Source organism: Rhododendron vialii, chromosome 4a (assembly GCF_030253575.1).
Source record: "Rhododendron vialii isolate Sample 1 chromosome 4a, ASM3025357v1".
Lineage (NCBI taxonomy): Eukaryota > Viridiplantae > Streptophyta > Magnoliopsida > Ericales > Ericaceae > Rhododendron > Rhododendron vialii.
In genome coordinates, this window is record NC_080560.1 from 33,082,158 (window position 1) to 33,154,246 (window position 72,089).

A 72,089-nucleotide genomic window follows, 5' to 3' on the forward strand; every position below is an offset into this window, starting at 1 on the left:
ATATTACCAATAAAGATATACTTGAGAGTTGAGATAGTTCTAGGAGAACCAACAAGAGTGTAGAGATGAATACCTTGTAACCAGAAAGCTCAGAGCATGCCCTTCGGAACACTAAAATTTTATCTGCCAAAAACAGTCTTTGTATCTGGTCCATGAACACAGAACACATTAAGAAGCTTCAATTTTAAACAATTGGATTAAAGTCAACTCAAAGCCATGCAGCAAAAACTTCCATCAACCACTTAACTCCCGTCGTGTTTTCTAAGTGTTGCAATTAGCTCCTTGTGTTGCATTCTCTTTTCAGAAATATAGGAGTCTACAAGTGTCCCAGCATCAACCTGGATAGCTTCACAGAACAACCAATCAGAACAAGAAAATTCATTGCGTTGCTGACTTGACTGTAAGGCAAACAACATAAACTAAGGGATAAGGATTTTAATTCAGATATTCAAATGAAAAGAAAATTGCAACTCTGGAAGTGCTAGCGTAAAAAAGTGCCCACACAATCATACTAATCCATAGCTTCCCTTAGAACTTTCAGAAAAGATTTTGAGCATCCACAAGATGAGTGAAGTGCAAAGGAAAAAAGATAAGAGGGGGAAAATGTTTTCATTCATTCTTCTTTGTAAATCTAATTAGCCTGTAGCACTTAAACTGCTACATTACGAATCTCAATTGCCATCAATGTTTCTCCCACATTTTGCGCTCTTAATCTAGAGTCCCTCAGTTGCACGAAGAAGGAGCGGGTGCGGAGGTGGAAGAGGGGGCAGGAGCGTGGGAGCAAGGGAATACAGAAGCTCCGAAGCTTGGGAGCATGACATATAGGAAAAGTCTTCAATACACACCCCTTTAAGGTGTATACCATATGCACCTATTGTATGATTCATATTGTGCCACCTTATAAAAAATTATTTGTAGAACCGGTCATTTATAACATTTTATTTCGTATCATAACTTTTATACTAAAAATTCGTAACTTTTCATCAATATAATTCATATCTTTCTAGGAATAGATTCATAACATTTTAGAAATCATAACTTTTTGGTGTGTTTCAATGAGGGTGCATATGATACACACTCAAATAAGGGGTGTGTATTGTAGCACTTCCCTAACATATAATATATTTTGAAAAAAATGTAGCATAAAGTATTCACTTAAAAATTACAATCATTTTAGGAACTAAAAATATGGGCAAAGTCCTCCATAAGTGTAAAAAATGGGCAAGTGTTACAATATAATATGATTGTTTTTTCAAGATATCATGACTTGGGCTAGATATATAAGTTCATCAAAGACCAATTGATAAACCAAAGTGATAAATCCCTGTTTTTCTATACAAAGATTATACAAAAGCTCCTATCTTTGTAAGGAGCGAGCTCCCATCTCAATGGGAGCGGGCTCCCGTCAAGCTCCTTAGTTGGGAGCGCAAAAGCAAGCTCCCAAGGGGGGAGCGGCACCACTTTAGGAGCTCCCTGTAACTAAGATCTAAACCCCTCACTCTAAGATAAATCGTATTGATACTGACCTCTTAACCAGTTTTTCCATTGATTTAGTCCAGATTTCCTAAGATACCAGCATCGGGCAACACTTATAAATTTGGAAGCTAATAGACATATTAAATGGACAGTACACAAAAAGCAAAGTATCATATATAGCAATAGTTGTATGACTTCAATTAGTAGGAAGACAGGTAAAGTATGATTTATATAAATTACAAGAATGATAAGGCAGTAACGATTTAACATTTACCTACAGTATTAGAGCAGTGACCAATTGTGCACAAGAGCTTCTAACCACATAATCAAATCACCTGTCGAAGACCATCTTAAATTATCACCAAAGTCTAGCATATATTTATAATCATTTTCAAAGTTGCTATAAGCTTTATATTCCAAGTCACCAGTGGCACAATGGACTGCCGTCTGCCACAGATGCAATTACCCTTCAACCTTGAATAGGGACAAATTAATAAAACCCTCCATGTGGGGGGCTATCATGGTTGGCATGAATCCAGCGGCTAAATGGAACATGAACAACCCTGGCACTGTTTGAAGAAAATGCAGAATTAACATCATGAAATTTCAATAATTTCCACATCAATAGAATAAACTTACGAGGGAAGGAAATTCTTACTGGAATTGTGTGTACACACAAGGTTACAACATAAACCATACGTCCAAACAGCCAAACATGCAATCTGGCCATGAAAACCAAGCTTGAGTAAACTACCTAGCAAAACAATACCCAATATGCACAGTAAACCAGATTGCACAGGACTATTTTTCACCACACACACAAGGATTGAGTGCTATCACAATCTAACCAAGGCACATCGCGAATGAAAGTCAAATATGTTTTGACTCCAATTGAAGCGTAAATAAGAGAACCAACTGTATCACAAATCATACAAATGCAATTAAAACAGCAAACAAAAATAGAACCAAAACAGACAAGGTATAGGAAAGCAATCAAAGATAGACCTATGAGCTTCCACTCATGTCCATAGCCATTCTTAGATCCCATTTTCTAATTATGTATAGAAAAATTAGTGTGCTCCTTAACTGGCTGTCAAAGAAGGCCCGATTGAGTCATTGACAACACACGACAGGAAGAAAATTTATTAGCTTTAAGCTTCAAAAGACACCCCTAATCTCTATCAATACCGCAATAAATACAAAAGTTTAGTATTTAAGCGCATCCAAAGATTAAGATCCCTCCAGCTGGATGGTCTAAGTCTAACACAAAATACTACAGATCTCTTCTCACTCTTGATTGTTAACTTGTGTTTTCTCGAGTTATATTTCTCTCCGATATTTGAACGAACAAACTTAAATGGCCAAAAACTACACACAGACAACCCAGTTCAGCCATCGCAACAGCAGAACATGTAATATGCGTGACGAACAAACGAAGAACTCAAAACTCAAAACAATAACCCCCAAACATCTCATACAAAAGAACCCGATGCGGGCGGCCACGACCCCAGTAGAGCAGTACGGAAACTACAAAACAATGGATCATGTAACTAAGCGAAGCGGAAACACACAACAAATCGAAAAGGAGAGTCGATCATAAGCGTTATCTCTTCAAAGCCACCAACAGAGCAGAATATGCAGAACACCAAAAACAGAGACCAAATCACTCCTTAGGGTCCATGCCAACCGGAAAAAATCCAAGTGAAGAGAAAACAAAGAAAATATACAAATCGTAAATAACAGATCTGTGCAAATTGAACAAGCAATTCGTTGAAATTTGCAAAAACTTAGTGTAACAAAATCACCTGTCCTGTGCCTTCTTCATTGCCGTCCTCTTTGCCCTTTTCGTTATCTTCATCGTCATCATCGGGCGTCGTGGCTGCCTCCATCGTCCCACCCCGCTCTCTCTCTAAAACGCCGTTCTCTGTAATTATGTAAAAGGGGAGTTAAAAAAAGTGGTAGGTGGGAGAAGCCAGTAAAATCAACGGACAGAATCCATCACGACTCTCGCGGGAGAACCGGATGACGGCAGGTGTACCGAAGGACAGGTGGAATTGAAATTACCAGAATACCCACGCACAAGAACACGGCCGTGAAGACGCGAGGGACCTAATTGGAAAAATTGGCCGAAATTGGGACACCGAAAACCTCCCCCTTATTATTCACGGTAGGAGATAGGAGATATAAAAGAATTAAAGATGGAGTTTAGTGAAGTGGGGCCCCTTAATTGTTATTTGGGGAAAATCTCAGGTGATTACAACTGGAGTGGTCCACTACATATAAAGGAAAAAAAAAGGTTTCAAGGCATCACTTTTTTTTCGGTCCGCACAACAGAGAACGGAGGCAGCAATCAGAAGCTTTGATCGGGCAATACCATAGAAAACGAGGAACAAGGCTGTCGTTCTTTAGGTTCAAATATTGTTTAGTTTCTTTCGAGTTTTTCTTTGCTTCAAGTTATTTAAAGTCTTGTTCAACTATTTGCACTCCGGTAACTCGTATTGATTTTCGCTTTTTATCAAAGTTGTTCGTTGGTTCTTGTTTAACTTAAATCATGTGTTTATTTTATATCCTGAGCAATAGAAGCATGTTTCAAATTAGAATTTCTTTCAATTTTTGCATGATAATGAGTGATTAGTCGTCGGGGTAGGATCGCAGGGTGATTAGCACACCGTAGCGGGTTCGGATGCGTTTTGCTCCTATTTCGAAATAAAAAATGTAAGAAAAATAATTTTAGATTGGTAAAATACTTCCCGTAGACGAATCTGGGCATTGTCAGATCCCATGTGAATGGGGAAATAGGGGTCCAAAACTCATTCTCCGCTGCGCATGGATAAACGGCGACCATAAAGGTTTGCATCTTATGGGGTATCTTTTTCAGTCTAAAATCAAACGTTTTAAAGAACACCGATGGAGCAAATGAGTTCGGGCCAGTTGAGAGTGCTCTGAACCCTACGACTATACGTTTCTTTTAATTATTTAAAAAGTACAATTAATTTCTAGGTTTTAGATAATCTCAATCGAAATGACAATGGGTGGCTACCTAAGAGCTCATTAAATTAGTATCAACCCGAATTTTTAGTCAGCACACATTACTGTCTCTGTGGATTCGACTCCGGACTTACCGGATATTATGCTACGTCAGTCTCCGCCCTACGCTTGAGGCAACCCATTAATTTAGAATTAGGAAATCGTCAAGCAATGAACATGGAGGATCTGATTGTACGATTGAGGATTGAGAAAGATAATTTGAATTCAAACAAGAGGGTTGTGAATCAGTTTGAGGCTAAGGTGAACTTGGTGGATCATGGAAACAAGGCTAGCAGCAGCAAGAGTCAGAACAAGAAAAGGAAGAAACCTGGCAAAGGTTTTGACCTAGGCCCAAAAGTGGGCATTGCTAAGAAGCCCAAGTTTGAATGCAAATGCTTTGTAGAGAGCCCGGATATTTTAATTATTGAAATATGCTTATTAAATGCCTAATTGAGAAAATGGGATTTATTTGGTGGTTATTGAAATTGAGAATTGAAGTGAAAGAATTGAAGCTTGAAGGAGTGTGCATGTGATATAAAGATATAGGGGTATTTATAGTGGGTGTATGTGTTGTAAGAGATCATTTTTCATCTCTCCATCTCTCTCTACCTTCCCTCTATCTCTCTAGCCGATTCTCTCTCTCTCTCTCTCTGATTCAAAACTCCACTCTATCTCTCAAGAAACTCAGGAATTGACCTCCCTCTGGCCTTCAAATTACGTTCTTGAGCTTGGAAATTCTTGGGTTAAGCTTGGAGCGAAGTTTTGAAGTTCTTAGAGGCTAGGGCTTGTTCAAATCACTTGGATCTTGGTTATCGTCGCGAGGTAGGGACTTTTTTGCCTCTTTTATGTATTTTATGTTGGTTAGGTGTGAAAATCGAGTTTTGATCATTCCCTTTTATCTCTTTGAAAGCTGTCAAAAATCTACAGAAATCGCCCAAAAACGCGTAGGGATCGATCTCTGGTGATGGAGGGATCGATCCCCCTCTCCTCTGGATAGCCATTTTGTTGTTTTGCACTCTTTCTCCTCTGGCTCCTAAACCCTTTCAGACACTTCCAAACCCATTTCTAGCATGTTAATTGACTTCGTATGAATTATTGATTGTATTTTTGTCCCGTTGGTCTTCCATTAGTAAGGAACGAACTAGGGTTTACCTGGTTAAAATGCATCTTGTTGATTGGTTGAATACTTGTGAACGTTTATGGCGCATTCGTGACTATGTTGGTATGTTGTATGATGTCTTTTACATGAATGTGATCATGGGGGAGTCTTGGCTTGTATATAGAGTGAGAAAGTAGTTATTTGGGTCGGAAATTGGCTTAGGGGGTGTTCTGGATTCTAAAAGAAAGAACTTTTAGAAAAAAAGGTAATTTCAAACTTAAAAATCATGTGTTTACTCAAATAACTTTCCTACCAATATGGATCTTATTTGATAGATCTCATTGAGATCCTTTAAACGGTGCAAAAAAAATTTAAAAATTATTTTTCATTTTCATTATATTTGAGCTTGAAACTATCTTCTTTTTTTAAAAAGAAAGTAGAACGGCACCTTAGGGAGTCTCGTAACGCAATGGGTGATAATATGGAGACTTAAGTGAGTCTTGTAACACAAGGGGTAGTAATACGGTGATCTAAGTTGTTAGGGCTCTCCATAACGTAAGGGGTGGCAACACGGTAACCCTCGTGGTGTTATACTGTGTAAGGTCCATATTTTGGCAAATCCCATGACAAAAATCCCATTTGATTTGTATCCCGTTTAATTAAGTTGTATCTTATTTTCTAGAGCATCTGTTTTATGGAAAGGATATCAATTGTATTATATAATTGATAGGGAGAATGTGTCTACGGAATTAGTTTGGAAGGAAATCATTTGGCTTAGAGGATTTCGTGCATGTGCTGTATTAGAAAAAGGAGATGTAGAAATCATGGGTGACAAAAAGGAATTAGTTTGGAAGGAAATCATTTGGCTTAGAGGATTTCGTGCATGTGCTGTATTAGAAAAAGGAGATGCAGAAATCAAGGCGTGGCAAAAAGGAAGTGATTGTCTGGCAATATGGAATGATGCAGCAACGTTACGAGCAGCAACGTTCCAAAGGTTTCCCTCAGATTCTATTTATATGCGGCTTGGCTGGCTTTTCAAAGCTTACGAAAGATTGCAGAGCTATTCATCTTTGTCTTTAATACCGAGTAATATCTAATGGTGAATGGTTCTTATCTCTTGGAGTTACACATGATTCGATGATCATGAACCTTCCTACATAAACTTCAAGTGTCCCTTTTCAACCATTGTTCCTACTACTTGAAACTTTCTTCCAGTGGATTCTGGAAGTATATTGGAGGACTTGTGGATTCAAGGCGTGCGGCAATCAACCACTCGGTGCGGTGTACGTGGATTCGACAAATCGATCTTTCGTTAGTTGGTGAGGATTCACGATTGTTTAATTAAGATCGTTTGTAACTGCACAATGATTACTTTAAGTGGTTCGATTTCCTCCTGTGGTTTTTACCTTTTTTAAGGGGTTTTCCACGTATATTCTTGTGTTCACCTGTTATTGCCTTTCATTCCTTTATTATGTTGCTTTTGAGTATTTGATAGCGAAAAAGGAATTTCATACTGTAACACAAGGGGTGAAAATACAGACGGTGTAGATTGGTGATACCGAGTCATGTCGAGACTATTAGAGTAGTGAATATCTTGTGAGTTAGGTGGCATATTGCAATAATGGCATGTCTTAGAACTATTGTAATGAGCGTTGGCATACCTATGAGTTGATTGCTACCTATTGAATGAACTATAATTCTTGTTTTCATCCTTTTGCACTTATCATCATATTTGCACATAGACTTGGTAAAGATATTCCTACCGGGCTAGTGTACCTCAATATAATCTTTCTTTTCAGGTTCAAATGCTAAACAATAGTTTGCATGCATCGTGTGCTTGGAAGTGAAAGACTTTTTTTGGAAGCTAACTTCATTTAGTTACTTGAACATCTTCGTAATGACTTTCTTTTGATGAAGATGGGTTTGTAACTAATTATTTTTGAATTCCTTTTGACTAACTCGTTTGTAACTTTATAACTTGATCATACTTGAATTTAAGCTTATTTGGGCCGGAGTGCCAAAGTTGTATATCTTTAAACTTGGGAACCTGGTTTGTAAAGTTAAACAGGTGGGAACTCTTTTGGGTATTATTAATCTTAAGCAAGGATCTTATGTCAAAATGAATTATTTATTTATGTTGAAAATCGAGGGTGTAACATGCTTTGTGTGTGACAAGCAAAGACATAAGGCTGCTAATTGCCGAAGCAAATGAGGTAATTAGAATAAGGAACTAGCACAGGCTAATATGACTGAGATGGAGTTTGAGGCTCTCTCAGATGGGGTTGAAGAAAAATTGAACCTATCGGCCTGACTAATAGTGAGGTGTATGTAGGTAGAGGCTACATATGTAATGTGTTGTTCCACATTAGTGTACTGACTTAGGTTCCGGCCTCTCTGGATTTATTTGTGAAATAAACACATCTTTTATTTATATCCTTGAGTTTTTTGATTTGTGGGATGGTAGATTAGGTCTTGTGGATCTTTGCACAATGTAATTATTTAAATTGTCTACCTAAATTTTACATAGATTCGGATCATAAATGTGAAAGATGTATGGAAATTGGAATGGCAAAGAACTCTTTACACAAAGTTGAAAGTAGCACAAAACCACATCTAGAAATTTGTTCAACTAAGAGGTAGTTGTAAACAATTAGTTACTTTTATTGGTAATGAATGGCCCGGATTATGATTCTGTTAAATTAAATCAAGTATATACTTTAGTAAATCATGGTGATTTAACTGAAGTGTGCTGAGATTGGAGAAAATCTCATTTCCTATTTGCTGATTGCCCATGTTTGGATAAAGATAAATTAATGTCCATGAAATTTTAAAATTCTGCAAGAGTTTGTAGTGCACTAATGTTGACCCGTTGATGAAGATTTGCAAGGTCCATATTTTTATCAAATTCCAGTGGATTTGAATCAGCAAATTGATTAGACATTTTATGACTTGATATAAAATGTGGATATGGAGCCATGTCATTGGAAAGATATTAGATATTTCGTTCTAATATCTTGAGTATTCAGTTGCTGTTTGAACAACTACGTCCCAAGAGATATATCTTTTTGTGCCATAAAGTGTATCCCCTGCATCTATACGGATACAGAGTATGCATGTTGCAAATAGCTTAAAATCTTTTCAATTTGAGTAAAGAGTTACTCGATATATTGGGTGAGTTACTCAATGTGGGGGTTGTTTCTTGCTGACAAAGTTTAGACATCGTTTGAGTCATGTCATAAACTTGGAAAATATGAATTCTGATTTAATTTCAGAATTGTGGGGGAGAGCAATATTTATAATTTCCACAAAGTTAAAATATATGTTGCACTATTGGAGATGTCCAAAAATACTTGAAGGATAAAATATTGTGATATGTATATCCAATTTAATTTTTTGGAATCCAAAGGTGGATTCAATATTATAATTGGAGTGCAACAATAAATTTGAAATTCTCTACGTGTATAGCAAGGTCTACAATGGAGTTTGATCAACCCATTGCATTAGGCAAAAGCTAGTACACGGAAAGGCCACAAGCCATTCTTAGAGGATGCTAGCTCCATATGGTCCAATTATATGCCAAGAGTTGAAATGTGATGACCATCAATAGTTGAAGGCATAGAGGACCTTCTAATACGGTTTGTTTCAATATTTATGTTGTAGACAACTCGCCGTTAATATTTGATCTCATTTGAGATTGAAACGTCAAAAAGAATTATTTAGGGATCCGTTAAACTTGAGTTTTGACTAGAAAACAAATGATCATTAAGGGGAATGAGATTAAAGCCTACAAATTAAAAGTTCTCTATGACGGCAACCCAACCTAGCTGACTGGAGATCTCAAGATCTAGGTTCAACGGGACAACCAAGTTGTATGAGACTTAGGAGTATCACTGAGGAGATATCTCTCCAACTCATTCCTATTGTGAAACAGTGATGCCTACAGCGTATATTAGGTTAAGCATTGCTTTTAATGGTTCTTATACTATGGAAATTCCAAGTAGGGTATAGCACAGGATACTCTTAATAAGAATAACCTATGTGAGTGCGAAGTGGGCCGCTTTCTATGAAAATTTTAAGGCTGAATTCTCTAAAGCACTCTTTGAAACCAGGGAATGTTTCAGGGCCAAAATGGATAAAACCGTAAGAACCAAATTGTGTTTGGAAAGATCCTGTGTGACTACTATTGACTTGGTTTACACAAACGACTGAACAGTTCAAGACATCATGTTCACTAGTTAGCTAGTAAATCCAATAGTAACTCACAAGGGGAGGTTCAAAGCCAAAAGCTACCTTAATCTATGCTGGAAATTTCCTACTGTACTCTCGCTACATCTGCATTTTACATTGAGTTGTTTATCCAGCCAATTTTATTCATGTGGGGGATTGTTGGAAAAAAATGAAATTTTAATTATTAAATTAAAAACCATTTCGGAGTGAATTAAAATTGACTCCAAAACAATCACATGATATTTGGTTGAAGTTGGGAAGGACTCACGTTGTTATAATGTGAGAAACTAAGACTATATATTTTCTTGGTGTGACTAAGAAAATTGGGCTTGACCCATTAGATATATTTTTTTTTTATGGAAAATAGTTTTGATTCAAAATTATGTGTTCCAAATAGTAAAGAGGGGTGGCTGTCCAAGTGGTACTCTTACACCCAAGTGGGAAACGTGTCTTTTCTAATGGTTGCCATTACCAACCAATGTATCCCAAGAGGTGTGTTCTTTTAAGTGGCACTTGTTTGCCATTAACAGTCGCAACTTTACTGTTATGGATTTTTCGAGGAGTTCCCTTCTTTCCGAATAGTCACGTTTGGCACTATTTTAGGATTCAAGTGCATTCTTTTTCGATACCGGAAAAATTACAGAGCACATACATTGCATTCATATTGAGTCTGAGAGAGTACTGCACAAGTTTGCGTTCGTCCATTGAACAGATTGTAGTGCTACTTCCATTCTTCGAAAATCGGGTAATCCTGAGAGGCAAACGTTCAAGAGACCTAAAAGCGCCGGTGTGGGGATGAACTGGTAAAGTGATTGAGGACTTGGAAAGGTCTTGGTCGTTGCCAACTGTTAAAAGTGATTGAGGTCTTGGTAATTGCCTCCTCTTCCAATTGAGAGTTCCTATTGATAGCTACTTAACGTTTTATGCTCTGAATAGAGATAAGGGATCAAAAAAGAATCAATAAAGCAAGACTTTGAACACTTTATCAGGACTTCCATGCCCCAAAGCGGTTTTAGGGCATCATGCTCCCAAATGTTTTTGACCTTACGATCATCTCACTTGGTTTTTAATCTTTGATTTTGAAAAGGCCCAACCGGTTACAACCAGTTTTCTCTCCTCTCTCCTCTCTCTCTCTCTATCTGTGTGTGTTCATTTATGTTAGCTCCTCAGCACCAGCAAAGGAGAACAACCGTGCTACTTGCACAGATAATCTTGCACATATATTTTTTTGAGGCTTATATCGGGGTCCCACAAAATGATTCGAACCGCTCATCTTTTTTAAAATATTTTTTAGAGGGTTCCTGAAAAAAATCAGCTCCAAAGAATAACGGTAAGAACTTTTTCAGAATTCATAGGACAAAACAGAATGATTCGATCAAATGATTAGAAAAATGTCAAAAAGTAGGGGGATAGGACAAAAAGTGGTGTCAAAATTAAAAAAAAATCTGCAAAAAGATTCATTTTCCCACCAAACCGGCCACCTGGAGAATCGTTTAGAGAGAGAAAGGGCAAAAACGTTGAAGTGTAGTCTTTTGTTGTGGTAAGTATATAATATTTTGTGGTAAGTGTCAGCATAAACTATGGTAAGTAGAGCCAGTGTTCATGGTAAGTATAATAACATTTTTTTCTTAAAAAAAAGACAAAACCACCATACTTTTTGGGAGTGGTTTTGATCCAAGGGATGAGATTCACCCAAAACCTGATCTAAAGATCCGTATTAAATGGGGGCATCATGCCCTAATACCACGTTGGGGCATCATAGAAAAACTGAACAATAATAGGTGTATTTCTTTTTAGTTGTGGTAGGTTTGGGGTGTTTTTCTTTTAATATTTATAATTTTTTTTTTGTTTCATCTGGTTGTTTTGGGCCGTGTGATTTTTGTGGATTCTTTTTGGTGTATCGATTGGCGTCTTGCCTTCCCCTAGGTGGTCTCGGGTGGCTTCTTGCCGATGTGCCCTTAATCTTTTTAATCTTTCCAATTCTTAATAAAAATTAATAAATTCTTTTTATTTAAAAAAAAAACCCAAACCAATTCTTAATAAAAATTAATAAATTCTTTTTATTTAAAAAAAACCCAAAAAAAAAAAAGGGTATGGAGTTCTGCTTATTCTTAAATGTTATTGGGGTCTTGGTCGTTGCCAACTGTTAAAGTGGTTGAGGTCTTTATCATTGCCACCAAACCTTTACCGTTTGAGAGCAACACCTCCGTTATTTTGGACTTAACTTAAACTTAATTTAAATCTGAAAATTTTGTTCTCATTTAAATTTTTTTTGCATTTGTTAGTTTTGCGCCAAACATTTTTGGGATATTGATTCGTCTTGACAAGAGGAATTGGAAAAGTAAAATTGACACTTTTAGCCAAGTATTTTGAGAAATAACCATTTTTTAGCTAAATCTCAATAACCACTTTTTATGCGCTAGCTAAAAAGTGGTTATTTCTCAAAATATTTAGATAAAAGTAAAAAAAAAACCAAGACTTTGAATACTTTTATCAGGACCTACATGTACAACAATACTACGGAGTATTAGGTAATCAATTTTTATGTTGCTTGGAACGCGGATCATTTTGGTATGAGAAACGAGAATGGAAATGCAGTACATCACATGCTTAAATTGTAGCACACTAGGGGTAGGCTTTTATAGATTATAATAAAACTAGAACTTAATAAACATTTAGGCTCCGTTTGTTTCGATGTAAAACATTTTACAATGTAAAATATTTTTCAGAAAACAAACTTCAAACTTTTATTTTCCGGTATTTGGTTGGCACTTGAAAATATTTTCAGAAATCGAAAAAATAGTATATAAAGAGAGGGTCTTCAACGGTGGAAAGATATGAGAATATTATAATTGAACGTGGGTTAGGACTGACGATTGAGAAAACTGAGTAGTAAGAATTGCAGTAAAGGCAGCTGGTTCATTTCGGAAAATAACTTACGGAACATTTGAGGGTAAGTCATTTTCATCCAATTAATGAAAAATGTTTTACATGTAAAATGTTTTTCTTATTTTTTACACAACCAAACACCGGGAAATAGGTAAAACATTTTACCGAAAAATATTTTACATCCAAACAAACGGAGCCCTAGTGAAACTAAATATTGTTTGTCAAGTTATTCATACAAAATAAATTTCTAGGAGCATAACGACTGAACTTTTTACAATTTCTCCCATCGAAATTCCATTTTCTCTCTATTTTGACCATAATAAGTTGACAATTTGGGAAAAACTAAGGTGATCGCTTTGGATCACTAAATTTACTGTTTTGGAACGGTGGTGTACCATGTTTTGAAAAGTTCATACCAATACGTAATTCACTAGGGTAGTAGTGTTCCGTGGGAACATAGCTCCATTTTTTGGAGAAAGGCAGAATTTTGTAAAGGGGACCAAGCCCAAACCTCAAGGAAAACCTTGAGAAAGAAAACAATCAAATCCAACCGGATACATCAAGAAAAGCAACAACCTAGCCAAAACAAAGAAAACAAAAAAATTACAAAAAAATTGAATCTCAAATTTTCCACTCACAACAAACTCTAAGATTTTCGGGGTTTTTGAGCTCGTGTTTCCAGGAACTAGCACAACTCTTGACCTCATCCAGAATTAACTTCTCAACTTCAGTAGATTCATGACCCACCTGAAGAAAAATCCAACCATTCCGTTCCTTCCAAAGACAGTAAACAGAAGCTGCTAAACATAGTTTAAACAGGGTGACCCTCATAGAACCTCCCTTGCCATATAAAGAACCCCATTGAGCTTTAGAATTAAGATCCCAAGCATGGGCTGGAAGGCCACAACAAGTTTTGACTCGTAACCAAACAGAAGAAGAGAAAGGTCAATCGAAAAACAAGTGGGAATGTGATTCCACTCCGCCACTGCACAGCACACAGTAACTATCATTTATAATCCCCCAATTATGCAACCTATCCTTGGTAGAGAGTCTTTCAAGAATAGCTAGCCATAAAATAAAGGACCACCTTGGGACATGTTTTTTATACCAAACCATGGGCCACCAACCAACATCAGGAGCTTTGGAACGAAGGGCTTCCCAAGCTGACTTAGTAGAATAGGTACCAGCAGTAGACAAAGTCCAGATAACTGAATCTTCTATATCTTCATGAGGAACCAGATCAGGAGCAATATTCTCCATGATTTCTTTAATCACAACATTCTTGCTCCTAGGCCATCTCCATCTCCCATTATGAACTATAGAGCTCACTTTCGCATTAAGGGATCTCCCTAAATTGAATGTCACCCTATCCCCATACTTAGGATACAAAGGGCCAAGGGAATGCCAATTATCCAGCCATAGGAAAGTGTTTCCACCATTCCCAATCCTATGTTGAATAAATCTTTGACCATCCCTACGCAGACCAAAGATCTTCCTCACGGTCCAAGATGAATCTTGAGGGAGGGAGAGAGAAAGTAATAGAAAAACAATGCCTTGTGAATAGTAACTAGGCATACTAGGAGAGGAACTAGAGCAAATATTGTATATTTTACCTTAGCCTCTATTGATGCTGCTGGAGAACACATATTATTGGCGCATTTGGCTAGGTAAAATAGCTACATGTAGATTTTTATCAGTTCCATCTGCTGTACATGCGTATGCTTTTACTGTACTTTGTAAAGAAACTCTGCCAATTACAAGTGGAGAAAAAGAAGAGAGAAAGCGAGGATTCTTGTGTTTTGCCTCACATTGGCGTATTGTAGCTTTAAATAGGAAAACTTAGTACTATTGCTGCGCACTCCAAATTTCGTGGTTTAAATCCGGATGCCATGCCAATTGTCCTAGATACTGTATGCGAAGCCCGAACAGAGCTTTTTACATTTTTCAAATTCCTTTCTTTTTAATAATTTTACTTTTGAAAGGAAGAGATGCAGAAAAAAAGAGACAAGAATGGTGTGTGCTCCTCCATGAGGTCACATGGTCCATTTTCACGGAGGCAAACGTTCCAAACCTTTTTGAGATGCCGACAACTCTGATTCAGGTGATTCCACCAAATAGTGCTTACACCTTGGAGTTGATCTTGAACAGGGTACGATTACACGTTGACTCCTCCAGATTAAGTAAAACATACACCAGAAATTGGCTAACTAATAGTAGTTTTGTTGGGTCTACCCTCTCTTCATACTTTTTGACTCTCTTCACACTATTTGACTGTTGGGCCATTTGAGCGCATCCCGAGTTCCAGTTTGATGATTTGAATTATCTGTGCATCAGTTCATGGGTTATTTATACTTAGTCCTGAGATTTTATTATGTTTGCCTTTTGGTTAAGGGAAATGTGCTTCTTTTAGTATGTTTGAATGTTGTGAACTTGGAGTTGAAGGATCCGTAATATCTGTGTTGGGGGTTAAAATCTACGGCGGTGCTACTGGTACAGATTTAATATCTGTACTAGCGCATACAAACCTCTTTTTGGGCCTGTTTCGGGTCTCAAAAAAATGATCGGATTCGCTCATTTTATTTAAAATACTTTGTTTATGGTTCTTGCAAAAAATAAGCTCAATCCGGTATATAAGGGCGTTTACAAATTATCCAACTTTGTTCTATAATTCAAGCATTAATTCTAAAGCAAAGTTGGATGTTTTGTAAATGCCTTCACCAATACCAGATTGAGCTTATTTTTTGCAAGGACCATAAGCAAAGTATTCTAACCAAATGAGCGGTTTCGATCATTTTTTTGATACCCAAAAGGTGGTTTGTATGCGCTGGTATAGATTTTTGTATGTGTTGTTATCATTTTTGTAAAATCTATTTAGTGTGTTTTATGCGATGACTACACTCTTTTTTTTTTTTTTTGCCACACAGTATAATTAGCGGGGTTAACGGCATGTGTTAGGTTAGCATAGGAGTGTGCAGGGACTATCCATAGCCCTAACCCCAAGCCGCCCACGGAGGGGCTCGAATCTCCGCCTCCTAAAGGATATGAGTGGTAGGCAACCAACTGCACTAGGCAGTGGTTCCTATATATGTGATGACCACACTTAGGGCTCGATTGGATGCGGTATGAGTTTTTGGTTTATTATTTATGGAGGGGTGAGAAAATAGTAAGGGGTATTAGTTAAGAAGGGAAGACTCACATTGACGTGACATTTTCGAAGGGGGGATAAACTAATACTTGATTTGGATGGAGAATAAATTTGGGGTATAAGGAAAGGTGTATGATATAAAAAGTTGTCAATTGACTATTTTGCCCTTGTGCAGTCTTAAATTAGATAATGCATTATATTAATTATATAATTACAAAACTCAATTATTTTAATTATAATAAATCTATAATAAATTATTTTACTAATAAATTAAATATTTTAAATATTTTTTTAATTATAAATACATTTTTAATTGTTTAATATATTTTTTACACCATTTATATATTAAAAAATATGGTTAAAAATTAAGTGCTCCAATTTTTAATCCATTTAAATCCGTGCAAAAGTCTTATTTTTTTAACCATTTTATCTTAAATAATCGTAATAAAGTTTTGGCTCTAAGGCTCCTTATTTAGTTCTAGGACTCTCTTAGGGCGCTCATTGAAAGCCTCAGAGCCAAAATTTCACTATGTCCATTTAAGAAAAATTAATCAGAAAAATAAGATCTTCACACCTGTTTAAACGGATTGAAAATTGGAGCACTTAATTTTTTACACCGTTTGTATATAGTTAAAAATTTAAGTACTCTAATTTTCAATCTATTTAAATTGGTGAGAAAATCTTATTTTTTGGATCAGTTTATTCTAAATGGTCATAATGAAATTTTGGCTCTAAGACTTTCAACAAGAGTCTTAAGAGAGTTCTAAAACTAAATAAGAAGTCTTAGTGCGAAAATTTTGAGCTCTTTCCTAAGCCCCCAAAATGTCATTTTAATTATGACCATTAATTCAACCCAAGCCACCAATTGTCCATGGATATGCAGGGTCTCCATGGGTGTGCCAAGTGTATACATATGAAAGGAATCTTGGCCAGTGGGTACTTGTTTTGAGTTCAACCTAACATGTAGCAAGTGAACTATTTTAGTCAAATAGTAATTCTTCACTGGGATGTTTTGCTCCAGCTTTCAATCCTCGTTTTGGGCTACAGCTCTCAATCATCACTCTTGCAAATTTTAGTCGTTTGAAATAATTTTGAAAGTTTCTTTCATGCTCGTGCTCGTCTGGCCTCAAGATTTGAAAATCAACAATAGTTTGTTCACCAGATCAACAAAGCTTCAAAATTCACAAGAGTTTGGAAGAAATGACAACCAAAGCGTAACATGCAGTTTGCCCATTCTAATAACACCAAAACACACCCACCACCCCCACCCCCCCCCCCCACCCCCCCTCTTTTATCAACAATGAAAGGTTTCTATGTAAGTTTTAATCTTTATGGTGTTAGATAATTAACAACCTACATTATGCCAAGATCTAGAACTATCATGATAATCACAATACAATCATTAAGCGGAAGTTAAATAATCAAGTAAGACATACCCGGATCTAGTAATGCGGAACTTGAGCTATCCAGTGATTAATTGAACCAACTCTTAAATATCGCTAGAGCATTAAGCCCTAGGTGGAAAGCAAGTTTCTCTCGCTTGCCTTCATTCTAGCTGTTTAGTATATACATTTAATTGATGGAACCCTAGACGCTCTTTTATAGGAAGAGAGAGGACCGGTTTCCTTATTAAACATTGATACTAACTTCCCATCAAAGTATAACGTATTTAGGAAACAACTTCTCTATTTGACCCGGCCCATAGAATAAATCTTAGGCATAAAATATGGAGAATCCCATTAAACTCATAATTCATGTGCCATATATAATACATGTGGGCCACCACAAGACTAAATCAAAATTTAGTCTTACATTCTATACCATTACAAATAATGGTACAAAACAGAAATCTTGTAATGATACACCAGGGAGCATCATGCACAGAAAATAATACCCCATCAAGCTGACTAATGATTTTCTGTAGCTTTATTGTCCAATTATATATGGCTTTGAATGGACAAAGTAATGAGTTGTTTAAAGCGTTTAAATTAGGAGGGTATATTCAAATAAGGGGGGACATTAAAATATCCTAAAGTGTAGATATTTAGCATTACGTGAGAACAAATTTGATTATAGACGATAGTAGTCCATTTGAATGCCATAGCGTTGGCTCTAAAGTCGCCGTGGTACAATTATACTAGAAACGTGAGTAACGTTTTACAATAATTTCTTCAATATCAAAGTGCACACAAGGTTCTAATTAAAGCGTCTGACAATAGAGAGATTCTATCCTTCAGGAACAATGCTCTTTCCTGTATTAAAGGTATGTGGTGTCCACATATTCGAAGTAGGAGCCCCTACTATTATGTTAGAGGAGTAAATTTGCACCTGAAGCACAAAATAAATTTTCTTGATGACACTACACAATTTTCTTGACGACACTCCACAATGTCTCTGGAGCACCACCACTTGGTGCTTCAAGGACATTTTCTACCTGGCATTAGTGTGGATTCCACTGTCAAGTATGTGGCTCGTACACTGATGTGTGGGAGAAGAAAGCCCGTGAAACACCTTCCCGCGGCGGTTCTCCCGGAGCAATTAATAATTCTCCATTTTTGTGAGAACAGAAGCTCTAGATTTCTAGAAGGAAACAAATTGATTGCCGGGTTGGTATGAAATGCTCTCCACGAGTACTCTTTTTTTTTTTGAAAGGTAAAGTTCATTGCCAATATCAATAAGGATCCAGAGGATCGATTTACAGAGAGAATCACACAAGCGGGGAACAAACCCCGAATACAAGCAACAAATCTCCAAAAATCAAAACCCTAGAATACAATAAGCGAAAGAACAAGATAGAGGCCCGAGCGGCTGACCCGCGAGACGGAGACTTCTGCCAAGCCGAGGAAGGGACGTTGCCATTGCTGAGTCATTACGATCCCTATAGATCCAGACGAGGGGGAAATCACCGAGGAGCAGCCACTCATGAACACCTCTGGCGACACCCCACTGCCGGAGCAACCCAAACAGCCGAAGGAGCCAAACCAGACTAGAACAAGAACAAAAACAAAGGAATTATTTACCCACCACCACAACCTCACCAGATCCGGGGAGACCCGAAACGGTACAAAACCGGACTGGGAGACCCAGCCGGTAGAAGAGACGGAAGACCGCCGGAAAAGAAAAAAGCAAACCCTAACTCTACAAACCTCACCTTATTGAACCCATCCACCGACCACCCACTGCCAGATCTGAGCTTCCACCGCGAGGACGGAACAACAAGACCCACAAGCCCATGGCCGGAGTCCAAGCGCCGGACTCAACAACTGGAAAAACTCAGACCGGAGAAGAGGAAACAGAGGAAAGGAGAGGAAGGAGGGGGGAGATTAGGGGGGGAAGAGGGGGGGAGGGAGGAGGGGAGCGGCAGCCCCTCCCCCAAACGGAACAAACCTAGCTGCTGAGAAAGTTTAGAGAGAGAGAGAAGGGGGAACAAGTGTGCTCGTTAATCTCACGAGTACTCTTATTCGGCAAGGGTTTCACAATAGTCTAGTAGATTCCTCTTTGTTTATCTATTCTAAAAATCAAGATTTGGTCTATGTCTTGGTTTATGATGATGATATCCTCATTACTGGGAACAACTCTTCTCTCATTCAGCAAATTATTGTTGGTCTTGGGTCTAAATTTGCTATCAAGGATCTAGGCTCTCTTCATTACTTCCGAGGAATTGAAGTGCTCAAAGTTTATGATGGTCTGGTTCTATCTCAAACTAAGTATGCTCAAGATATTCTTCAGAAAGCTGGGATTGTTGATTGCTGGCCTTGTGCCTCTCCTTCTTCCTTAAAGGCTCCTTCCAGCTCAGTGACAGACTCTGCTTTTGCCAACCCAGAGTTATACAGAACCATTGTTGGCTCTCTACAGTATCTGACCCTTACACGACCTAATATTTCTTTCTCAGTTAATGCTATTTGTTAGCATATGCATCAACCTATGGACAGTGATTTTACATCTGTTAAATGAATTCTGAGGTACATTCAGGGTTCTTTACAGCAAGGCCTTCATTTTACCAAAGGTTCTCTTCATCTTTCTGCATTTACAGATGCAAATTGAGCAAGTGATTCCACTGACAGACGTTCCACAGGGGTTATTGTATTTTCTTAGGCCGTAACCTTGTCTCTTGGCCTACTAAAAAGCAAGCCACAGTGGCCCGATCATCTACAGAGGCAGAATACAAGGCTCTTGCTAATACCACTGCTGAGGTAATGTGGTTAAGTCAGCTTTTGAAGGATTTACATGTCTCTGTTCCTTATTCTCCTGTCCTATGGTGCAATAATGTTTCGGCAATAGGTCTAGCTTCCAATCCTATTTTTCATGCTCGTGCCAAGCATGTTGAAGTTGATTTTCATTTCATTCGTGAAAAAGTTTTAAATAAACAGTTGGTTATCAAGTTTGTTCCTTCTCACTTATAAACTGCGGATATTTTTACGAAGCCCCTCACTATTGGTCATTCCAATTCCTCAAAGACAAACTGAGGTTGTCATTAATTCCTAACACCCTCAGTTTGCAGGGGTGTGTCAAGTAGTAGTGGTCAAGGCTTTTAGCTCAATACAATATAAAAATGTTACTTACATAATAATTCAAACACAATAAATCACACAATCTCTCTCATACATGTGGGCTCTACATGTATGTGAGATGTTATATTTGGTGTTGTCTTTGAATTGTTGCATGAGTAGCATTGTCCATAGATTCAGCTCAAACTCCAGCTGGCAGTTAGGTAGATGAAATGCGGATGGTTCTTTTGTTTTTCATTTCATGTACATTTCAGTTGTAATTTCCTTTAAGTAGCTTCTATTATTGTAAAATACGTCGAAATAAAAGTCAAGATTTATTTTCTTCTATCTTTAAAAGCTGTTAGGGCCAGAGCCCGTACTGGACACTTCGATTATGCCACTCGTCATTCCTCCTTCAATGAATCTAGACATAGCCACTGAACTTTTTTTTTTTTTTTTTATCTACATAAAATTACAATATTATTTTGAATGTGTGAAAAAGTATATTGAACAAATGGTAAAATAGTAAATTTAAGTGGGTAAAAAAAAATTGTGAATGATAAAAAAAAAGAGTTTGAAAATCAATTCTCTAATTCTTCTGGTTTTCACTGTTCACATGAACACTTTAATAATAATGTAATGTACTATATGCATAGACTTGAGAAAAAAGGCATCTGACGGTGGGACCACCTGGGCTGCTCTTATAATAATGCAATGTACTACGAGTATATGCATAGGCTTTCAATAGACTTTGAACCAAAAAGGAACGCGACGGTGGGACCACCAGGGCTGCTCTTAAAAATCTTTTAGCATCGGCCAAATTTTTTGGACTCGGATCCTGTCTATTTGATTCTCGGAGCAGTTCCGTCTATTTGATTGCATTTGGGTCGTTCAAAAGTATTTCGGACGGTCGATATTTAAGGAGATTGTTATTTTTTTTTAAACATTCTTTTAAATCTCAGCCATCCAAAATATTTTTGGATATTTTGGACGGCTTAAATGCAACAAATGATCCGAATTGATCTGAAGCAAATGGTCGGAATCCGCCCAAAAACTTTTTTAGGATTTCTTGAACCAGTGATAGTCTGATCTTTTTAGCATGGTTTTTTAAATTTCTTTCTTTTAGTTTTCACAAGATTTGGGTTAAATTCTTACACTAAATGGAAAAAGTATAAATATAGAAATTAACGTTGAAAAAAAATCATAAAGTACAAAAAAGACCAAAAAAAATTGGAAATTTTGAATTTTGGGGATAAATTTGGACCTTTTTTACCAATATGACCACAAGAATTTATTAACAAAAGTACTATTTTCATCAACAAAAATACCAATACAATTCACCCTTTTTGAATTGTGAATTAGCATCTTTAGGTTTTGTTTCAAGATATGTTCACAAAGTACCCGAAAAACTAACGCAGTACTAGTGTTTCCACAAAGGAATATATACTGAAGAAAAACTAACGAAATGTTTCCACAAACGAACTGAGACAACTGAACAGTGGGTTACCCCTCGTCACTATTTGAACCCTTTGAACCTTCCGAACCTAGATTATTTTGGCCCACTACAGTATGATGGCATGATGATGGTCAGGGATGCAAAATGTACGAGGTCAATAAAATTCCCCAAGCCACGTACCAATTGACCAGGGTATATGATTTTTTGGGTATCACATAAGCAAACATGCATGTAATACCATCAGCAGGTTTTGAGCTCTTTCATAAGCCGCCAAAATGTCATTTTAATTATGACCTATTCAACCCATTACGTGAATATGTGGTTTATAATTGGTTGGTGACAATGGACCACACGTCAAGTTTTAATTTTGCACCAGTGGTTTGAGTGTTCCACTTGTGGCGGAAAAGAATTAAAACCATTTCCAAGGACAAGAGAAGAGAAGAATAATAAACGCGAATTATTAATTGTGTTAAATATCCAAGAAATTTCCAAGGTCAAGAGGAGACTCATGAAATCATTGGACCACCGAGGAATTTTGGGTCCCGACAATTAATTACGACAAAAATGGTCTATCGCAACGAAATTTGAAGATAAAATTCCCAGTTCGCCGCCAAATTGGACCCATTTGGCGATGAAAATGGAATTTCTTCGCGGTCAGTAGGTACCATTTGGTGACGAAAATAAAATTTTGTCGCCAAATACAAGACTAATTACTTTTTCAAATTTCAAAAAATTAAATATATTTTAAATAAATAATACATATCGATATATATTACATATTTTACAAATTATTTAAAAAACTAGTAATATATACTATTAAATTTTGCAATATTATCAACAAAATGATAAGTGGCCTAGTGATTGGAGTGGTAGTTTAGAAACCGGAGGGAGTATGCAGTACTAGTATATATATAGATCTCGGGGGAATAGAGAGATAAGATAGACACACGAGCTCTCATGCATATTTGATTGTTGAAAGTCTTAGCATTTTCAATTCCAAAGTTCCAACTATATATATGTGTTCATCCTTAATCATGTATCTTCATGCATTCCTCTTGTTTCTTTCCTGCCTCCTATTACCACAACCCACACTAGGAATGGACATGGCCAGTACTGCCAACATCATCGCAAGAGACAATATAACCAACGACAGCTTCTTCATCGCCAAGCCCGACTGCCCACTCAATTGCGGAAACGTAACCGTCCCTTACCCTTTCGGCTTTAAGTCGGGCTGCTACATCAACTCGTGGTTGGAGCTCGAGTGCGACAATTCTTCCGGCAGTCCAAAGCTCCTCCTAGGCGAACTCGAGGTCTCATCAATCTCCCAAACCCAACTCCGGCTACAAAACTCCGTCGCTGTTCGGTGCTACGACGAGACCGGGGCCACCAACTATACAGAGCCAAGGTGGGTGAATTTGGCGGAAGGCATAACGTTTTCGGCCGCGGCAAATAAGTTCATGGTCGTCGGCTGCAATGTCTTCGCCTTGATCTCGTGGCAGCATGAAGACCGGGATTTCAGTACCGGATGTTTGTCCGTGTGCTCGGGAAATGCCGAAGTGCTTCCTGGGAATTGCACGGGGATTGGCTGCTGCCAAATCGATATTCCAAAGGGGCTCAGAAACTTCAATGCTACGGCTACCCTGGGCAGGGTTTACAGTGAAACTGAAACCGAGGTTTGGATTTTGTTTCCTTTTTTTCTGAAAACCAGCGCATGAAAAATAGTTGTGAAAAAAATTGCCTTCTCTTGGTGTATCCATAGTAGCAAATCAAAAAAAATAAGGATCCGTTCTAAGAATAAACTCTAATATTATGAGCAACTCGCTCTGATACTAATTGAGAAATCCTAACTCGCCTAAGAATATAAATATTTGATATGTATGATTTCTTTAATCAATCAAGCTACCAACTGAAAAGTAAATCAATCTCAAAAACAAAAAGCAAACAAATAATGAATGCTAAGATATACGTGAAAAATCCTAAATGAGAAAAAACCACGGGAATGAATCAAACACTATAAAACTCATTGTGTAGTTACAAGTAATCTTACCCCACAATCACCCTAAGGCCTACTTGCCGAATCGCTCGTTCACTACCCCAGTGCTTGACTACCGCCGCCTTGAAAACACAAGCCTTCTGTTTGTCTCCAGGAAATCCACTGAAGGACTTTAACTTGCCCAGAAATCCTCCTTAGAACTTTTCTCAAATAAGTTGGAGAAGATGTTTAACATCTTGGTGTAGTGGCCGAAATATTCAAAGGGATCAAAAGGGTTATGCTACTTGGAACCATCGTTCAGTTGTCTCAGTTCATCTTTAAGTCGAGTCATGTCTTGACATGTCATAACACGTTTCTCTCGAAGGATAAGTGGATCCTGGGCATCTTGCCGAGCTTCAGGGTCTTCTCCGAGTAATATGGAACTTGTTTCGTTCGGTAGTTATTCTTAATTATTGTTCGGAGAAGTTTTTTTCGTCGATTGACCTATCTTGTTCGGTGAGGAGGATTCTGTTCGATGATATGCATGCTCATTCTTGACGTTCGGAGGCTGCTGTTGTGGCACATTCTAGAAGCTTCTAATGATACGTGAGTTATCTTCTTTGATAACCAAGGTGATATCTCTGTGCGATGTGACATATCTGACATTGACTAATGTGGCTCTATAAACCCTGGGAAGCAGCGCTCATTAAATGATTTTGACACATGACGTCATCCAAGAGTGGCAATGCGAGTGAGAAGCAAAACCGACTTGTTTAGCACTCTACATCTTTGCCTATAAGTAGAAGAGTACCCCTTCTGGGACAAGGACCTGATTTTACTCTCAGCTACTCTTTTCTTTCTCCTACCATAATTTCTTACTAAACTTCTTTCCTCCATCTCTACTTACTGACTGGTTCGTCGGAGCTTCTTCCCAGAGGAACACCCCCCTCCGGTTCTGCAGGTACACGAAGATTGACATCACTCATCTACGGTTCAACAAACGGAGAAAAAGGTTCAAGAAGGTCACGGAGAAATCAGCCCCCCCACAATTGGCGACTTCGCTGGGGATATCTGAAATCATTTTCCTAGCACAAAGTGGACCTGATTTCCACCCCAGATCTTCATTTTTCCTCTCCTTCTCTCTCTTCATTTTTCCTCTCATTCTCCCTCATTTTTCCTCTCCTTCTCTCTTTCACACAAAACACATGGCTCATCGTCTTCCACCACTAGGTCCAGAAAATTTCACCCTCGGACTGGCCGGGTACGGATCTCTTATCCTCGAACCCAACTAGATTGCGAGGACCGTTCCACCAGTTTCTCAACAACTTTCATTCCCTCAAACTGAGTTAGACATCGCCTTAGCGGAGCAGAAATGCCAAACGATGGTCATAGCCTTACTCCAGCAACGGCTAGAAGATCGGGATGGTGGCGTGGTCGCTACACCTACCCATATCCATCCTGCTGAACCAAGCCGCTCGAAGAAAGTCCACGAACGCAGCAAGAAGTCACGTCTTGCACAAACGACTGAACTAGCAACATTCGAACATCGAACGATCTTCGAGCGTCCCGAACAAGCCCGAAGACATCAACCAACAAGCTCTCGTCCACGTCTGGTAAGCCTCATCTGAGCTGAGAGCTTGAGATCCTCTACTACAAGTTCAATGGTTGGTACCAACAGAACGGGTGTTTCAGGCTGCATGCATCACCCCTCATGATGGCATATGGAGTCAAGGAATGGGAAGCAACCCATGGATTTGAATAACCCACCTCGGCTCACCCATAGGGGTAGATTCCCCGAGCGATCGGGGCAGTCAAGACCGATTTCCAAGCATCATCATGAAAGACGACACTCACTAGATTCCTGTGGCCATCACCGAACATTAAGTAGGGATGGATGTTCGGAGCATGACAACACGATAATTCTATATGATCAATTCACAGGATTACCAACCGTACGTATCAACCCATGGAAGGAGGTGCTGAGCTTCATCACGCTCGTTTGCTGGGCTCAAAAGGTGAAACCCTAGAACCCTCGGGAAGAGGAAGTCAACAACATCGGGAAAGGATTGAACATCCTTGACTCCATCATTGAGAACACAAGAGGGTTCCCGAGCCTCGTGTTGAAATTCCGTCCCCCACCGCGCAACCAGATCCTGTTCCAATTGACAATTCGAATTCGAGATGGCTAAGGCATCCCCCTTCATTGACGCTATCAAGCAGGAGCAACTGTCGGATCGATTTGTCATGCCCAACCTCAAACGCTATAAAGCAAAGAAGGACGCAGTCGCGTTCGTTTGCCGCTTCTGACAAACTATGAGCCTCTATAATTTCATTGACGCACTCATGTGCAAGATCTTTCCTCTTACACTGAGCGAGCCAACCATGCTTTGGTATAATCAGCTGAAACCCAAGTCTATCAAATGCTTCAACGAGCTGGAGTTGGAATTCACCAAGTGTTTTGTGACGAGCAACATTCAACCGAAGACGCTGTCTATGCTAGTAAACATGAGAAGGATTCCAAGAGAAACTCTTCGGTTGTATACCAAACGTTACTGGGAAGTTTACAACCTCATCCCCAACTATAACCAGAGGGTCGCTGCTGAGTCATTCATGAATGGGCTGGATCCAACTTCAGCGATGTTTAGAGACTTGTTTCGAAACCCACCGAAAACCATGGGAGAGCTTATGGTTATCATTAAGAAGGACTATGTACACGAGGAAGCTGTCGCCGAGCGTAATGTTTCGAACGTCGCAGATCTTCCGAAGGCAACTGTTACAACAAAGAAGCAGGTGGTTAACGTTTGCCAAGGACAGGGTGTCCAAGGCGGAACAAGCCAGGGGCCAAAGAAGCCGACTAATAATAATCGTCCCCCACAAAATCCACAACAGCAACAACCATGGTAGCAGGCAAGACAAGAACTGCGACCGGATGAGTATGTGGCCGAGCGAACTGCGTTCACCGAGCCTATCTATAAGCTCCTAAGCATCATCGGCTAACTTCCATTCTTTGTTTGGTCGACGGGATTCATGGGCACGACAGGAAATGGCCCCGAGATGTGCACGTACCACAAGGAACATGGTCACTATACTACGCAATGCCAACCGTTCAAACGATATTTAAAGGAGCTTGCTGCAGCGGGGCATCTCAATCCGTGGATTGACACTCGGAAGAATTTGCTTCCCCTTCAGCGACCGATTATAGGCAATATCGTGGGAGTCATCCAGGGCCTTGTCTCTGAAGGATGGGCAGCCGAGCTCTAGTCCAAAATTAATAAAGTCGTCGCTGCATTATCAGTTTGTAATATCGGCACCTCAACAAAGCGAAAATGGGTGGACCCGAACCTCGAAGGTCCCATAACTTTTACCTCTGAAGATTTCAATGGAGTTCAGCTACCTTATACTGATGCCCTTATTGTCACCATCACTATTGACAAATCGCCCATTCAACAAGTGTTGGTTGACTAGGGAAGCTTGGCTGAAGTAATGTTCTACTCGATGTTCAAAAGCCTCAGACTCACTCCTGGTCAACTTCGGACGGCAACCACTCCGCTCGTAAGCTTCACCGGCGCCCCCGTTTGGCCACTCGGTTTGATATCACTTCCCGTGCGAGCCGGTTCCCGAGTGATTGATGTCGAGTTTGTAGTGGTCAATTCTCTGAGCCCTTACAACGTTATCCTCGGTCGAGCCTGGCTACATGGAATGAAGGCAGTCGCTTCCACCTTTCACCAAATCATGAAGTTCATTGGATGGAATGGATGGCAGGAGAGCCTCCGAGGAGACCAGGTCCAGTCCAAGAAATGTTACATCAACACCGTCACAAACAAACCAAGCTTCTTTGAGGTACAATGTGTGGAGACGACTGACATTCCCGTGCTTGAGGATGTGGGTTTGCCTGTCGAGCAGAGATCAACCAAAGAGCTTATACGGATGCCAATTACCGAAGATGGTGGGCGATACTTTCGCGTTGGCACTTCCTTGAATGAGACCGAGAGTATGGAGATGTTCAAATTCCTTAAAGAGAACATCGAATTGTTTGCTTGGACTCCTCAGGAAATGCTAGGCGTAGACCCCTCGTTCGCTTCTCACTCCCTTAATGTAGAACCGAGCAGAAAACCAGTGGTACAGAAGGTCCGACGCTCGATGACTATGCATGTAGAGGTAGTGATGATGGAAGTAGATCAATTGCTGAAGGCTGGGGCAATTCGGGAGATTCTATACCCAACTTGACTCGCTAACCCTATCATCGTACCGAAGAAGAATGGAAAGTTGAGAGTTTGCGTTGACTACACAAACCTCAACAATGCTTGTCCGATGGATCGCTTCCTGCTTCCTCAGATAGAACAAATGGTGGATGCTACCATGGGATATGAGCGGCTAAGCTTTATGGATGCGTACCGAGGCTACCATCAGATTGCTTTAGCGACAGAGGATCAGGAAAAGACAGTTTTTATCTCTCCTCGGGGCACTTATTGCTACAACGTTGTTCCGTTTGGATTGAAGAATTTAAGGGCAACCTTTCGAAGGACAATAACCAAAATGTTTCCTTCCAAGCTCGGCAAGACGTTGGAAGCATACATTGATGACATGGTCTGCAATAGCAAGCTTGGCATAGATCACCTTCGGGATTTGGGTGAGATCTTCATTATTTGAAAAAGCACAAGCTTCGTTTAAATGCTGAAAAATGTGCGTTCGGAGTTGGTCCGGAAAAATTCCTTGGTTACATGGTAAGTCGCCGAGGAATTGAAGCTGATCTGACGCAACTCACAGCCGTACAGAATCTCTGAGCCCCAACTACAATCAAGGAAGTGCAGCGAATCACGGGGATGGTGGCCACATTGAATCGTTTCATCCGACGCTCAGGAGATCTTTGCCGACCCTTCTTCCAGGCAATCAAGACTAGTCGACGTAGGTTCATGTGGACTGAGGAATGTGAGCTGGCTTTGCAATCATTAGAGGAATACCTTTCCCATGCTCCACTCCTCGTCACACCCCTGCCAGATGAAAACTTGTACTTCTACCTTGCTGTTTCGGATCATGCTACGAGCACTGTTCTCGTTCGAAAAGAAGGGATGGAGCATTTGCCTATTTTTTACTCAAGCAAGACGATGACGAACTCTCAGACGAGGTATCTGCCTATGGAAAAGTTAGCACTGGCTCTTGTTTCAGCTAAAACGAGCCTTTCGCCTTACTTTCAATTCCATAGGATTTCCTTACTGAGTTTCCTCTCAAAGCTATACTTCGAAAGACTGACTCATCGAGTAAGATCTTGAAGTTTTCTCAAGAATTGGCCAATTTTGACATCCAGTTTGAGCTCCAAACTGCCATCAAGGGTCAGGCTTTGGCTGACTTCTTTGCTGAACTTACTCCTAGATTGAAAGATGAGGCCAACGCCTTGGCCACTGCTACGGAGGAATCTCGGATTGCTGATGAAGAAACTCTTGTTAAGTGGAGTAACCCTCCCCCCAAGTCCCTGTGTGCTCGGTATACCTTTGGCACAAAAAAGCCTACGAAAGAGTGGAAGCTCTTTTCAGGAGATGCATGGAGAATTATGGTCGATGGGGTTTCAAACATCAATGGAGCTGGGGATGGCATTGTCCTAGTTTCTCCTAGTGGAACGGTGCACGAGAGTGTGGTTTCCATCTGCTATCCCGCCACGAACAACGAAGCTGAGTACGAAGCTCTCATCGCTAGTCTTCAACTCGCTCTTCGGATGGAAGTAGACTCGGTTCACGTGTTTTGTGATTCTCGGCTGATTGTTGGTCATATAAACGACGACTACCAAGCCAAAGATGGGCATGCATATGAATGCTTATGTTAGTCACGTTTTGGCACTTCTTAAACAGTTCAGCCGAGTGAAGGTTGAGTGGATCGCTCGGGAACATAACTCTCTTGCAGACACCTTGGCAGGTATTGCTTCGGTATACAGGACCTCGGGCAGTCGCACAATTGTTTTTGATGAAGTGGAGTCTTCGAGTTTTGAGCCATCAGTTTGTTCCGTAATGGCAATCACCCTAGGTCCAAGCCAAATGGATCCCATCATTGCCTATTTGAAAAATTAAGTTCTTCCACCAAACAGACATAAAGCACACAAGATCCATTGCTGAGCAGCTAATTACTTCTTGGATCCGAACGATTATCTCTACCGAAGAACATTCACAAGGATCAAGTAGAGAGTGTTCTGGACGAGCTCCATTCAGGCAGTTGTGGTGCACAATCGAGTGGACGAACTATGGCCCAACGAGCGCTGACATAAGGCTATTGGTGGTTAAAAATGGTCAAGCAATCAGAAGATTATGTGAAGTGCTGTGTTCGATGTCAACAATAAGCATCCCTCATCCACCAGCCTGCATTTCCTCTTAAAATGATCGCCAGTCCATGGTCGTTCGCGGTTTGGGCTTTTGACATTGTTGGCAAAATGCCAAAGGCACCTGGAGGATTTGAGTACATGCTTACTGCCACTGACATATTCACTAAATGGGTGGAAGCTTCGCCATTGGTTAAGATCACTGCTGGGGATGCGGAGCGTTTCATGCTTAGCACCATAACCTTGCCTTCAAATATAAGGTTGAGAAAAACCCCAAGCGTAGGGCTAAATCGTCGGAAGCGTAATAAACCAGTAAAATCGGGATTGTACCCACAGGGAATCCAAGATAGCTTAATCGGGTTGTAGGTTTTATATGGTGGATTTCGGCGTTTAAGACGGCCAACTTGGTTTTGCTTTAAACGGTGGAATTACTAAGGAAATAAACTAGAAATGTGCTTAATGAACTTAAAAGATGCAAGTCTGGGGATCGTCTTTCCCTCGACAAAGGCCGCTACAGATCAATTATAACTCAAGTGAGAGTCACGACCCCGCACTCACGCTCGAAGGATTTAGCTTTAAAAAACTACGTTTTTAGAAAGATGTGATTAAACGGAACTAAACCAACCTATTTTTGCTAATGTATCTAACACGTAGAAGGCCATGAGCCCTCAATATGCCGCTTGCCAAGACCGCTTGACTAAACAACATACCAAGGAGTTAACACCCCTTGTTTAGACCAAAATGGCTAGGTTAATAAAATTCCAAAAACCATGATTTTAAGTCCAAAGATTCGAGAACCAAGTAACCACCTAAGTCATTGGGAAAGATTAGCCCAAGACTTAGCCAAACGACTACTCACACATGCTTAAAGAACAAACCAAAGTATAAAAATAAGACATCACTTTTAACCGATGAAAACGAAAACGAACTTGATTTTATAAAGGATCTAGTCTGCGGCTACAACATTAATAAACGGAAAAACAACAAATGACGATTACTTACTAGAGTTCTTCATGGAATAAAAGTTGAAAAGCTTAAAGAGCTTTAATGGAGTTCCAAAGTTAAAAAAACTTTAAGGCTAATAATGAACCAGATACAAAGAGGAGAAATGGAACCCCTCTTTATACAAAATGAGTTTCTCTCTCATTAAATATCTAAAAAGTATACTAATAAATGCAACTATTTCATAAGTGGAAAGCCCAAAAAGCAACAAATATCTGGCCAAAGGCTCGTGGTATCTATACGGATTAAGCAAAGTATCGATACTACGCTGCTAAGCTAGAAAAAGGGCCATTTCCCCCGTAGTGCTCCCATATCGATACGGGTTAAGGCCGTATCAATACAACAAAGACTACAACTCCATGAAGCTAATGCGTATCGATACAACAAAAAGGCGTATCGATACGGGACTGCTATTTTCTAAAACCCAGGCTAGCCTCTAAGACATGGCCTCCAATGGCCCCGACGGCCACCCAACGCTCCACACCTTCGCTCTTGGGTCATCCTAGTAGAGTTTCCACCGGACGTGGATACTTGAACTTTGTTGGGGGTTAGCCTCATGATCAAAATATGCCTTTTAGAGACGTTTAACCTGAAACACTAAACAAACTACCTTACGAGTAAAACGAATAAAAATAACAAATTATAAATAAGAACGCTAATAACTAGAGGACTTAAGCACGATAATCTAACAATCTTAGGTGCTTATCACACCCCCCCAACTTGAGCGTTGCTAGCCCCTAGCAATAAAGCAATAATAAAGAGAAAACTAACAATCCTTCTGACAAAACTACTTAGCACCAACTCATACTGCAGTTAATTAGCAAGAGCTCAAAAACAACAAAATTATTCCAAAACAACTCGCAGCTAAAGATTGAGTGATCAACTAAACATTGAGCAAATTATAAACAAGTATCCAAAATGGGTGTCAAAAGACAAAAGGTGGATATGAAGCTATAATCACTGGTACACAAAAGTAACTATATCCCACAAAAAGGTGCTCGAATTCGGCACGGAGAACAAAAATACTAAGCCTTTTAAGTGGAGAGCACCATTAAACAGAACTTAAGACTAAACAATTTAAAACTTGATCGTCGAAAGGAAAATGCCACAAACTAAAAAATGCTAACTATCATGCGATAAATCAAAATGGAATCAAGGCATACTAGGGATCTACTAAGGGCTTCATAGCATATACTGACCTTGATTTAATCAAAGAACGGTTAACAAAATGGGGTGGTGGCTATATACTAGCTAGGTTCAACTACCCTTGGCCGCCACCAACTTCAACTACCAAGTCATAGGCCACATACCGACCTCAACAAAAACTTGCTAAACTACTAAGTTAGAGTTCAACTAAACTAAATTAAAGTCAATGAAATAAAAGGATAAGAGGTGGGCTGTCAACCACCATGCACCCCGACACCTCAATAATTTTCTCCATCATGTCACTAAAAAGACCTATAATACACCTCGAGAAGGTACCGGGGGCGTTGCAAAGCCCGAACGGCATACGACGGTAAGCAAAGGTCCTGAATGGGCACGTAAACGTTGTCTTCTCTTGATCTTCCATGGTCATTTCGATTTAGTTGTAACCGGAGTACCCGTCTAGGAAGCAATAGAACTTGTGGCCGGCCACACTCTCCAAGATTTGATCTATGAATGGAAGAGGAAAATGGTCTTTTCTTGTACTAGCATTTAATTTCCGGTTGTCAATACATACCCTCCATCCTGTTTGGACACGCGTAAGAATAAGCTCGTCCTTGTCATTTCTCACAACCGTCACTCCGAACTTCTTAGGTACCACTTGGATCGGGCTAACCCACTTAGAATCCGCTATCGGGTAAATGATGCCGACATCCAATAACTTAAGCACCTCTGTTCGCACAACGTCCTTCATGATCGGGTTCAATCGCCGCTGAGGTTGGCGAGATGGCTTGACATCATCTTCCATGTAAATGTGATGAGAGCAAAGGGATGCATCGATGCCTTTGATATCAGCTATGGACCACCCGATGGCCTTGGAATGCTTCCGTAACAAAACAAGCAATTCCAATTCTTGAAATTCGTTTAGGGCGGAGGAGATCACCACCGGGTATTTGTGGCCATCGCCAAGATAAGCATACTTAAGTGTTTCCGGTAGCGGCTTCAACTTGAGCTTCAAAGGTTCCACACAAGACAGAACGGCTCGCTTCTCGATCGGAGGTAATTCCTCAAATTTTGGAATCTACGGGGTTATGCCACACGCTTCCTCCTCATCTTGCAAGGAGCACAAACACGCAACCTCGGGGGCATCAAGAAAATCGGTCTCGGCAGAAGTAAGTGCTAATTCCAACTCATCTTTACAAATGAATTCATTGACATGGTCTTGAACGAGTGAGTATATCATGCTAACCTCGCATACGTCGTCGTCATCTCCCATTTGGCTCCCGATATAGACCATGTTGACTTGCATCTTCATGTTTCCAAAACTCATATTAAGTCGGCCATCCCGGCAATGGATCACGGCATCGGATGTTGCTAAAAACGGATGCCTGAGAATAATTGGAACGGATGCCTGAGCTGCCGGCACTGGACATGTGTCTAGAACCACGAAGTCCACCGGGTATACAAATTGGTCAACTTGTACTAGAACATCTTCCACCATCCCCTTCGGAACTCGGATACTCCGATCCGCCAATTGTAAAGTCACCCAAGTTGGCTTCATCTCACCCAAACCAAGTTGTTCATACACTGAGAATGGCAAGAGATTCACACTTGCGCCCAAATCAAGGAGGGCTTTCTCTACAACCTTGCCTCCAATAGTGATGGATATCATTGGACACCTCGAATCATTATACTTGGGCGGAAGGGTTGACTGAAAGAGCGAGCTCACTTGCTCGGTCAAAAATACCTTCTTTTGTATTTGGAGCTTGCATTTGTGAGTACACAAGTCCTTCAAAAATTTAGCATATGATGGAATCTGTTTGATAGCATCGATCAAAGGGAGGTTGACCGTCACTTGCTTGAGCACGTCATAGATGTCACTATTCAAATTTGGCTTGGCTGGCGTCCTTAGCCGGTTGGGATATGGTGCAGGAACAGTGAAAGCTAGTGGAACATCATTCTCCTTTGTCTTTCCTTTCTCCTCTTTCGTGGGAGCTGGCTTGGGGGATTTCCCATTTGATGTTGTTGGCTTTGACGGTTTTGGAAAAGGTAGCAAGATTGGCGTGACCGACGGCTCCACCTGAGCATTATCAACAGTTTTCCCACTTCGTAAAGAAATAATGGCCTTGGCTTGCTCAGGGAAAGGCACCGAAGAGCTACCAATCAAATGTTGACCTTGAGGATTTGCCAAAGGCAGAGTAGGAAGCTTCCCTCTCTCTTGTTGTAACACACCAATTGCGGTTGTCAATTTGCCCACTTGATTACAAATGTCGTTCATAGCTTGAGCCGTCCGCTCATTGGTAGTGGCTTACATTTGAAAAAACACATTCATTGTATCCTCCAAAGATCGTCGCAGAAGAGGTGCTTGTTGTCGCGAAAACTGGTTTTGCCCTTGAAATTTGTTGGGCAGTATGAATCTTGGCGAGCCTTGAATTGCAGGAAACCGCGGGGGACCTTGGATTTGAGGTTGCCGCCAAGTCTGATTCTGAGGGGGAGGAGGACCTTGCGAAGTTGACAAAGATCCCGCTTCATTCTGATTACCCCAACAGAAAGCCAAATTAGACCGCAACCTCGGATTGTAAGTATTGGAGTACGGATCCCAACCTTGATACAATGCACACACTTCCTCCGGAGGAAGTTGACTAAAATGGTGTCGAAGGCGGGAATAGTATGGCAATTATCGGTAGAATGACCAACGGTCTCACAAATGACACACACTTCCTCCACTTGTCGAATTTCCTTCACCTCTTTCACTTGGACTGCATCCAACTTCATTTTGTCCAACTTTGTTGATAACTTGTCTAACCTTGACTCGAGACATTATGTTCGCTCACCGAAAACTTGCCGGAACCACTCGGGCCTTGATTTCTCATTGCTTGATCACCCGGATCCATGTATTGCCAAGTCTGAGCCCTCTCCGCCAAAGCATCTAAAAATTCCCGAGCGGCATCAGGATCCTTTCCCATAAAGTCACCGCTCCCCATAGTATCAAGAAGCTGCTTGGACTTTCGATCACAACCTAAATAGATATAATTGATCGCCAGATACATGGGAAAATTATGGTGTGGGACAGCGGCAAGTAAATCCTTATACCGTTCCCAATACTTTTAAAAAACCCCCCTATCTTTTTGCTTAAAATTCTAAATTTGGTCCATGAGAAGCTTGGTTCGGCTAACCGGAAAGAACTTTGTGGTGAACACATCCTAAACTTCAGCCCAAGTTAGCAAAGATCGGGGCTTCAAAGAGTGAAACCACTGCTTGGCCTTGTCATTGAGCGAGAAAGGGGATAACTTCAGGCGAGCTTGGTCTAACTGTCTCGGCCCTGTCATAAAGGTGCTAACAATGGTCTCAAATTCTCAAATGTGAGCATAAGGATCCTCAAGTTCACGCCCCCGAAACTTTGGTATAACCCGGTGATATTATGGCTTGAAAGCAAACGCATTGGTGGCAGTGCAATTTGGAACAGCTATCGGTGACACGTGCAAACCTCTTTCCGGAGTTAGGTAATCACGCAAAGTACGAGCCACCGGTTGATTGCCATTGGCCTTAACGAAGGTGATAGCTCGCGCGGTGGAGAGTATGCCTGAATGATATTAGGAACCCTATATGGGCATTCCCAATATGGGCAAGGGTCTTTTCCCGTGTGATCCGGGATCACGTCAGGATCTAGAAGGATGATCTTTCTCTTCTTCCTCGGCACTTAGGAGGATGACCCACCAACATCGCCGGTTTCCTCCTCCACTCGGCTTGACGAGGCAGCAGGTGTTTCCCTATCAGATTCACCCTCATTGGTATCACCTTCAGCGTCCTCTTCCTCCTCCTCGTTTGGATTTTCTCCTCTTTTATCCGAAGGCTCCGCTTCGAGGTCAATTATGTCACTATCTGGCCAAATTGTATGGAGGGGAATTACCCTGGCAGAATAATCGATCCCCTTAACTCCTCCGGGTTCTTTCTCGCTCCCTCCGATGCGATAATTCCGAGCAAGGTGTTGAATTGCTTCGAAAATCTGGGGTGTGACCCTATCAAGGTGAGAGGAGTTGCTTTCCACCGAGTGGTAGGATTCAACGGATGAAGTAGACGTTGAAGACTCAATACCTAAAGTGCCTACGTTCGATGTTCTAGCCCTTCCGAGCGTTCATTAGGCGTTCTCTAACATTCCAGAGCAATGACTTATCACATTGGAATTTCGAGCATGGGGTTCTATCATGCATTGGAATGTTCTAGGGGTATCGTTCAGATTCTTTTGTGCCTCGGAGAATCAAAACCTTAAGTTTTGTTCGGATAAATCATCTGGAAAATTGTTTGAATGTCTTCCTTCGGAAGAACATGGTTGAGTTTGTATTGTAGTTCGGAAGAACATGGGTTGAAGATGTACGTGAGCTCGGAAGAACACATGAACTTCTTCAACGTGTTCTACAGTGGTCAGGTAGTTGCACCAATCGAAACAGAGAGAAAAATCCGATTTCTTGGGCCAAAACATACACGAAAATAACCAAAATGTAGTAAAAAAGCATCAAGAATCGACAAATACCTAAAAACCAAGAGAAATCTGAGATCAAATACTTCAAACCTTCAGATTTTTGGCGGTTTTCTAGTGCTGAACGTCACTATGCAGATGAAATGATCGAGGGAAGGAGAGAAAAAGTGATTCTCTCTCTCCATCTTTCGTCTTTTATACCTAAGGCAGAATTCGAAGTGGTGCCGAACCCCCAACCGTTGGATTTGAGCGGGAGATTGATGTGCCGTTCGATGATGGACACGTGGTGACTCATGGGATGCACCGTATCACTACCCAATGGCATCGCAACGCGTAGCACAATTTGAAACCGACGGTTACAGAGGCATTAAAGAACCCCCAACTGTTATGCCGTTGCTTTTGATCGGCCACTAGTTTTCAACTCCTCCTTCCCTTCCGAGCCGGGAAAGCAGGAGTTAAGGGACTAGTGTAGTGGGCCGAAATATTCAAAGGGATCAAAAGGGTTATGCTACTGTGGAACCATCGTTCAATTGTCTCAGTTCATCTTTAAGTCGAGTCATGTCTTGGCATGTCATATCACGTTTCTCCCGAAGGATAAGAGGATCCTGGGCATCCTGCCGAGCTTCAGGGTCTTCTCCGAGTAATATGGAACTTGTTTCCTTCGGTAGTTATTCTTATCATTCGGAGAAGTCTTTTCCGTCAATTGACCTATCTTGTTCGGTGAGGATGATTCTGTTCGGTGATATGCCCGCTCATTCTTGACGTTCGGAGACCGCTGTTGTGGAATATTCTAGAAGCTTCCGATGATACGTGAGTTATCTTCTTTGATAACCGAGGTAACATCTCTGTGCGATGTGACATATCTGACATTGACTAATGTTGCTCCGTAAACCCTGGGAAGCCGAGCTCATTAAATGATTCAGACACATGACGTCATCCGAGCATGGCAATGCGCGTGAAAAGCAAAACCGACTTGTTTAGCACTCTACATCTTTGCCTATAAATAGAAGAGTATCCCTTCTAGGGCAAGGATTTGATTTTACTCTCAACTACTCGCTTCATTCTCCTACCATGATTTCTTACTAAATTTCTTTCCTCCATCTCCACTTATTGACTAGTTCGTCGGAGTTTCTTCCCGGAGGAACACCCCCCTCCAATTCTGTAGGTACACGAAGATTGACATAACTTCTCTACGGTTCAACAAACGGAGAAAAAGGTTCAAGAAGGTCACAGAGAAATCAGGCGCCCCCCCCCCCCTTGGAGATATCTTGTATGCTCAATGATCTATCGATCTCATTGTCCTCCAAGATTCAAAGCAAAGCCACTCAGAGAATTTTTCTCTTCAAAAACCGTTTGTATATTGGCTGCTCTCTCTTTCTCAATCACAATACACGTTTTGTTACTGGCCCCTTCTCTTTTTATATGGTTTTATTCCAAATTAACCTACGAAGCAACTTCCATTTAGGGCTGCCCCCTTTTGTTTTTTTCTTTCGATTTCACGTTGCTTTCTTTTTACAAATAATAATGACTCATCCACTCTAATATTATATAGACTCGCTACGCTTAGAAAAGATAAAATGAAATTATAACTCGATAAATAGGGATAAAATTAAATGTGTATTTTGTCATGAAAGTTGCCAACAAAAAGAGACCGTGCGCTATGGTCCTAACATATTGTAGTATCAAACCAACTGGTAAACATTGTGGAGTCCATCATGCATGTTGATCAAATACCATTAGATATTATTACGTAATAATTTTATATTCTTAAAAATACTCTTCATTATACCGTCCATATGAAATTCAATATGATTGATGATCTCGACAAATTGTAATAAATCAATGGTTTTGAACCCGGCCCAAAATATGTAAAATTGGACGTTCCAGTCCGTTGGATATATAGAAGTTTCACCCCTCTTCTCCCAATTTTCTTCTTTCTTCTTAAGAGTTAAGATCAAAACTACCTGAAAAGTCATTCTCTTCTGTCTTGTTCGTATGCCTCTTACAGGTTTCGTCCACCTGTATCTATGCATTTTTGGGGGAGCAGAATCGCTTTAAGTTCGAAGGTGAATCAGATTTCAAATATTCCCCGAAAAAAATTGAAAACCGAATCAGGCTTAATGTACCCTTGGTAATAGATTTTGTGATCGGAGATCAGAGTTGTTATGAAGCTCGAAACTCGGGTACATTGGAGTGCCGAGGTGACGACAATACTTCATTTTCATGTAATGACTCGGATAGTGGCTATGGAGGATATCTTTGCATCTGCAATCAAGGTTATAAGGGCAATCCTTATTTCAATTCTGGATGCACAGGTTTGTTGTTGGCTATTCTATATTTGTTTTTTCAAATCATACTGTCATGGTATGGGGTAGACTCATAAGAGCATCTCTGTTAGATTCCTCAAATAGAAAATTTAAGCGATCATGCATGAAATCTGTGCTCCAACATATTCCTTGAACCCTAAATAATTTGATGTCATCCTACAAATTTTCTTCCTCTCTTCAAATTTAGGGAATGTCCCTCACCCGTCAAGCCCTTGCCGATATTCAAATGAGTTTGATTTTTTATGCAAACCCTTAAGAACATATTTTAAACAAATTGAACGGCTCCGATTATTTGCGTGGAGCTCTGAAAAATAAATTATCAAACGTAATTTTTTTTTGAAAAGCAAAGAAAGTAATATTCATTGATATAACAAAATATTACAAGAAGAAGGACATAGATGAGACAATCCTAAGAAATCCCAAACTGCTGTTGGCAAGGTACCAAGCTATCAAAATATCTCCCACAACGTTTCCCATATGAATCTACCATTACACTCCAAATATCAAATTATTCATGCGAAAGACTTCCACATTTTCGTTGTGCTCTAAAAAGATCCAAACGATTCGAATGCCAAAAACGCCGCTTTAACGTCTTTCTTGCCCTTAACCTTTTTACTTGCTTTGCATTTGAAATCTTCCCCAATTTATTGTCTGGCTCCACCTCTCGAATTGACTTCTCACTTTTCTTGTCAAACACGACCTCTCTTTCTTTTAGAGCTCCCTCATCCACCGAATTCCCACCCAAGGAAGCTGAAGGGATATTAACAAGAGAAAATGACGGCTTAGGACATGTTTTGACAATTAATACCCGCCAAGGGTATTAATTATCAAAATACGTCCTTGAATGTCATTTTCCCCAGTAACAATTGATGGGTTCAAAGTGTTACCCGCTCGTATTTCATTTTTTGGGTCACTCGAATTGGCCCATCCCCTTTAACAGACCATTCACATTAGAAATCCCCACCTGTTTCTCTATTATCAAACGTATTGTCTCGTCTCTAGTACGGGCCCGATCTTTCTTTCACCAATTTGATAGGGCTTTTTTACAAGCCGCCCCAAATTTGTCCACGCCAGCCCGCATAAGGACACTCTGTGTCAACCTCATTCCGGATAAGGACTGCTTTCACGAAAATATGCCGCCAAACGCCTTTCTGAGCGCTTTTTGGGTTTAAGATTTAGAAAAAATAATCCCATGTGGATGACATCCCATTGTAGCATTCCAATACATGATTGGTTAATAGCGGGATCCATTACCTTTTGTTAGTGGCTTGAGAAACAAATTGACATTTGGCATTTGATGAGTGATGAAGCATTGTTTGGAAACTACCAAATAATATTTCTAATCATAACTTTTTCTATCTCTCTCTAAAATTGTCACATGTTTACGTACACATACATATACATACATAATTATATATAAATCTCATATATTGTTAAACTTTAAACAATTATAATTTTTGTTGTACATATCGAAAATTCATAAAAAAAATATTTTTGAAACCTACTCGATGAGATCTTTCAAACAAAATTCATTTTGAATATGAAATTATGTACACGTAAAAAAAGTTATTTTACACCACTTAATTAAAAATTCACACCAATTCAGAACAATTCACACCCCAAGGTGAAAGAATTCACGTCTTTCAAATGCAGAATTCACACCATCAATAGGGATGTGAATTCTTTGTTTTGTTGGGTGAATTTTATTTTTAAGGGGTGTGAATTCTGTCAAATATGGCATGTGAATTTTGTCAATTAGGGCATGTGAATTTTGTCAAATAGGGGTGAATTCTATTTTTTGGGGGTGCGAATTTTATCATGTAGGGCATGTGAATTTTGTCAAATAGGAACTCTAAGAATATTGAAAAGAACTAAAAAAACTAAACATAGATGGATGAACCCTAGGGGGTGAACCGGATGTTACACACAACTGCTTATCATTGTGGGCTTAAGAGTTTAGGGTTTGCGAAATGTCAACTCTAAACCCTAAACCCTAAGCCCCAACTCTAAGAATATTGAACAAAAATAAAAAAATAAAAAAAGATGGATGAACCCTAAGTATGAATTGTTAAATTGTCAGTTGTTTTTTTCAAAGTTGTAAATTCTTTAAATTTGTTAAATTTTGAGTGTGAAAATGCAAAATTCACATATTCTCTACACAACTCACTCTCCAAAATATAGAATTCACATCCTTCAAATGTAGAATTCACACCTTCCAAAATAAAGTAATTCACACCCATTAAAGTGCAGAATTCACATCTCTCAAATGAAGAATTCGCACTCTCAGAAATTAATTTTTTCTGCACATAATTTTATATTCAATATGAATCTTGTTTGATAGATCTCATTGAGTAGGTTCCAAAAATATAAATTTCATGAAAAACGGATATATACAGTAAGAGATATTCAATTTTAAAGTTTGAAATGCAAAAAGTAACTAAATATGCCACGTAAGCATCAATCAACATCATCCACATGTTTTATATGTTATGCGTCTAAAGTGAAGGCTGAATGGTAAAAGCGCCTTAAAAAACAGTCTTGGCATGGGATGCCATGACATGACAGTCCTAGCGCCGGAGAGGAATGGAAAAAATGAGACCGGCCCATCATTTCCCGATTTGAATATGAATTGTCAAAATTTAAAAGGTTAAGTATTTGACTAAATGATTCAAAAATTAAAAAAAATTTGCATAACACACGATTTTCTAACTAATAAATATTTTGAAAACAATTATAATAGAAGTAATTAAGCAATAAAGGAGTTTTGGTCAAAACTTTTTAGTAAGGTTAAAGACATATTATTTTATATTTAGAGCAATAAAAGTAGAAATATATCAAAAGTCATACCCCTTCCAATAAATATTGTCCATTTACACCATTCACATTTCTCGTAAAATTTTCTATATTTTCAAATTTAGAATATATTTTGTATGTAATATGAATATTGTTTGATAGATACCACTTAATTCTATTGAAAAAAGATTTTATAACCATAAAAATTATTGTGAACATTGAAATTTAGACAATTTGTTGAGACAAGTGAATAGTGAAATGAACAATATTTGTGGAATGGAGGATAAAATAACATAGTTTATGAACAATCTTTGTACGTGGGACGGAGTATAAAATAATATAGTTTAAGGATTTGTTGTAGTGCAGCACACACAAACTTTTGATATATAGCAAAGTATAATTTTGATGTTAGCTTTTGATGTATTTGGTAAAGGTTTTTTTTTCTTCTTTTTTTGGTACCTTATATTTGGTAAAGATGCTATAAGGAAGACCATGAGAATTTCAAGAAAGCATCTCGATGAAGAAGAATTAGAAAATCTCCATTCTTGACTCTGTTGATTACATGAGAGAGAGTGCTTTTATGCAACAACCCTAACCGCTTACAACTCAAGCTATCAATACAGCTGGCACTTAGCTAATCAGTTGGATTACAACGCACCACTAACTGCCTAACTAACCAACTCCTAAACTCAGATTAATGGAGGAAGTGTGTTTGAGTGTGAGTGAGGTGCACAAAGGTCTTGTTGCACCTGCTGCTGATGTGTCTTTATTCTCTTATCACTCGAATGTCGTGCTACTAGTGCTGTATCCATATATGTTAAGCTTAAATTGGGTCATTTTAATTTTGAGAATAAAAATGGAGTTTTCTTTTTTATTTTGGTACATCGGAATTAGATAAAACTAAGCAAGAGTCAGTACAAGCGGCATAATATCAGTCATGGTTAAAGTTTACAGACCCAACAAACACTTAACCTCCTTAATCAATAACCTGCCTTGTGTTAAGGCATTCCCGAATCCAGAATTCCCTCATCGAAGGTGGCTTATCAAGAGTTACCACCAGCTCCTCTTGTTGTTCAGCTCTCATTCTTGCCAAGTGATCAGCGCACTGATTTGCTTCCCGAAATATTTGCTGCAGGGTGGAGTTTGTTCTGTTTATCGTTGGACAGTGTTTTACTCAATAGTTTTGTGTGACATGGGGTGAAACTACCAACAAGGGGTGAACTAACCACAATTCTTTGTTTTCTTTTTCTCTTTTGGAATCGAACTAACAACAACTCCCTACATTCGAAATTCTATGGACCATAATGATCTTGGATGTGACCAGAAATTACAATTCCCTATATTCGCAAGACAGTGTTTTATTTCTTTGGTTAAAACTATGTGTAGATAGATGATTTTTTTTTCTTTTTTTTTAAAAAAAAGTAGTAGTACTGATATTGATAATTAAATGGGTAAATATAATGTTCTAAAAGATAAAGGGACCAGCGGCCACGCATACCAATGGGTACCGACGGCCACGCGAAAAGTCAGCTCAATTCGATATGTATATGTGTTCGATCTAATCTTTCTATTTTTTAAAAATCGGGAAAAAAATGAAAAAATTAGATCAAACACATATACATATCGGATTGAGTTGAGTTGATTTTTCACGATGCCTACTCGGTTTTGTTTTTTTAAAATTATTGATGCTGTGTTCTCTTTACTTCTCAAAAAGAATTTTTTTAAAAATTCCCCCTACTTCCAATATTTCTTTCTCTATCTCTCTCCACTTATTATTCCTACTATTTTTCAAAAAGCAAGGAGAACACAGCATGAACGACTCGAATTTTTTTGTGCGGGACATGTAGTGGGCCCCACGGGCCGTCGGTACGTTGCCCATCGGTACCTATTGCAGTTCTGTAAAATGTTATATACAGACCAAAGATAGACTTGCAGCAGCCTGAGGTGGCAAACACCGATTTCTCAGTTCTAGAACGGGTCAAACCAAGTACTCCTATCAGTTGGCTTGTTCGTTTTGGATTTTGAATTTTGAGTGGAAAGAAATGTGAGTAATGATTTCGAGAAAAAATATTAGAGATCGTGCACAGAAAGAGAATCCAAAATCCCAAATACCAAAACGAACAAGGTTGCCTCTGTCCGCTTGTATTTAATCTTCACCTTTAATTATTTTACATAGACAATTATGAAAGTGATGTTTTAAAATCTTTCCGATAGATTAATTTGATATAAATTCATTAGTTCAGCTTACCAATTCCTTAATGTTCTATTGGCAGATATTGACGAGTGTCGCAATTCCACGCTCCATAACTGTCATGATAAAGCAAAATGCACCAATACTGCAGGAAGTTTTAATTGTACATGTCCAGATCATTACTATGGCGATGGAAGAAAAGATCGTGACGGAAGTACTGGGTGCGTTCGGGAGGCCTCACAACCCTCAGGGATCAAGTTATCTCTAGGTACGCAAGTAATTGCTCAACTAATAAAATCTGCTTCAAATCCAATTCTCTTTTTGGTAAAGTCATGCACAATATGCATGGTTGCATTAACATAGCGGTTATCATACGTGTTTTGGATGGCGTTAGGCCCGTCAATCAAAGTTCTGAATATCGTACCGGTCATGGTACCGATTTTGCTACTGGTACGGTACGTACTGGTACCGAGATAATACCGGGAACTGTTTCGAATTTCTCGCTACTAGTAAATATGTTATGACAACTATATGTCTAGTTATAAACTTGAACTTCATTTCTATAACCCAACAAAATTAATGTTTGAAACTTTGAAAATTAGATTTGGCAAGATAAATAAAAGAATTATTAGGCTAAAAAAAGGACTAGAAAGACTAGAAGTAGGATAAAAGAAAGTGCTATATTATACACACTATTCCACTTCTTTTCCGATCTTTTTAAAATATATTGGAAACACCTCCACTTCAATGCACATAATCCTCTCTTCAAAAAACAAAATGCACATAATCCAAAACAGTGTGCAAAACCACTGGTTTTGTTTCTTTCCAGGTACAACTTTACTCTTTGTTTCTTTTCTTTTCTTTCCGGTCAAAAGTAAAAATGTCTCTCTCTCTCTCTGTACCTGAAAAAGAAGAGGGCCGGGAAGATGAAAGGGAAAAAGAAACGACAAGTTGCCGATCATCTTCTCTCCGGCGATCCTCTCTTTTCTCTCCGATCAATCTTCTCCCATTGATTGTATCTCAATTGGTTGTCTGCCGGAGAAACCAGAGTTGTCGTAGACCTCGAAGAAACCGTCGGCAGTGATTTTTGAAGTTCGTGACTGAAAATCTCTGCTTTGATCTTCTTCTTTTCCCCTCTAATTCCTCTCTTTTTCCAACTGGTCCAGCTTTGCACAATACCGGCCGAAATCGCCGGTAACACCATCTCGTCCGGTATTGTCCGAAATCGCCGGTATTCTCCGGTAAGCACCGGTATTGAGGCCGGAACGAAATCAGTGGTTCAAGTTACCGGATTCTGTCTAAAACAGTACGTATCGGCCGGTACGGAATGGTATTAACAACATTTCTGTCAATGGACCGGACTCGATCCGAATCCGATAAGATTCGAATTCGATCCGAATCGATAGTGGTAATCCAAATTCAAATTATCGGATTGACGTTATAGGATTCGGATCGGATTTTTCAGATTGAATTCGGATTGGATCTGGTCCATTTACAGGCCTAGATGGAGCTATCGCACAATCTTGATCATAACGTTACATACGAATGAGTATCGCTCTACAATTAAGATATTACCCGGTTTCGGTATATTGGTCACTGATGAAACTTAAGGCTCAATTTGGTTAAGTTTGGTTTGGTTTCCATTTGCTTGTACTGGGTCTTAACATGCAAGTTGTTGAGATGGTTTTGTTTTCCTTTGATGAACTAGGCTTCATAAGAAAATACGCGCTATTCGTATAAAAGGTTTTTTGGGGTAAATTTCACTTGATGTTTTTGGCAAATGCAAATACCTAGCCTAAAGTTTTTGAAATATCACTTTAATATAAAGAAATAGAATTGCGCATTTACCATTACTTGTGGATTTTTGTAAGATTGTAAATGCTTGGATTTTTGTAAGATTGTAAACGCTTGTCACTTGATCCTAACACCTGCTACCCATCTTGACACCTAAAAATTCTCATGCCTCTTGAGCCAAGCCAACTTAATACAGTTTGGATTAGATAGCCAAATGTCCAAAACCTAAATGTCCAAAACCTAAAAGGTTTTGGACCCCAATCCCAGCAGTATAGTCATCTACCAACATGATAGGGATATGATCAGATATGGGTCTAGGAAGACCCCATTGCTAATTACAACATAAATCACACTTTAATTTATACTGCTATTTAAGCAATTAAATTATAGTTTAATTGAATAAAATGTTTTCATTTTTGATTTAAAAGTTTGGAATGATACACTTTTTCTCATATTCATCTCCGTTTACTTGTCAAGAAATTGCTGCGGAAAATTTATTTTTGAGAAACTTTTAGAATGTTTTCATTTTTGATTTAAAAGTTTGGAATGATACACTTTTTCTTAGATTCATCTCCATTTACTTGTCAAGAAATTGCTGCAGAAAAATTATTTTTAAGAACCTTTTAGTGAGCGAGCAAGGAAAAATGAACCGGGCTAAGCGGTGTTGATTTTACAAATCGGGTTGAGTCGTGCTGCATGGAATTTGACAGTTTTCTAGTACATGTCAAAATTGTTTGTTGAGGGTATTTGAATCTTTTTGTCTCCAAAATTTGCACCATCAAAGCCAAAGTAACTTTAAGGTTTTACATTAGTTTGAAATTTAAGGGAGAGAAGTGATATTTCAAAAACTTCAAGGGAGGTCTATGCATTTTTCAGAAATATTGGGGAAGATTAGAGAAATCTATCCAAGTTTTTTTTTTTTTTTGAGCTGATCAAAAGAATTCTTTTATAGAGAGTATTGTCATACGAACTTACAAAGCTTATAAATTGTGGTTAGTTGTATGATTGGTCCCCATCATGTCATTCTAGTTTTTTTTTTTTGTCAAGGGAGAAAAGTTTATTAATCAATCCGGCAGGCAAAAGCCTAAATATGAGACATAAGGGAGCCCCATGGGAGTAAAATAGACGTCCACAGATCGAACAAACCATTAAAAAGGACTTTCTGAGCACACGTGTGTGTAGCCTGATTACAATCATGTTTAATGAAATTAAAGTCACAAGAAATAAAAGAACTCTTCAACGCACAACAATCATGATTAAATAGCACCGCAATATCAGAAGGTGGGCCGTGTGTAGGCATGGCAATTGGACCCGACCCGCCCACAACGGGGTGGGTAAACCCATTGCCCTCCCACCCGGCCCCTGTCGCCATTCCTAGTCGTGTGAGTCCAAACATCTTCTCACAATTGCTTTCGAATCTGATTTAATAGACACCCGTGGAATTTTAAGAGCCATCCCCAGTTCCAATCCATTCCGAATTGCCAGAGCTTCTACAAATCGGGCCAAGATAATTCTAGGATGAATATTCAGCGATATACGTACCCAAAACCTTACCATCTTCCCCGCGAGCAGGAGCTCTAGTTCCAATTGTTTTTGTGTTCCTTGATACTAGCATACTGCCTCATCCACAATATTGATCTTGACTTGATTAACTATAGGGCGTTGCCAGACCAAGATCTCATTTCGAGTCAGTTTTGGTGAAGGATGTGAGACCTTGGTATTCGCCTCCAGGAACTCATAAAAATCACTGTGCCTAGCTAATAGTTTATCTCTGTAAATTTCTTTTTGACCAAAAAAAACTGTTTAAAGTGCAAACTTTCATCTGTGCCTAGCTACTGGGTACGTTAAACAAAATATCGTATTTATAATATTCTATACAAAATACTCGATCAAAATGAGGACTCAACAACATTTCAAAATAGTAGGCCAAGTTTGACGGGCTTTAGTTTAAGTGGATAAAGGAGGCACGAATTGCACTCCACTCCACTTGCTACTTGTTGTCTCATTATTATGGCTTATATTCTAATTCCACCATTGACATAGTACCACAAATCAAGGAAATTTTTTTAGAATTTTTTTTTAGAATTCTTCCACTTAAATGGAAAGGAAGTTTCATCCATTTTTAAGAAGGGGGGTGGGTGGGACAAGAATGGTATGTATTCATCCATGAGGTCACATGGTCCATTTCCACAGCGGTAAACATTCTAAATCTTGAGACTATTGGAGATACGCGCAAGTTGGCGCAGACATCGGTTATTAGGAAAAAAGATAGGAATTGTGAAAAAAATGAGAATGATAACCAATTAATTTACTCTCATGGAACACAAAGTACTCTTGGCAAAGCTCATTACATGTACAACATACTTCAAAAATAGTTTTTATTCGTTTTAAGTAGAGATTACCGGCCTAATGACTGAATCTATACCTAAATTTTTCGCAGGATTGAGCATTGGCTTCTTGTCATTACTGATAATTGTAACTTTGCTATACTTCGGTATAAGGAGAAGGACGCTAATCAAACAAAGGGAGAAATTCTTCGAACAAAATGGTGGGTTATTAATGAAGCAGAAAATTTCTTCAATTAATAAAACAAGTTCTGCAGAGCCGCTGAAAATCTTCACAGTTGAACAGCTAAAGAAAGCCACTAACAACTATGCCAAGGACCGGATACTTGGCCAAGGTGGTTACGGTGTGGTTTATAAGGGAATTCTACCTGACCAACGCGTAGTTGCCATCAAGAAGTCCAAATTAATGGAGGTGGACCAAGTCCAAGTAGACCAGTTCATCAATGAGTTGTTGATCCTAACACAAGTTAACCATAGGAATGTTGTGAAGGTCTTGGGGTTTTGTTTCGAATCAAAAGTTCCCGAGCTTGTATACGAGTATATTTCAAATGGCACGCTATCCCAGCATATTCATAAGAAGTTATCCTGGTTAACGTTGGATCATCGGTTGCGAATAGCCACAGAAGCAGCCAGTGCACTTTCTTATCTTCACTCTGACGCTTCCATTCCGATAATTCATAGAGATGTCAAGTCTGCCAATATATTGTTAAATGCTGATTATGTGGCGAAAATAGCGGATTTCGGTGCTTCGAGATTAGTCCCCTTGGACCAACCTCAAGTGATCAATACAATTGTACAAGGGACTTTAGGTTATTTGGATCCTGAGTACTTACAATCTGGCCAGTTAACAGAGAAGAGTGATGTTTATAGTTTCGGAGTGGTTCTAGCGGAATTAATGACCGGAAAAAAGTCTATTTGTCCTGGGAGGTCTGAAGCGGAAAGATATTTGGCAATCTACTTCATTGTGTCAATGAAGGAAAATAGATTGTCCCAAATTTTGGAGCCTCGGGTGTTGAGGGAAGGGACGTTGGAGCAACTCCAAGCAATTGCGGAACTTGTGAAGAGGTGTCTTTGTTTGAAAAGTGAAGAGAGGCCTGCAATGAAAGAAGTGGTTACGGAATTGGAACGTTTGAGGAGGTATAGAAATGATCCATGGGTTAATCAACAAAGTCTTGAAGAGAGCGAAAGTTTGCCAAGTGAAGAAGCACGAGTAGACTACTCTCACACTGATCCACTAAGTCTTTCTACCAGCACGAGTGAAATATCTCGGCAATATTATAGTTTTCAACTGCAGCATGACGTTTCCGATTGATAGCTCCCGGTATTAAGAGGTGGTGCTTTGTCTCATAGCTCCTGGTATTCCAAGGTAATGTGTCGGGCTTTCTAATAAGTAGCATTCTGGGTTCCTACAGACCAAAAATGCTTTGGAAATATATATGTACAATGGTCAATTGCAAAGGTAGATTGTTCTTCATTTGGATACATCGGAATTTGTGTGTAATAAGTAGCATTCTGGGTTTGTCTCATGATTTTCTTATTTTCCAACAAATTATGGTCTTGTGGTAGTGTTCGATCTTCAGAATTCAGTCTCTGTTTTCAGAATGCAGTCTCTTTTGTACTCGTGCATGCAACTCCCAACATAAGTCTATGATTCGTTGAATTTGAACAATGCAAGGGCCATGGGGAGGGAGCTGGATCCAATTAAAAAAAATGGATAAAAAATCCCGTGAGTGAGATTTGTGAAGCAAATACTAGGATTTAAGTTTATTATTAATTAGATTCCCCCCTATATATTAATTGAACAGTGTTTTCGCACCAAAATTAAACATTGTTCCACAGATCAAGGTTCAATTGGGGAAAAAAGGACAGGTGTTATAAACTGCCTTCTTGTCCTCTCTCCATCTACTACAATAATAGATAAAGGTCTCATCAAGAAGGTTTACAAATATCACGGTTTTAATAAAAGCGTGATAAAAATTTGTAGGCTAAATTTAGTCTCAGTTTAAGTCAAAAATTGAGATAAAAAGTGGCAAGTAATATTTTTTTTATCTCAGTTTTATGAACGAAAAGAGCGAGTAAAAGACTGAAGTCTGAAAAAGACCTCACTCTTTCCCCTCATTCTCCTTACGACTATCTTTTCTCTCTCGCTCTCTTTCAAGTTTCACGCCTCCCTCTCTCTCTCCACACGCACACACGTAGAAATCATCATCTCATCTACGAATTCCACCAAACGTCATCCAAGAACTAACAGAAATGTTACTCACACAGATTGTTTGTGTACAAATTGTGATATGGAGCCCATTCCGAATTTTTTGAACCGTCCTATAAAAATGCTAGTTGGGCTGGAGTTAAAACAAAAATGGGAAAATAACGGCTCATAACGTGTTTTGATAATTAATACCCGTCAAAAGCATTTTCAGCATTAACAAATGTTTTCAGTATATTCTTGGAGGGCATTAATTACCAAAACAAGTCCTGAATCGTCATTTTCCCAACAAAAATGCTAAAACCATATCATAAAACACCCAAGTGCACATTCCGGATCATTCAAGAAAGGAAATTGGCCAGTAAAGGGATCTATGCACGTGGTTTTCGCCTTCAATCGGGTTACCCGAAACAGAAACTTCTAGTACATCAGTTTTCCTTTTTCTTCGGGATAGGCAAAAGAAATTAGGGCCCCATTCTAGAACATCTTCTTAAAAAATAATGTAAGTGAAAAAGATTTTTCGATTTTTTTTGCATTGTTCAAAAGATCTTAATGAGATCTATCAAACCAGATTCATATTGCTAAAAAAATTATTTGCGTAAACACATTATTTTTGAGCTTGAAATTGTCTTTTTAAAAAATAAGTACTTAGGCCATCCACGGTGGTATAATCAAAAATAAATTATTTTTATAGTTAAAAATGTTGGTGTAAAAGATGACTGACAAAGGTATAATCAAACTTAGTAACATTCTTAAAAATAATCAAATTTTGGATTTTGGATGACCAAAACTAGCAACCTTTTTCAATAATCAAAATTTATGGATCTCACACCACATAAGTTAACTAGTTCCAAAATTTGTATACACTCGTGTTTCAAATGGTATTTTCTTCTTCTCTTCTTCGCCTGCTCTATATCTCCTTCTATTCACCCACAAGTTGTTTCTCTTTATTTCTCTCCAAAAGTGAAGCTCATATCTCTCGATCATCTACTAATTCAACTCATTGTCGCCGGATTAAGGTATTTCACTTTTTTTTCCCGTTTCTATTTTATTCTTTTTTCATTCCTCTCCCTGTGGTTGAGTACATGAAGAATTTTGCATTCTTTTCTAAATTCAAGAAAACATTTGCTTTTCTAAATTCATAATATGAGTGAAGGAAGTCACTAACTTTTTCCCCAAAATTAAGGGAGGTAATTGATATATTTCTGCTAAAAAAAAGCATAATGGAGGGAAATGATCAATGGTGGAAAACATAAGAGGAGAGAGAGAGAGAGAGAGAGAGAGAGAGAGAGAGAGAGATTATAGTGGACCTTTTATTTTGGTTATGCACTAGAAGTGACCATTATGGACCTCAACATTGTTAAGCTTAGCAACCTTTTAAATGGATAATCAAAATCTGATGTGTTAACTTTTGGCTATCCATTTTTTATTATACTACTGTGGATGGCCTTATAAGAGCATCCACAGTGGAATAAGCAAAATAAAAAATTGTTAAAGTTAGCAATGTTGGATCCAAAAAGTGCTCATATTGAAATAATCAAATCTAGCAACCTCTTAACAACTCATCAAATTTTGGCTCTTCAATAATCAAAACTAGCAATATTTTGTCAATAAACAAATTTTATCTCTCAATCAAGCACACCAACATTACACAAAAACATTCTCTCTCTCTCTCTCTCTCTCTCTCTCTCTCTCTCTCTCTCTCTCTCTCTCTCTCAACAATATTTTAAAAAACTGTAATTTTTCGATTTTTTTCTGTTTTTTTTACAAAAACAATTTTTTCAAATTTTTTAAAAACTGTAAGTAAATAAAGTGTGTTTTTCAAAAAACTATTTTTGAAATTTCAAAACTCTTTTATAGAAAACTGTTTTTTACATAAAATCTGTTTTTAAAATATTGTATTTATAGTTTTTAAAATTTCAAAATTATTTGTGTAAATACAATTCTTTCAAAATTTCTCAAAATTGTATTTATAGTTTTTAAGTGAACAAAGTGTGTTTTTTGAAAAACTGTTTCTAACATAAACTGTTTTTTTTCTTCAAAAAATCAATTTTTCAAAAAATATGCGTGAAATGAAGGAAAAAAGTTTGGAGAGCCCATTGATTTTGATTATTGACAAAAAATAATCAATGTGAGATTTGACATTGTTAACTTTAGCAAACTCTACATGGATAATCAAAATCTCATGTGGCATGTTTTGATTATTCACATTTACTTATTCCACTTCTGATGCTTTAAGAGTATCCATATTGTAATAAGCAAACTTAACAACAATGTTAAAAAAATACATCACATTATAATAAGCAAAGTTACAAGTCTTTTAGCAAATAATCAAATTTCACTCATTTCATAACCAAACTTAACAACTTTTACCAATAACTAAAACTCAATAACCAAACTCAATAACTCAATAACTCAAAAACACCCCACATTTAAATCGTCTCATCGAGATGAATAATTTGGTGTAGTCGGGTGCGTGATTGAAACTCGATTGTGATTGGACGTAGGTGCATTGTGTATTGTGGGGGGGTTTTTTTTGTTAGAGATGCAAAAATAACCAATGTGAAGGTAAATATTGTTAAGTTTAATTATGAACTAAATGGATAATTAAATGTTGACGTGACACATTTTGAATATTGATTTTGATTATTCTCATTGCAGATGCTCTAATGGGTTCTGGAACGGGGCCTAAAAATCCACTACGTGAATCGACTACTCTTAACTTTTTAATCTCTTCCCACAAACCTCACTCAGGCCCTGTTCCCGAAAGAGAAATAAGTACTTATTTTTTAAGAAAGCTTTCAAGTTCAAAAATTATGTGCTTACGCAAATAATTTTTCTATCAATAAATGCCATGAACAATTGTGGGACCTATCTTAAAAGTATGGGTTCCACAAGGAACTCTTACTGATGAGAGCCTTTGATTTGAGAAAGTTATTAGACTCTTCGAATTCGAATCCTTATTTTTCATTCTTCAACTCACAATTATATCTAATCCCTTTGGCCGAAGGGCTTTGGCTTAGGAAGGAGAATACAAAAGAGTTATGTGGTCAAAGATGGACATAGGATTTAAGTGTACCGTAATTGCATGTTGTAGTTCACCGTTTATGCTGAAGTGGCATTGCCAAAGTTATTTTTTGGCTTGGTACAATGTCAAAAAGGAATTGATAAAACCTCAAATTTGTATGAAACATGATAAAGTGTAGGGTTAGACGCTATGTCTTTTAAGACAGATTCGTTTTCGCTACGGTTGTTATGGAATCATTGGATGTCTATCTTGATAGAATACAATAATCGGAATCCCGCCAAAGTATCACTACAATCAATGGGCCTGTAGAACCAACCCATGTTTTGATGCTCAAGACTTAATTGGATATGGAAAATCAATTCAAGAAACTAATCGCTAATCCATTTCAAAGAAACAAATGATACACACATATGTATTAGTGAATAGTCACAAACGGAATAGATACAATTATTCATCCGAACAAGAGTCAACGAACACCACTATTATTAAAAAGAGAAAACGAAAAAGACACAACTCTAGGCAAATAACTAGTTAATCCATCTAAACAACAGTAAAATTGATTCCTTGAATGAAAAACACACTATGACAAGAAAGTTAAGTCCATACTATTTCAATTGACAAAGTTCTAATTGACAAAATTAAAAGATGAAAAATATTATTGAAGAAGATATAAATATCTAGTGTATAGAAACTCTAAAGTTTCTAGCTCTAAAAGCTTTAGAATATCCTTGTGAAATATTTAGAGCTTTTTATGACAATTAGCCAAGTGCGCAATTCTAGAATTACCTTAAAGTTTATTTTGTATGAAAATATCTTTGTACTAGAGTATTCCATGGAATAGTATAAATAGGGATGAGTTCTAGCCATTTTTTATCAATCCAAAAAAAGTTTGAGTTCAAGAGTAATACAAATATTCTCCTTCCCCGCTATTGTCTTTAGTATTCTTCTTCTTCCAAGAATTTTGTCTAACTAAACAATAAAAACTCCTACTCTTCCAACAAACGTATCTCAAGATATGTGATACGTTATCTTGATATGATCTATACAATTGAAAAAATGATACACAATACATATCCCGATTTGAAAATATTGGCCTTGTTTACAGTGGACTCACCATCAGACGCCTCCCGTAGCCAAAATCGCACCATCAAGTTATATCTTCCCCAAATTAAAGCAGTTAGGTTCAGAGCTGGTGTTCATGAAGTTGGCCAAGGAGAGAGCGACGATAAGGTAGGGAGAGACTGAGACGAGAGAGCAGCAAGCGAGGAGAAAGAAGAAGGTGGAGAGAGAAAAGTAGAAGAAGTCAGGCGGGCAATTATTGAAGTTGCATTGGGCTAGTTTTTAGTCCCACATTATCTGTTGGAGAGGAAGGAAATTTTTGTTTCCCTATCCACGAGGCTATTTGTGAGGATTAAAACAATATCGGTTGCGGAGTGGATATCACAACACGAAGGCATTCATCTTGGAGGAGGACGTAGCGCGGCGAACATTAGCTAGGCTTGGAGAACGTGGCAGCTTGGTAGCCACATAATTGTGGAAGTTGTTGTCTTCATCCACAATGTGTCTTCCATGTTAGATTGGGAGACCATGTATGGCTTAAACTGGGCACAACCAAAAGGGGCGGTTTAAAATGAGGCATTTAGAATGAAGACATTTCTTGCACGCATTCTAGGAAACAAGCCACAAAGACAAATTGTAGCCTATCATAATTGAAGTCAAGAATTGTCAAGAAAATCTACATCACAATATGGAGTACAAAATGAAGTCAATCTCATTTCTTCCAACGCAGATAAATCAAAGACAACTCTGTAATAAGGTAAGCATAGTTTGTTAATGATATGTGCATTTTTTATCAATTAATCAACGAATTAGTGTTTCTTTTAATTTTTATTCTTCATTGTATTATTTAGGCATGGGAGGAGGATCACTAACAGAATGGTTAAAATTCGAGTCCAGTATTGTCCAAGATCATACTTTTATGGTGAGTTTTGCGGTTTTAAGATCATACTTTCGAATGCACGTCTTGAATCATACAGGGTTTATACTTTTATGGCGAGTTTTGCGGTTTTAAGATCATACTTTCGAATGCACGTCTTGAACAATACTGGACTCGAATTTTAACCATTCTGTTAGTGATCCTCCATCCATGCCTAAATAATACAACCAACAATAAACATTAAAAAGAAACACTAATTTGTTGATTAATCGATAAAGATGCACATATCATTAACAAACTACACTTACCTTATTTTTTGGTTGTCCTTGATTTATCTGCGTTGGAAGAAATGACATTGACTTGATTTTGTCTTCCAGATTATGATGTAGATTTTCTAGACAATTCTTGACTTTAACCTTGATAGTCTCCAATCTATCTTTGTGGCTTGTTTCCCAATCTATGAGAATGCATGCGTGCAAGAAATTTCTTCATTTTAAATGCCTTGAAATCGTTCCTTTTGGTCGCGCCCAGTTCAATCCATACAAGTTCTCCCAATCTAATTTGGATGACACATATTGGATGAAGACAACACCTTCCACTTGTGTGTCTAATATTTTTCAAATTCAATGATGACTTCTTGAAGAAAGCATGTCCTTTGTTCATTTTCAACTATTTGTGTAACAATTGTAATTTTTTCATCTTCTTTTATAACTGGCACTCATTCCTTCAATTTCTTAGTAGCATCTACAAACTCCTTTTAACTCATCATTTAACTGCTTCAACCGTTGATATGGATTCAAAGCGTTTGATTCAGTGGTTTTAGTTTGATTCATTTGGTCTAATGCTCCTATTCTCTCAATCCTTACAACTTTTACGCTCGCACTTCCACACCGACACGCAAATTATGTGACTTAGTGTCCGCCGCACTACCAAGTAGTCACATCCTAGCTAAGTCCGATGCACTACCAAGTTGCCACATCCTCCTCCATTCTGAATGTCTTCATGTCAGTGATGGTAACCGATATTGTTTTAATTCTGACGAATAGCCTCATACATGCAGAAACAAAAATTTCCTTCCTCTCCAACAACGTATGTGAGACTAGATTCGGAAAACTAGCCCAATGCAACTTCAGTGATCATCCGCTTAACTTCTTCTACTTCTCTCTCTCTTCACCTCCTTCTTTCTCCTCCCTTGTTGCTCTCTCGTCTCATTCTTTGCCTACCTTTCATGGTCGCTCTCTCTATGCTCGTCTTCATGGATCCCCAGCTCTAAACCCTAATTGCTCTAATTTGGGGAAGATATAGCTAGATGGTGCGGTTTTGACTTCGGGAGGCGTCTGACTGTGAGTCCACCATAGATAAAGCTATCGGTTGGCTATATGAAAATCCTAGCTATGGTTATTAGCGGTTTGAATTTCAATTATGATTAATTACTGTAATTTGTTTTTTGTATGCTATAAATATGGAACTAATATTCTATTTGTACAATATTTTGGTCTAATATGCATCTCTCTCTCTCTCTCTAGAAGAAGCATATCCATTTAAACAAGTCATACAACATCTACAGATTAGCACCGAATACAGATCATGCCATACGGCAATTACAGATTTTCATCCGAATAGAGAGATACAGAAACACAGCCAAATCCTAAAACTAACGAAAAGAGACGAAGCTAATGTCTAGCGCCTAAGCAAGAGCCATCACTCATTCCACACCGTAATCAACAATGATTTGCCTAAGTGGAGCTAGTGTCCAGACATCAAATGCCTCGGAATGGCTGAGCTCCATATCAAAGATACCATAAAATCCAATGAAAACCAATCACCAGATCTGGAGAAACCAGACCGGAACAAAACCCGGGGGAAAACCCACCGGGACAAAAATTGGACCCAACATCCGGACAGTAATTGGCCTAAACATCCGGACAAAACAAAACCAAAAACTAGATTAAAAAAACAAAGAAAAAATAGAAAAAAAAAAAAAAAAAGACCTCCGCTCTTGGAGACTTATTCGCTAGACAAACGCTGCCACGTAAATTGGAGACCGGAGGGAGCCGAATCACCCTAGCTTCATCTCACTATCAGATCTAGCCCAAAACAAACCAAAGGGGGAGGGGGGAGCGGAGAGGAGCAGTGGAGGTGACGGGAAGGGGGCGACAGAGATGATGGAGAGTGGATCTGGTTGGGGATGGGTATCGACGGGTAGAGAGGTAAAGGAGGGTGACCGGCGAGGAGACAGTGGAGCAAGGGGGTGGCAGCCCCACCCCCCATGGGAGAGAGAGGCAGCTAAGAAAAAAAATGGCTCTCTCTCTCTCTCTCTCTCTCTCTCTCTCTCTCTCTCTCTCTCTCTCTCTCTCTCTCTCTCTCTCTCTCTCTCTCTCTCTCTCTGAGATTGAGGTTTCTACATGTATCAATTCCCCCATAATATCTTGTGAATGTAATATGTTATTCTGATGAATACAAAGAACAAAAATATAGTTTATTGTTGCATAATATGTAGATGAAGGCGGCAAAATACAAACAAGGACTAATGCCATACATCAGAAGATAAAATAAGAAAGAGCATTTCTATTTAAGTGGTGAGCCATCCAATTCCATTACATCGGACGTTGCTATATATACTTGATTATTCTGAGAGGCTGAGAGCCACACATCTAACATCTTCGCAAATGACACATCGCACAGACACCTTGCTCCCTGAAAGCTTATCTTCAAGGCATGCTAAGGCAGTTGAGTCGCAGTTCTACAAGCATATTCAAGAAGAGACCGATGCCACTTCACCCTTACATTTAGCAAACACCTAAGTGCATTAGATAACTACTGCTGTAATATAGACCACAAGCGAAGGCAATTCTAGAATCCGTAGCTTCCTATAAACACATACAATGCCTTTTCCTTCTCGATCTTCAAAAAAACCTGGAATAACTCTTACTCAAGCCATCTCTGTTGAATTTTAACTTCTCATTTGGAATTGGTTCACTTCACCACTTTCCTTTTATTGGCATTTATTTTTATTGATATACCTCCTTCAAGTGCAAATTCAAAATCAGTCATAGAACAAACAACCTCCACCCTCTTTGGGACCCATTGGGAGCACACACCAATGCAATACACTGCCACCTTAAACAAAACTTTCGAAGTAGTCTTTTCAGAATGCTCGTATGTACTCCCCACCAATATTAAAACGTGCCAATGCCTTCTGATTTTGCCCAGTAGTAGTGGGATTAGTGCATCTAACTCTTGATCATCTAGATGGGTCAAGGTTTCAAAGCGATTCATCTTCTTTTTCTTCCCTGGTGTCCGTGTCTGCGTTGGTGTAATGCTCGCATAGGCAAGTCTTTTGTCTGTGTTTAGGTAGTGCATTTTGTATAACTAGGTGATATAGTTGGCATCTATCACATAGAGCAGTCAATTAAGATTTAATTAAAATTAGGAGATGGATCCATCAGCCAATATGGAGGGAAGATTTGGTGAAGCTACTAAAGTTATCTTTCAATTATCCAATCCTATCCCTGCCCTTGACACCAAGACTCAAACGCAGTGGGCTAGCATGAACGTCAAGGTTGTACGTTGTTCTTATAACTATTGAATTGGTTATGCAGTCGCCACCTCTATGACTTTTAAAAACCATTTTGCTTTGTTAATAAATTCTCAATTTATCGTTAAACTCGTTCTTGATTTGTAATTTCATGATATTGGTGGTAGCCCCTCAATTCCTTCATCACTCGACCTGCTCTGTACTGGCACTAGCAGTAGTCGTGTTGGGAGAACGAAGATAATGCAGTATGTTTACTTGTAGGCCTTCGCATTGCCTCACTTAAGATGCTAAAGAGGATTAGTTTGACTTATATTCCTGTTATTTTTCTTTTATATGCCCTCAAGGCCTCAATTGTGATTCTCTTCTTTAAATGGGCAAACTATGTGCAAGTGATGTTACCGGGTCATTGTGAGATTTGAACAGAGAATTTATCGCCTGCTTAGTACTCCTAGATTAAAGATGTCAAGAAAAATTAAGTCGGGGGAAAACAAAAATTCTAATAAACTTGAGATTGATACTACAAGCGAAAGGGGTTTTAGCAAAACTTATGTATTTTTGTGACATCATAGAGCAATACAATTGTTGAGTACCCGCGATTTATATCTTCTAGTAATCACTCATATGATACATACATAGCTTTGGAAAGAAAAACATCGAGCAATTATATATGATTGATAACTTGTATGCGGGAAATTGTGCATAATGTGGTTAATTAAAAATTATGAGTCGAAATATAATGTTTTAAGTCTGATAACTAATCCTTGATCTAAGATCAAGTATGTCGTATATAATTACCAAATAAATTACTATGCCTGAATTCAGGATTGCTGGACTATATTCGTAGACCCCGTCACGCAACTAAGAACAAATGGCCGGAGGTGGTGGGGCTGTTGCTTGGAGAAGCCAAAAGGAAAATAAAGAGAGACATGCCTACAGCTCATATTGAAGTGGTGCGTGGCATTTGCACCTTAGACTTGAGGAAAGGAAGGGTACGGTTATATTTTAGTAAGTCCTCTGGAAAAGTATCCCGGACTCCTGTGATTGGCTGATTAAAAAGAGTATTGGAGGGTGGGATTGGACTAATAAGGAAGTGGGAGCCCTAATACTTTGTTTGGTTTGAGAAAGAAGGTGTTAAAGATTTGTTTAATTTTCTGTATGATTTGAAGAGGTGATTGCAGAAATTTTATGTGGGAACCCTGTTCTTGAATTGTTCCAATATATGTTTCATGGTAGTATTGCAAAATAATCCATGAAAAACATGGTCGAGTTGTTCCAAATTTATGATTTTTATGATACATAATGTTTTTAATTATTGAGCCAAAGTTTTTGTGGTCAATTTGTAGAAATAATTCATGAAAAACATGGTCGATTTGAATACCCACCATGTTTCGAAATATGTTTTATGGTAATTTTGAGAAAAATAGTTTTTGGAAAACATGGTCTATTTGCATTTCAACCATGTTCTGAAATATGTTTCATTCTGTAAAAATAAGAAATAATTCATGAAAATCAATGTCAATTCAAAGATTCACAATATTCCGAAAAATATGTTTCACGGTGCATAAATCATGCATGAACAAAACCTACAAAATCAAACAATTCAAACCATTGCAAATTTAGCTAATGTTTGTCACATGTCTGTTTTACACACCCCCTCCCCCCCCCCCCCCCCCAAAAAAAAAAAAAAAAAAACTCCTAATTAAGGTGTGTTTGTGTGTATGCTTGAGTTCCATGTGTTTGAGCCAATTTAACATCCTTTCATTTTGTTGTTTTCGAAACAATAAATAAGGCTTCAAACCCAATCGTTTCTTCTTCTTTTTTCCAATATTGTATACATCGGCATATTTTAGCGGGGTGTTAGTATATTAATCAATAGGAGGTTCAGATGCTGTCCATAACCTTGAACTCGAAATTCGCCTCCCATGGGGCTCGAACCTCCACCTCCACTGTTGAAGGAAGGTGAGACAACCAACTTCAGTGTGAAGGTTTTCTCAACCCAATCGGTTTACATAGTATAAATATTATGTAATCTGCGTGTGTTCAATGACCCTCTTGACTTCGAAAACTAACAGGCACGGCTTATCGTGCAAAGCGAGCTGTAACCATGCCTTAATAGGTCTGCTTTATATTGGAACCAAATAGGAAGTAGGCACTCATCATAACCTAATCACAAATTCATAATCCCTCGAATCAGTCATCCGAACATAGCGTACAGTCAAGAGGGTAACGAAGATCGGGTTTGAAATGCTACTCTCAAACCCAATCTAACAAACACCGAACCCAAAAACTATGAAGATTTTTATATCAACAAAATTATTTGGTGTTATTGGTACCATCTTTTCTATTTTATTATTTTTTACTAAATTTTTTTCAGATTCGCTTAAATTTTTTGAATTAACAATCACCAACCGAATCTACAGTAAAATTTTGAGAAAAAGCTCTTAGAAGTTCACTAAAAGCAAAAAAGAAAATCCCTAATTGTCTTTAGGGTCGTCTTATCTGAATTTTTTTAACTTCGATCTATATATTCATGTTTTTCCGATTACATTTTTAAATATTAACAAAAAAAAACTCCATAATAATTACTACTAAACATCAATAAAAAAAATAAAAAAAAAACTATACTCCCTCCCTCCATCCCATTTATTTGTTGGTCTATGTTACATATTCTTTTAGGGCCGGGCTAAAAATTTTTAGTGCCCAAGGCCTAATAAAAAATGTGTGTCCTTTCCAAGCGATGGATCTGACACATACTTCCCAAGCGAGCACAATATCCAAAAGTCTGTTTCTAGCGATTAATACACCGATTCAGCATGTATATCAGCACTTTACAGTCATTTACTGCAACTACAAAGGTTACTTCCAGCATTAAAAGACTGCTTTAGAGCAACTAACTTCAGCATCATACAAGTTACATCTCTACAGCTTTAATTCTAGCATAAAAAGGAGATATCTCAACTAAAACAAAACCAATTCCAGCATATTAAGAGTTAATTACGAGCTTCTCAACCATGTATTGAATTCCAACTCCTAATTTGGTTTAGGATACCCAAACCCACTTGAATCAAAAACCCCAGAGCAGATCAACAGTTGAAAGCTCTGTTAAAAAAAAAATACCTCAAATTCAACAAGCTGCAAATACAAACATAGATTAATAGATACGTGCGTATAATATATGTATGGCGAAAAGATGGGAGAGAAACCTATGGACGGAGAATGAGCGATTAGGAGACGAAACGAGTGCAATCAAAGAACTGGATGCGTCTCACTTCAATTTCAGGGCCCTTCGTACACAATTAGTGATGATGGTGAGCCAATTTGGTATAGTGAAAGTCAGTGAATCGTAGTTCTTGTTCTTCTTTCTTTTCTTCGTTTTTTTTTTTTTTTTTAGAAATGCTAAGTGCAAAGAAAATGGGCAAAGAAAATATCCTTAAAGTGTACATGAACGGCTCAGATGTACTGCACAGAAAATACCTTTAAAGTGTACAAAGAAAATACTCTTTTTCTTTTTTTTCCTCTTTTAAGGCAAAACATGAGATGGTGAGAGTAGCTGAGAAGGGATTGAATTAAATGGACCACTTAGATCCTTTATTTACAAAAATGCCACCGTGTGTTTATTGGGCCTCATTGGATTCGTGTGGGTCACAGCCTATTTTAACTTGGAATGGGCCCTTCTTCTTTTTTTTTCCTTCTTTTCTTTTGGGTCAAAAAAGACTTTTATTCAAGCCCAAATGGAAAAACTAGTAGAGTGTCTCTAAAATTTGACTTTTTTGGGATGCCTAAAGCCCAGGCCTCTTGAACCTTAGGCAGGGCCGGTCTAAGCATTTTTAGTGCTCAAGGCCTAATAAAAAAAAGTGTGCCCTTAGAAAAAAAAATATTGCACCGTTCCCCAAAAGGGGCAAGCAATTTGGGATGGAAGGAACAATACTTAACAATATTTAGCACAAAGATAAGCACCACCATCCAGGGCTCTGCATTTAATAACATAAGTACAAATCTAAACACCACCAACAAGAGCTCTGCATAATAAGAGAATACTTACGGACTTGAAACCTCGCAAGCGAATGGGAGAGATATACTCTAAGACTCCGCAGTGTGTAGTATATACTGGTCTTGCATTTCAATTTCTAATAAGCTTAAACACAAATCAAGTGGAGAATAAAAAGAGTATTGCTACAGGTACCGACCGGTACCGTAGGAAAATCGTAGGGACGGCCGCTCCGGGCCGTCTCCGGCTACCGGACGGCCGATCCGAGCCGTCCAAAAATTCTAAATAAAAAAAGAAAAGAAAAGGGGGCCCCCGCGAGATTCAATGGCATCTGACGCGTGTAGGATGCTCAATCCAAACACTTACTTTTCGTATATATATATATATATATATATATATATATATATATATATATATATATACATAAATTATCAAGTGAGGGATCCCTCACTTTTTTAAAATGCGGGACTTTCATTTCCCGATCAAATTTTGAAAATCCGAACCGTTCAATGTGTGCAGAACGTGATTTTAAGGGTCCCTGCGAGAAATCAGCAAAAAAAATGACCGGGAAGGGCTTCATCCGAGCAGTTTTTTTTGAACCGTTCAATGAAAACTGCTCGGATGAAGCCCTTCCCGGTCATTTTTTTTGCTGATTTCTCGCGGGGACCCTTAAAATCACGTTCTGATCACTTTGAGCGGCTCGGATCATCGAAATTCAATCGGGAAGGAAAGTCCCGCATTTTAAAAAAATAAGGGATCCCTCACCGTAACCTGACTGATATATGTATATATATATATATATACGAAAATGAAGTGTTTGGATCGAGTACCCTACACGCGTCGAATGCCATTGAATCTCGCGTGGGCCCTCTCATATTTTTTTTTAGAATTTTTGGACGGCTTGAATCAGCCGTCCTGTGGCCGTAGCCGGCCCGGCGCGGCTGTCCTTACGATTTCCCTACGATACCAGTCGGTACCTGTAGGATTTTCAGAATAAAAAAAACCCTAATATCACTATCACTACTAAATTGAACTTAGAAAAAAAAACCCCTAAAACCACTATCAGTAGTGCATCTATTCTTTACTTTCTTTTTCTTTTTTCATGTCCGAACATCACTACAAGAAAAAGTATGTTTAGTGACGAAAAATGGCAACAAAATTTAATTTCGTCACTAAATGAGTATATTTGGCGACGAAAAAATAAATTCGTCATTGTTTTGACAACTTCCGCGATGAAATTATTTCGTCACCAATTATAACTATTTAGCGACGAAAAAGACATTTTTGTCACCAAAGACACCTATTTGGTGACAAAATAAAATTTTCGTCTCTAAAAGAGTAAAAAAGGAGACGAAATTATTTTTTGTCGCCAAAGATAACTATTCGGTGATGAAAAAAATATTTTGTTGCCAAATGAACTAATTTGGCGATGAAAAATATTTTCGTCTTCTTTTTACGTTTTCAGTGATGAAAAATTTATCCTTTGATGACGAAATTTATTAATTACGCTTTGTCACCAAATATATTTCTGGCATAACTCTTTGCTCAAAACTCCGATTGAGATAATTTAAATTGGATTTGAACAATAGCATAAAAAGCTACTACTTTAATGTTTATCAAAATTGTTAATTTTAATGTTTAATGGTTCAAAATGCCATTCGAAATATATTTTAATGTTAAATTTATGTGTTATATATTAGATATTTCAAACATATGCTGAAAAGTTTGTGTGGTGTAATTGGTTAAAGCTTGCGTGCAAGGAGACTCGGGTTCGAAACCCAATTGGAGCAAGAAAGTGAGAATTTTTTCACATATAAGTATGTCTTTTGTGACAAAAAATTTCGTCATCGATGAGCCACCTTTGACGAGCCAAAGGGAATAATTTGTGACGAAATTTTTTGTCGTCAAAAAAGCACAATAGGTGACGAAGAAAATTTCGTCACCAAGTCATTTTTCCGTGACGAAATTTTTCATCACCAAAAACCACTATAGGTGATGAAAAATAAATTTCGTCACCAGGTAGGAATCCTCGACAACCTTTAGTCGACAAATTGTTTTTCATCACATATATTATTTGTGACGAAAAACATACAATTTATGACGATTTTCATTCGTCACCCAATGCAATTTTTCTTGTAGTGCATATACTTATGATGTCTATGAGATATAATAATTAGTTGTGCTTATTATTCTAGTATTTGAAATATTACTTTTTCTTTTTACTTTCTTTTTCATTTGTTTTGGAAAAGAACTCAAACCCTCTGTAACTCAAAATAATAAAAAAAACTTTGCAATAGCACTCAAATTCCTCTGGCTCAGCACTCTAACAGTATATTTATTTGTAGATTGTGATCAAGTTTGCCTTTCCTTAATCGATATCCATGCTTTTATGTACAATTAATAGTCACTCAACTTTCTCTTTCTTTTTTCTCTCACGAATTCCTTCTTTTAAGACACTCGAAATACATTTTCATATTATAAAGCCTACAGATTAATATAATACTCCTGTCTCCTCAGTATCACGAGAGAGAGAGCTTACTGATCAATGTTCTAAATACCGTATCGGCTAGGGTACCGATTTTTTTATTGGTACGGTACGTACCGGTACCAGTCAGATACCGGGTATCGTTTCGAATTTACCGCAACTACAATATATATAATAATTATATATAATCATAATTCAAAAAAATCCCTCATACTATGCAATTCATCATAAAATACCCATGTGCTTGCATCTTGTCCCACATTGCCTAGTTGCAAAACTCTTTTCCATCTTAAATGACTTTGCACACTAGTGGACTTGTAAATAAGAACCTAAGGAGAGGCCTCGCGCGCTCGGGAAAATAGGCCGTGGCCGAAGACAATTTGAAAAAATTGATTCGGAAACCAATTAACCGGGTGCGCGTCACGGGTTATTCGCGCGCAGGAGGGGTGCAAATCTGGGATTTGAGCCTCGCGCATGTAATATGGGCCCACGTTTGACCGTAAAACCCACGTTTTGCTAAAATTCTGAAAAACGTTCCAAAAATGATAACATGACCGTAAAAAAAAAAAAAAACGCCTATTTACAAAACGTGAAACGTATTGGAGAGTTAGGATACTGGTTTCTCTTAAATCCGGTACCCGGTATGTAGGGGTGAGCATGGATCGGATTGGTTTGGTTTTATAGTAATCCAATAACCAAACCACTACTTACGGATTATGAATTTAGAGAACCAAACCAATCCATAAAATTCATAAAACCAAACCAATCCAAACCATTCAAAGGCGGTTTGGTTTCGGTTTTAAACCACGGTTCGTTTAAAATTGAGATATCATTACTATAAACTATTTTAAGTACTTAAAATTGCATAGATAACTTAAACTAAAAGTTATATTGAAATTAATATATTAAAATCATCAAAACTCACTAACATCAATCAACTAAATAAGAATAGAATACATTAGAAAGTAAGTTACCGAGATAAAAGAGTAGGAAATCACTTTACTAAGCCCAAACCATGTATGTTTAGCGTAATGAAATTGTAGGACTAGGAAGTTTAGGAAATTAATATTGAAAGTGAAAGAAAAGAATAGGGTGGTGGAATAGAGTATTAGATAAGGAAATTAAGTTTATTAAGTATATCTAAACAAATTATATACTATATGTGTGTGTGTCTATCACACGGTTCGGATTGGTTTGGAACCAGAACCATTAACGTAAATCCATAAACCAAACCATTTAACACGGTTTTTATTTTTTTTAAACCAAGACCTAACCACATCATTAAAAAACCAAACCAAATTATTCGGTTTGGATTGGTTTGGACTGGATTCACGGTTTCATGGTTATTTTGCTCACCCCTACCGGTATGGGATTGATAACATTGTTACTGATAAACCCTTGTTCTTCGTTTAGTTGGGATTTTTTCGTTCTGGGCAAAACGTGAGAGAATGAGAGATTTGTTTTGTTTGTTTGGAAAATCAAATGGACCATCTAGATCCCCTATTTACAAAAGTGCCACCGAATGTTTTTGGGCCCTTCTTCCATTTATCTGTGTGGGCCTTCTAATTATTTGTTCATGGGTCATTTCAATCAATAAGAAAGACGCTAATATTCATATTTTTTAAAAAAAGGTGAACAAAATTGCATTCTTTCTACTCAAATCCAAATAAAAAAACTAATAGTGTCCCTAAAATTTGGTCTTTTTAAAATGCCCAAGCCCAAGCCTCTTGGGCCTTGAGATTAGGCCGGCCCTAGTTATCAACCCACCACCACATCAAAAAAGACAGAGCTTAGTTCTGTGTCTGTTCAAATAGCGAATGAATGAACGTAGGTCTTGCTTACAGGATACCTCCATAACATTCAACAAAAAACAGAGCCTAGTTCTCTGTAGTCTGTTCCACCACTGAACGAAAAAAAATGAAGACACAGAGGGAGAGCCGATTTGAATTTTGAAAATGACCATTAAACCCTGTAACTATCCTGCACTAAAAGAAGGAATGAGACGGTCCAAATCCCCGATTATGGTTAGGCCCAGTGCAGAACTGATGGAGAGATGGAATTGTCGAAACCGCTCTTCCCTATTTGGTCAAGGGGTGATAGCCATGACTCTTTATGGATGTGGAAAGAAGCTATCATGATGATCACAGATTTGCGAGTTGTTGATAAAACTTACTACGGTGAGGAACTAGAGGGTTTTGTGAATGAGCTCAAGTTGCTAGGTGTTGTGGCACATGAGGAAGATCTGTATAAGCTAATTCCACAACATTTTAGGTTTCCCGAAGATCTCTCAATGTTGAACGCAGATGCTATTTTTTTGGTACTGCAATGCTTCCAACAGTTAGGACCTGATCAAGCTGTCGTTTTGAAAGAGAAAATTGATGATGACAGTTATTTTTGAAGTGTCAATACATTTTTTTAATAAATTAAAAAAGGAAAAAAAATTGTAATAGTCCTTGTAGTTAAGTGTTCGTGTCAATTTGGTCCCTGTAGTTATAATTGGCTCGATTTACACTCTGTACTTTCCATTTTGTTTCAATTCGGTCCAATTACTAACTTCCGTTAGTCCACCGTTAGTCCTTTAAATTGCAAAATCATATGGCCTCCTTTTTTGGGGTTAAAACAGACCCGTTCAACTAAATAAGCTAACTTTCTTATTTTTTGTCCTTATTCAAATTTTTTTTCATATTTGTTAGTTTTTCGTCAATTTTTTGGGAGTTATTGCATCGTCATGACGAGAAGAATCTAAAAAGTAAAAAATTATTATCGAAATTCAATTTTTTTAATAAAGACGAAAAAATTGGCTTAGGTTTATTTTTCAACATTCCTAGTCAGGAATCAGTACATCTGTACATGGGCCAAGTATAGGAAAATGAATGGAATGACAGGGCACTATTTTTTGTAACCACTTGGGCTGTTAAGTTAGGTTTATTGTAACCTAGTTGAGTGGTTTGTTATGTCTATATATTAGGTTATGACATGGTAAATTTGAAACTGAGTTTATATAATATTCTGACTTTTGGACATGGTTATTTATCATGTTGTGACTTTTGGATCTATATCATGTTGTGACTTTTGGACATGGTTCTATGTGCATTTTCAGTACTATGCAAAAAAAAATAAGGCATCTCAGTATTTGTCCACAAGTTGAACACGTAGACAATATCAGTGGTTATGATGCCTCATGGCTGATCATGAAAATGCTGAATTCAATGGCAACTTTTTGTAGAAAATTATAACCAAATTTCTTCCCAAGTGCCTCCTTATCAATGGAGAATGAAAGAATGAGCTGTGTTTTGGTTAAGAGGTATATTAGGGCAAGAGGGGAATGAGTAGCCTTATTAAGCTAAATAAGCCAACTAGTTTATTTTTTTGTCCTTATTCAATTTTTTTTCGTATTTGTTAGTTTTTCATCATTTTTTTTGAAAATTATTGCATCGTCATAACGAGAGGAGTCTAAAAAGTAAAAAATTACGACCGAAACCTAATTTTTTTTGAATAAAGACAAAAATAAGTCAATAAGCCAATTTTTTGGTCTCTATTAAAAAAAAATTGGATTTCGATCATAATTTTTTACTTTTTAGATTTCTCTCGTCATGACGATGCAATAACCCTAAAAAAAATTGACGAAAAATTAACAAATATGAAAAAAATTTCAATAAGGATAAAAATAACCCAGTTGGCTTATTTAGCCTAACTAGTCTATTTTAATCCCAAAAAAGGGAGCCATATGATTTTGTTGTTTAAAAGACTAACGGCGGACTAACGGAAGTTAGTAATTGGACCAAATTGAAACGAAATGAAAAGTACAGAGTGTAAATCGAGCTAATTACAATTACAGGGACCAAATTGACACAAATACTTAACTATAGGGACTATTTCAGTTTTTTTCCCATTAAAAAAACTCATGAATATCTATTAAAATGCTGAAAAAAGCTAGGAGTATCTTTTTTGTGATTTTATCCGAGATGCATTTAGATATTAAAGGTAATATCAACATGGAAATATTGTTTCAGGTCCCTAGTAAATCGAATCGATTTTACCGCTCCTACAAAATTTTTCATTTTGTAGATTTTGTCGAACTTGTTATTCACATACAAAATTAACTTTATAGTGGAGTGCGAAAATTATATTCCAAAATGAATTCATAACTTATCTAGATTTATGTATGTTATTTTTTTAATATTTTATTTTGAAAGGCATATGTTAATGTTAAGGAGCCAAAGATTGTAGGGACACAAATATTTTACGCAAACTCTCTCACATTTACTGTGGGTGCCATATACATTGAAAGTATGTAGTTTGTGTAATGCCCACCATGAATGTGAAAGAGTCTGTATACTAAAATAATTGGTTAAAAACCTGTCATCATTTTGATGGGGTACAATTTTTACATCATGCACGTGACATCTCATGCAAAAAATGCATACTGTGGGTGGCATATACATTGAAGGTATGTAGTTTGTGTAATATTCACCGTGAATGTAAGAGAGTCTGTGTACTAAAATAATTGGTTAAAAACCTGTCATCATTTTGATGGAGAACAATTTTTACATCATGCACGTGACATCATGATCAGATGCGCAAACGGCAGAACAAATCCCTCGTGCAGTTGACCAAAACCTTGTCGGACATAGTTGACAAACAACAAGAAGGCATGGAGCAGATAGCCAAGTATGTGGTTGAAAGTCTGGGGCAAATTGATAATGGTAATGGTATGTACAGCTGCACGAGGGATTTGTTCTGTCACTTGCGCATCTGTTCAATTGTTTTCATGATTTCTTTTTCCAATTTCAAGATTTCTCCAGCGCCTTTCGCTACCCGATTCTCATGTTCTTTCAAATGTTGCAAAAATAATTCCTTGTACGAGTCAAGTTCTCTTTTCAAAATTATGTAAGCACTCCCACAGCTCCCACTACCAACAAAGAAATAAATCCTACTTCACCCTCAGACAACAAATCTTTCTGTCTCTCAGCAATTTCCGTCCCATTTTTTTGTTAGTCTATTTTGATGTTCATATCCAGAACGTATTTTGATAATTAATACCCGTCAAGGACAAGTTAAGAACATTTGTTAATACTAAAAATTTTTTTAATAATTATTAATTATCAAAACACGTCATTGTCCGTCACGGAGACGTGCCTTCATTCTCCCAAAGCGATTCGATACTCCTATTTCTGCAAAAGACCAGTGTTTCCGTAAACGGTAAAGCTCTCTCAGGCCTCTCTAATGGCGGCCAGAGCAATCTCTCTCCGACTCAGACTAACCAGACTCAGACCCATAACAAACCCTAGCCTCCTCCGCCACTTCTCATCGGATTCCACCAGCGTCCGTGGCCAAGACAACCCAAGGAGCGAGGACTCCACCGTCGAAGCGAGCAACAAAGGCAACTCGTTCGCAGAGATTGGCAAGGGCTTACGTCAGCTCAACTCCGACCACCGTGCTCAGAAAAAGGAGAACGAGTCGGGTAAGTTATGACGAAATTGCTGTCCTGGGTAATTGGTTGTTGGATTTTTCAAGTGTGTATTGTAATTGCATCTGTTGAATTGCCTGCTGCCTGTAGTTTGTTTTTTTTTTTTCTTGGTAATTGGCTGCCTGTAGTTGTTGTGAGAAAGAGCAAGATGAAACATGATCAAGCTAGGGTTAGGGTTGGAAAACTTAATTATGAAGTAGGGTCTTTTCGAGTGAGAGAACAGGGAAGTGAGAAAGAGTTCAGGGGTCTCCCCCCACCATTGTTAGTGTGTGAAGAGTGAGATGAGATGTGCGAGAATGGGTGAATTGAGTATTAGTATTTTGTGAAAGATTAATAACAGATTCGTGTCTGCTAAGGTTTTTCTAGAGTCTTTGGATTTCTATCTCGATCGGATGCAATGATAGAAATCACACTGAAGTAACACTACAATCGAGACAAACTCATGTTTTTTACTCTCTCATATAGTCATATGAAGATTCTAGGCTTAATGGATATGGGAAATCAATTTAAGAAACTACTCTCTCATTCATTTTAATGAAACAAATGATAGAAACACACACACACATGTAGATGTAATTGTGACTATTCCAAATAGTCACTAACGGAAGAGATACATTTGTTCATTGGATAAAGTGTCAAAAAATAGACACAACTATTATGAAAAAAACGAATCGACACAACTCTAGGCAAATAACTAATTAATACATCTGAACAACAATAGAGTCCATACAATAAAATCGTACAAAATCGTTACAGGGTGATAAGGAAATTTTGATTTTATATCTTCAAAGTAAAGGCTGCTAAACTGCTGCTCATTTTCAGAATATCATTTCATTATTGATATGATCTCTTCAAAGTAAAAGGTTATTAAAATGCAGCTCATTTTCACAAACACCAATACTATTTTGTTCTGTTCAGGAATTAGGTATAACTGTATAAATATTTATTATCAGAATAAAATCATTGATTGGAGAGACGCCACTTAAAAGTATCAAATGAAAAGTAATTAATACTTCTTTTATCATTGAGGATGAAACTGATAAATCTATCTCCTAGCATGACTGTCAAGATCGTTGTATCTAGTTCATATCACTATTGAATCACTAAGGCATGCTCTAGAAGTAGAATCTTTGTAAAATATTTTCATTCAGAACAATTTTACTTTTGGCATTTCTTTTTGGATTTTCAAATGAAAAGCAACACCATTATGTATGACTCGAATTTTTCAGACAAATTTAAAAAAATATATCATGACACATCATTTAGATTATGGTGTGTGTGTCT

The 72,089-nt window shown here is 38.1% G+C and overlaps 3 protein-coding genes across 11 annotated transcripts in view; 2 read left to right on the forward strand and 1 right to left on the reverse strand.

Moving 5' to 3' along the window:
* LOC131322056 (nudix hydrolase 2-like) overlaps nt 1-3,418 on the reverse strand; it is a 6,311-nt gene extending 2,893 nt beyond the window's left edge. Inside the window, exons 1-6 of one of the 7 annotated variants that reach the window (XR_009198680.1) lie at nt 3,282-3,399; nt 2,135-2,198; nt 1,902-2,045; nt 1,751-1,811; nt 248-338; nt 74-145 (exon numbers count right to left, since the gene is read on the reverse strand). Coding sequence is in view for 5 of the 7 variants with exons in the window: in XM_058353158.1 (XP_058209141.1) it covers nt 74-169 (96 nt within the window). In the remaining 2 variants the exon portion in view is untranslated. The other 6 variants (XM_058353158.1, XM_058353160.1, XM_058353157.1 and 3 more) reach the window with 6 other exon arrangements.
* A 19,252-nt stretch (nt 3,419-22,670) lies between these two features.
* On the forward strand, nt 22,671-49,773 carry LOC131322055 (wall-associated receptor kinase 3-like). The gene is made up of 4 exons (XM_058353154.1): nt 22,671-23,479; nt 38,713-39,019; nt 44,098-44,283; nt 48,250-49,773. Exons 1-4 carry the CDS (start codon nt 22,823-22,825, stop codon nt 49,464-49,466), a joined length of 2,367 nt encoding a protein of 788 aa, XP_058209137.1. The 5' UTR covers nt 22,671-22,822; the 3' UTR covers nt 49,467-49,773.
* A 20,454-nt stretch (nt 49,774-70,227) lies between these two features.
* LOC131322058 (uncharacterized) overlaps nt 70,228-72,089 on the forward strand; it is a 4,187-nt gene continuing 2,325 nt past the window's right edge. For 2 of the 3 annotated variants that reach the window (XM_058353161.1, XM_058353164.1), the window contains exon 1: nt 70,506-70,799. In XM_058353161.1, the coding sequence (XP_058209144.1) occupies nt 70,562-70,799 (238 nt within the window). In that variant the 5' untranslated portion in view covers nt 70,506-70,561. Of the gene's footprint in view, nt 70,800-72,089 lie in introns of all 3 variants that reach the window. The other variant, XM_058353162.1, reaches the window with a different exon arrangement.

Bases quoted from the DNA above. Each gene is read 5' to 3' on its own strand.
- LOC131322055 (XM_058353154.1), top strand. From the start codon at position 22,823: ATGTGTTCATCCTTAATCATGTATCTTCATGCATTCCTCTTGTTTCTT. The intron at 23,480-38,712 runs GTTTGGATTTTG...TGCCTCTTACAG, and splicing joins ACAGTGAAACTGAAACCGAG to GTTTCGTCCACCTGTATCTA. The intron at 44,284-48,249 runs GTACGCAAGTAA...AATTTTTCGCAG, and splicing joins AGGGATCAAGTTATCTCTAG to GATTGAGCATTGGCTTCTTG.